The sequence below is a fragment of the Leptonychotes weddellii genome, chromosome 5 (assembly GCF_054177405.1).
Source record: "Leptonychotes weddellii isolate Sample4059 chromosome 5, ASM5417740v2, whole genome shotgun sequence".
Lineage (NCBI taxonomy): Eukaryota > Metazoa > Chordata > Mammalia > Carnivora > Phocidae > Leptonychotes > Leptonychotes weddellii.
In genome coordinates, this window is record NC_138373.1 from 118,657,672 (window position 1) to 118,726,641 (window position 68,970).

The 68,970-nt window shown below is 37.0% G+C and overlaps 1 protein-coding gene across 1 annotated transcript; it reads left to right on the forward strand.

The window, feature by feature from the left end:
- Positions 1–19,302: 19,302 nt before the first annotated feature.
- RAB21 (RAB21, member RAS oncogene family) lies at positions 19,303–56,454 on the forward strand. The gene is made up of 7 exons (XM_006744519.3): positions 19,303–19,724; positions 31,311–31,370; positions 32,109–32,216; positions 35,694–35,757; positions 42,771–42,825; positions 43,300–43,388; positions 53,466–56,454. The coding sequence occupies exons 1-7, from the start codon at positions 19,572–19,574 to the stop codon at positions 53,606–53,608; spliced, it is 672 nt and encodes a 223-aa protein (XP_006744582.1). The 5' UTR covers positions 19,303–19,571; the 3' UTR covers positions 53,609–56,454.
- Positions 56,455–68,970: the final 12,516 nt, after the last annotated feature.

The window sequence follows — 68,970 nt, forward strand, 5'->3', positions numbered from 1 at the left end:
CAATACAAGTTTAATAACTGCTTGTTAGACTCCAGGTCCTCCAAAAAACTAGACCTGATCCCTAATAAGAAAAAAAGAAAGAAAAAGAAAAGCACCCTATGGGTGCCTGGCTAGCTCAGTTGGTAGAGCATGTGACTCTTGCTCTCAGGGCTGTGAGTTCAAGCCCCACATTGGGCATAGAGAGAAAGAAAGAAAGGAAGGAAGGAAGGAAGGAAGAAAGAAAGAAAGAAAAGAGGAAAGAAAGAAGGAAGGAAGGAAAGAAAGAAAGAAAAGAAAAGAAAAGAAAAGAGGAAAGAAAGAAGGAAGGAAGGAAAGAAAGAAGGAAGGAAGCAGGGAGGGAAAGAAAGGAAAGGAGAAAGAAAAGAAATGAAAAGAAAAGAACCCTATATAGGTAAGACCAGGAAAAAAGTCATAAACAGAAAATAATCTCTTCCCCCAAAGAGAACAACTCACGTGGTTTTTTTAAAACTACTTAATGAAATTCAAGTGCAGTAAAAGTACTAGAAATATAAAAAATAGAAATCTCCAACTAAATATGTTAGTAGATAAACTGAAAAAAAGATTGGTCACTGTAGTGGCCTAAAAGGTAAAGTTCAAGGACTTTTTCAAAGTGCGAAATAAAAGCAGACATGGAAATCAAGAAGGAAAACAAGCTGCTAGAGCAGAAAGGCAAGAGACCTAACATATAAACAATACGCACTCTGGACAGAAAAAAGAAACATTCAAGAGAGCTAAAAGATCTAATTTTGTAAATCAAAAAGGCTCCCAGAATCCAGGGTAGACTGAATTGATGAGAAAACACACATACACAACCTGATAAAAATTCCTGAACTCTAAGAATAAAGAGCAAATACTATTTGCTACCATTTAGAAAGAACAAATTGCTGAGAAAGAAAAAAAAGAGCCACATTTGCATTGGACTTACTGGTAACCCTAGAAGCTGGAAGGCAGTAGAATAGCATCTTTAGAATGAAAAAAGGGAAGATTCTTTACATAGCTATTAGCCTGTCACGTGAAGAACAGTCTTTGAAAATGTGCAGTAATTCAGAGAATAGATCATTCACATGCCTCATCTAGAAAAATATTAAGGAAAAGATAACAAACAGATAAACTCATGGGTCTGATTAAGTGAAAAGAAAACAAAAATAGACACAATTGGGCATGAGAAAGAAGACATACAACATATTTCAGCAGATATTAAAAGAATTATGAGAATACGACTAGCAATTTTATAACAACAAATTTGAAAGCCTTTGATGAAATGGATAATTTTCTAGCAAAATATAAATTACCAAATATGTGTACTCTGTATAAAACTGCCATCTTATAAAAGATACAGTAAAGTTTTTTTTTTAATTTACTACTTGATAAAAGGCTCCAGTACCAGATGGGATTCACAACTTTTAAAGAACAGATAATTCTGTTCCTTTTTAAGAAAGTTACTGTTTAAATTAGAAAGCTTCTTCATTCATTTTAAGAAATCAGAATAAATTTAAAAAATACATATGTTTTAAATCTTTTTTAAAAAAGATTTTATTTATTAGAGAGATAGAGAGAACGAGCAGGGGGAGGGGCAGAGGGAGAGGGACAAGCAGACTACCCACTGAGCAGGGAGCCCCACGTGGGGCTCGATCCCAGGACTCTGGGATCATGACCAGAGCAGAAGGCAGATGCTTAACCAACTAAGCCACCCGGGTGCCCCAAATATATATTTTTTATAAAGGCAAAAACTATAGTCCTATCTCATTAATATAGGTACACAATTCTCTTCCAAAACTCAGCAAATAGAATACATATATATGTGTGTGTGTATATATATATATATATATATATATATATATATTGAAAAATTAAAAATTAGGTTCAAGCAAGCTTTGTTGTTTCAGGAATGCAATGGTGTTTGAATAACAGGAAATCTATCAACATAATCTATTACCATAACAATAAAGAGTAAAAGCATACATTGACATCAATAAATGCCAAAAAGTTATTTGATGAAATTAATAAAAACTCTTAATAAAAACTCAAAGTATAATAGAAAATAGAAGGAAACTACCTAAATATAACAAAGACCATTTATTTAAAAAAGGGGAACCTGCTGGCTCAGCTGGTAAAGCATGCAACTCTTGATCTCAGGGTTGTGAGTTCAAGCCCCACACTGAAGATTACTTAAATAAAATCTTAAAAAACAAACAAACAAACAAACAACAACAACAAAAACCTCTAGAAACAGCACAGCTAGTATTCTAAATGGCAAGCCAGGTAAACAATTTAAATTAAAATCAGAAATTAGGCGTAGAATCAACCTATTTATTATTTATTTAAGATAAAAATTTTAAAAGAACAGTTTAAATATTCTCTTTCTGCTGATGACATTATATACCTAAGTTATTCAATAAAATACTAACAGAATTAATAAGAGATTAGTAATGTGTCTATATATCAAAGCCATATACTAAATTCATTAGGTTTCTCAATTTCAATATTCTGACAGCAAGCACCTAGAAATATAAAAATGAGAAAAATAGTCCATATTTTATTCATAATAGTGGAAAAACTATAAAATGCTTAGGAATAAGTTGAAGAGAAATACCTAAAATTTTATTGATAAGTATAATATAAAAACATTAGACCTGAAGAAATCGGAAAATGCACTATATTCTTGGATGCAAAGTTAGCATAAAAATAATATTTCTCCCAAAAGTAATATTTTTTTAAGTAAGCTCTATGCCCAACGTGGGGCTTGAACTCATGACCCCAAGATCAAGAGTTGCATGCTGTACCGACTGAGTCAACCTGGGGCTCCTATTAGTTGTTACCCAATTATGTGTATCATAGAATTGAATAAAATACGCCTAGCATTTATGTGGAAGGTTAAATTCTACAGAAGAGTCAAGAAAATTATGAGAGAGGGGCACCTGGGTGGCTCAGTTGGTTAAGTGCCTGCATTCGGCTCAGGTCGCGATCCCAGGATCCTGGGATCGAGCCCCTTATTGGGCTCCCTGCTCAGTGAGGAGTCTGCTTCTCCCTCTCCCTCTGCCACTACCCCCTATTTGTGCTCTCTTTCTGTCTAATAAATAAAATCTTAAAAAAAAAAAGGTAGAGATTAAAAAGACTACTGAAAATGCTGCTTAAAAAAAGAAAATGAAAGAAATAAGTACAGTGAGTGAGATTTGTCTTATTACATCTCGAGCATTTAATACAAATACTCTATCAAATCAATATGATATTCTAAAAAGACAAATATTCTATGGATTAGAATAGAGAAAAAAACTTTTATACCTATACATACGTGAACATAGATATTACAAAGGTGACAGATTAACTGGAGAGAGGATGGATTTTGTGTGTTAAAAGGCATATAACATTAAATTTACCATCTTAACTACTTTTAAGTGTACAGTTCAGTAGCGTTAAGTATATTCACATTGTTGGGTAATAGATCTCTAGAACCTTTCACCTGGCAAAACTGAAACTATACACTTTTCCCCTCCCCTCCCCCTCTCCCTGCAACCCTTAACAACCACCTTCCTACTTCGTCTCTATGATTTTGACTACTTTAGAAATTTTATATGAGTGGAATCATTCATTATTTGTCCTTTTGTGACTAGCTTATTTAGCACGTCTTCAGGGCTCATCCATGCTGTAGCATGTGACAGGATATCCTTTCTTTAAAGCTGCATAATATTCCATTATATGTATATAATACATTTTCTTTACTAATTTGTCAGTGGATACTCAGGTTACTTCCATTTCTTGGCTATTGTGAATAATGCTGCATGAACATGGGTGTGCAAATATCTCTTTGAGATCTGGCTTTGAATTAGTTTGGATATGTACCTATGAGTGGGATTGCTGGATCATATGACTTTTTTTTTTTTTTGAGGAAACTGCATACTGTTTTCCATAGTGGTTGTACCATTTTGCATTCCCAACAACAGTACACAAGGGTTATCCTTTTAAAGAGTATTGATTTTGGGAGCACCTGGGTGGCTCAGTTGGTTAAGCGTCTGCCTTCGGCTCAGGTCATGATCCCAGGGTCCTGGGATCAAGCCCCGCATTGGGCTCCCCGCTCAGCGGGAAGCCTGATTCTCCCTCTCCCTCTGCCTGCCGCTCCCCCTGCTTGTGCTCTTTCTATCTCTGTCAAATAAATAAAATCTTAAAAAAAAAAAAAAAAGAGAGTATTGATTTTGTTAAATCTACTCGAGGATCACCTTGATCCATTTCAGGCTTATTATTAAAATTTATTATGGTAGATCAGGTCCAGCAAAGACTTTACTCTGTGCTTTTTATCCTACTATTAAGGCCTGGCTCTTCTGAGGGCTGTACCCAATGCCCTGTGTAGGATGAGGTCTCTCTACCATGACTGGTGAGGATACAAACTATTCCCTGTCCTGTGGGAACTCCAGGAATTGTTCTGCTTACTCTTTTCCACTGGCTATTTCCAAGATTCCTCTCACTTATGTGTATATCACTTTTTACTCATATATTTGAGGGGACTCCTCTACAGTTCTCCAGAAGTCTATCTGTACAGCGCCCTACTCTCCAGTTCTCTGTCTCAGAAGTTCTAGCAGCCTCAACATCCCTGAACTCTGATTTCTGCCTTTCCAGCTTTCTTGGTAATATTCCTTTTAAAACTTGTACTGTGTTTCATTAAAGAGTGTTGAACTTTGTTCTGGCAGGTAGTTAACTTACTTTTGGATCAAATTCATCTTTTCGAGGTTTGATTTGAAGTGTTTTAGGTGTGTGTGTATAGGTAGTCTTTCCTATAGAACCAGTTTAGCTCCACCACTAAGGTGAGACCTCTCAGATCTCCACTGAATGACCCATTTATTCAATGAGATCTCTGCATTCTGTCTGATGGGCACTAGAATAATTCCAAGACTTGTGTGAGCTCTAGGAATTGTCTGCATTATAGCTCCTCTGTAAATGTTCCTTCCTCAGCAGTTGATCTTTGCCTGGCCTCATGGGGTTTCACCCTTCACTCACAAGATGGAATTTAGTCTCAAAGCTTCAAAAGAAGGACAGCTATGCAAATTTCTAGAATTCTTTTTCTAGCATCTTTCTCTCTGATTCCCTGTCCCACCAATTTTAGCTGTCTGGCATCCCTGAACTTCAATCTCTATCTTCTCATCTTAATGTGAATTCCTGCACTGTGACCAAAAATTTTCCATAGGCAGAAAGCCAGGGCAATCCTAATGCTTACCTAGTTTATTTCTCCTTTGCTCAAAGATCACAGTCCTGTGCTTCCTGTGTCCATGTTTCATTCCTCCCCCTCCTTTTCTAGTTGTTCATAAGTTAGGGAGGAGGAATCTCAGAGCAGCAGAATTCTAGCCCTAACTTAAACTGATTCTTCAAAGCAGTCCCTGATGTTCTTGAACGTAACAGATACAGCATCTGAAAATGGTTGATAAAAGTGTCTTTGTTCTTAAATGCAGAGAAAACAATGAGGGTGGAAGCAGTAAAGCTGTTATTAATGCTGTCAAGTCCATAGTTCACTGGAACTTGTTTTTTTTTTTTAATGAAAACCATACTAGGGGAGTATTATAGGGACATAAAGAAGACAAATCTCGTTAATTTCTTTTTTCTACAGAGCATCCTAAGGGACTCCATTGGGAAAGAGAAGAATGGTTGAGTTTCAGCCAAGCTTCACCTCCTTTCCATTCAATCTTAATAAATAATGTAGCTCATAATATCTGTGCCTTTGAGAGGTTTTTCTGTTTGCTTGCATAGAAGTGACAACAAATAGTATACTCATTATCAGTAAATGGTTTTCAATTGTTCACTGATTTAACAAAATATTTTTAAATGCGTACAATGTGCCAGGCACTATAGTAGGCACTGCGCATACAAAAATAAGAAACAAATCTCTAATATCAGGGGGCTTATGAGGTAGTGAGAAGACAAGCTCCTGAACATTTAATTATGATGCATTATATAATTGCAAAAATAAGGATATATATAGGGTGGAGGAGTTAAGATGGCGGAGGAGTAAGGGGACCCCAGGCTTGCCTCGCCCTTGAAAACAGCTAGGTAAGTATCAAATCATTTTGAAAACCCAGGAAATTGATCTGAGGACTGAGAGAGCAAAACCGCACTAGAGACTGAAAAAACTGCCACATCGTAGAAGGTAGGAGCTGCAGAAAGTTGATTTGGGGGAGAGAAGAGCTGCAGGTGCTGCAAATGGGAGGAAGCCCTGATCACAGAGGAGAAAGAGAGAGAGAGAATGAAAGCGCATGCAGGGAGTTGCACAAGAAAAACTCTTTCCTCAAAACCACTGACTGGGAACGGGACTGAATACAAGTTTTTATAAACAGTGGAGCGCAGAGTCTGAAGTTCGATGGTCTACACCATCGATAGGGTCACGCCTGGTGGGCTTAGTGGTGCTCCAGTAGGGAAGGAGGATGGAGACACTGGCAGTGTGGTCTGACGATCCCCTGGGTTGCACAGAGAGAAGCAGTTCCCCTGCTTGGAGTGCATCTGGGAGTGGCAGTGTTGGGACAAAAGATATAAGTAAGATGTCCGAAACCAGAATTTAAAACAATAATCATAAGGATACTAGCTGGTCTTGAAAAAAGCATTGAAGACATTAGAGAATCCCTTACTGCAGAGATAAAAGAAATAAAAACTAGTCAGACCGAAATGAAAAATGCTATAACCAAGATGCAAAACCAAACTGATGCAATGACAATGAGGACAGATGAATCAGAGGAATGAATCAGTGATATAGAAAATAAAATTATGGAAAACAATGAAGATGAAAAAAAGAGGGAAAGAAAGGTATCAGATCATGACTATAGACTTAGGGACTCAGCGACTCCTTAAAGTGAAATAACATTTGTATCATAGGAGTCCCAGAAGAAGAAAAGAAAGAAAAAGGAGCAGGTTTATTTGAACAAATTACAGCTGAAACCGTCCCTAATCTGGGGAGGGAAACAGACATAGAAATCCAGGAAGCACAGAGAACTCCCATTAAATTCAACAAAAGCTGACATCACCAAGACATATCATAGTCAAATTCACCAAAATACAAGGAACATAAATAAAAGGACAAGGAAAGAATCCCGAAAGCAGCAAGGGAAAAAAAGTCCTTAACCTACAAGGGAAGACAGATCATGTTCACAGCAGATAGGTCTACAGAAACTTTCGAGGCCAGAAGTAAGTGGCATGATATATTCAACATGCTGAATGGGAAAAATACATAGCCAGGAATACTTTATCCAACAAGGCTGTCATTCAGAATAGAAGGAGAGATAAAGAGTTTCCCGGACAAACAAAAACTAAAGGAATTCATGACCACTAAACCAGTCCTGCAAGAAATATTAAAGGGGACTCTTTGAGTGGGAGAGAGAGACCAAAAGGAATAAAGACTAGAAAGGAACAGAGAGCATCATCAGAAACACCAACTTTACAGGTAACACAATGGCACTAAATTCCTATCTTTTAATAATCACTTGGAATGTAAATGGACTAAATGCTCCAATCAAAAGACATAGGGTATCAGAATGGATAAAAAAGAAAAACAAGAGCCATCTATATGCTGCCTATAAGAGACTCATTTTAGACCTAAAGACATTGCAGATTGAAAGTGAGGGGATGGAGAACCATTTATCATGCTAATGAATGCCAAAAGAAAGCTGGAGTAGCTATATTTTAAAACAAAGACTGTAACAAGAGATGAAGAAGGGCATTATATCATTATTAAGGGGTCTATCCATCAAGATCTAACAATTGTAAATGTTTATGCCCCCAACTTGGGAGCACCCAAATACATAAATCAATTACTAATATAAAGAAACTCATTAATAATAATGCAACAATAGTAGGGAACTTTAATACCCCACTTACAGCAATGGACAGATCATCTAAGCAGAAAATCAACAAGGAAACAATGACTTTGAATGACACACTGGACCAGATGGACTTAACAGATATATTCAGACCATTTCATCCTGAAGCAGCAGAATATATATTCTTTTTGAGTGCACATGGAACATTCTAGATCACAATAGATCACATACTGGGTCACAAATCAGCCCTCAGCAAGTACAAAAAGACTGAGATCATATAATGCATATTTTCAGATCACAACAATATGAAACTTGAAGTCAACCGTAAGAAAAATTTTGAAAAGACTACAAATACATGGAGATTAAAGAACATCCTCCTAAAGAATGAATGGGTTAACCAGGAAATTAAGGAAGAAATAAAAAAAAACACATGGAAGCAACTGAAAATGAAAAGACGACAGTCCAAAACCTTTGGGATGCAGCAAAAGTGGTCATAAGAGGGAAATACATAGCAATACAGGCCTCCTCAAGAAGCCAAAGTCTCAAATATACAACCTAACCTTACACCTAAAGGAGCTAGAAAAGGAAGAGCAAATAATGCTTAAAGCCAGCAGACGAAGGGAAATAATAAAGATTAGAGCAGAAATAAATGATACAGAAACAAATAAAAAAAAAAACAGTAGAGCAGATCAACAAAACTAAGAGCTAGTTTTTTGAAAGAATTAATAAAATTGATAAACCTCTAGACAAACATATCAAAAAGAAAAGAGAAAGGACCCAAATAAATAAAATCACGAATGAAAGAGGGGAGATCACAACCAACACCACAGAAATACAAACAATTATAAGAGAATATTATGAAAAATTATATGCCAACAAACTGGGCAATCTGGAAGAAATGGACAAATTCATAGAAACATACAAACTACCAAAACTGAAACAGGAAGAAATAGAAAATTTGAACAGACCCACAACCAGCAAAGAAATTGAATCAGTAATCAAAAATCTCCCAACAAAAGTCCAGGGTCAGGTGGTTTCCCAGGGGAATTCTACCAGACGTATAAAGAAGAGTTAATACCTATTCTTCTAAAACTGTTCCAAAAAATAGAAATGGAAGAAAAACTTCCAAACTCATTCTATGAGGCCAGCATCACCTTGATTCCAAAACCAAAGACCCCATTAAAAAAGAGAATTACAGGCCAAAATCCCTGATGAACATGTATGCAAAAATTTACCCACAAGAGACTAACAGAATAAATCCAACAGTACAATAAAAGAAGTATTCACCATGATTAAGTGGGATTTATTCCTGGGCTTCAGAGGTGATATCAATCAATGTGATACACCACATTAATAAAAGAAAGGATAAGAACCATATGATCCTCTCGATAGATGCAGAAAAAGCATTTGACAAAATACAGCATCCTTTCTTGATAAAAACCCTCAACAAAGTGGGTATAGATGGAACATACCTCAACATCATAAAAGCCATATATGGAAGACCCACAGCTAATATCATTCTCAATGGGGAAAAACTGAGAGCTTTTCTTCTATAACCAGGAACAAGATAGGGATGTCCACTCTCACCATTACTATTTAACATAGTACTGGAAGTCTTAGCCTCAGCAACAAAAAAAAATAAAAGGCATCTGAATCAATAAAGAAGAAGTCAAATTTTCACTATTTGCAGACAACATGGTACTCTATGTAGAAAACCCAAAAGACTTCACCAAAAATTGCTAGAACTAATACATGAATTCAGCAAAGTCACAGGATATAAAATCAATGTACAGAAATCTGTTGAATTTCTATACACCAATATGAAGCAGCAGAAAAAGAAATCAAGTAATCATTCCCATTTACAACTGCACCAAAAACAATATGATATCCAGTAATAAACCTAACCAAAGAAATAAAAGATCTGTACTCTGAAGACTATAGAACATGTATGAAAGAAATTGAAGATGTGGACACAAAGAAATGTGAAAAAATTCCATGCTCATGGATTGGAAGAACAAACATTGTTAAAATGTCTATACTACCCAAAGCAATCTACACATTTAATGCAATCCCTCTCAAAATACCACCAGCATTTTTCACAGAGCTAGAATAAACAATCCTAAAATTTGTATGGTACCACAAAAGACCATGAATAGCCAAAGCAATCCTGAAAAAGAAATGCAAAGCAGGAGGCATCACGATTCCAGACTTCAAGCTGTAGTCATCAAGACAGTATGGTACTGGCACAAAAACGGACACACAGATCAATGGAACAGAACAGGGAACCCAGAAATGGACCCACAACTATATGGTCAACTAATCTTTGATAAAGCAGGAAAGAATATCCAGTGGGGAAAAAGACAGTCTCTTCAATAAATGGTATTGAGAAAACTGGACAGCAACATGCAGAAGAATGAAACTGGACCACTTTCTTACACCATACACAAAAATAAATTCAAAATGGATGAAAGACCTAAATGTGAGACAGGAAACCATCAAGATCCTAGAGAACATAGTCAGCAACCCCTTTGACCTCAGCTGTAGCAACTTCTTACTAGACACATCACTGGAGGCAAGGGAAACAAAAACAAAAATGAACTATTGGGACTTCATCAAGATTAGAAGCTTCTGCACAGTGAGGGAACAATCAATAAAACTAAAAGGCAGGGGTGCCTGGGTGGCTCAGTTGTTGGGCGTCTGCATTTGGCTTGGGTCATGATCCCGGGGTCCTGGGATCGAGCCCTGCATCGGGCTCCCTCCTCGGCGGGAAGCCTTCTTCTCCCTCTCCCACTCTCCCTGCTTGTGTTCCCTCTCTCGCTGTGTCTCTCTCTGTCAAATAAATAAATAAAAATAAAATAAAATAAAATAAAACTAAAAGGCAGCCTACAGAATGGGAGAAGATATTTGCAAATGACATACCCAATAAAGGGTTAGTATCCACTTATATAAAGAACTTATGCAACTCAACACCAAAAAAAATAATCTAGTTAAGAAACAGGCAGAAAAGGGGCGCCTGGGTGGCTCAGTCGTTAAGCGTTTGCCTTCGGCTCAGGTCATGATCCCAGGGTCCTGGGATCGAGCCCTGCATCGGGCTCCTGCTCGGCCGGAAGCCTGCTTCTCCCTCTCCCAAGCCCCCTGCTTGTGTTCCTGCTCTCGCTGTGTCTCTCTCTGTCAAATAAATAAATAAAATCTTAAAAAAAAAAGAAAGAAAGAAATAGGCAGAAGATACGATAGACATTTTTCCAAAGAAGACATCCAGATGGAAAGGTGAAAGATGGACAACGTGGAAAGATGCTCAACATCACTAATCATCACGGAAATACAAATCAAAACTATGATGAGATACCACCTTATACCTGTCAGAATGGATAAAATTAATAACATAGGAAATAACAGATGTTGGTGAGAATGGAGAGAAAGGGGAACCCTCTTATATTGTTGGTGGCAATGCAAACTGGTGCAGCCACTCTGGAAAACAGTATGGAGGTTCCTCAGAAAGATAAAACTAGAACTACCCTATGATCCAGCAATTGCACTACCAGACATTTACCCAAAGGATACAAAAAACACAGATTCGAAGGGGTATATGCACCCCCAATGTTTACAGCAGAATTATCAACAATAGCCTAACTATGGAAAAGAACCCAAGTGTCCATCAACTGATGAATAGATAAGGAGGATGTGGTATATATACACACTGGAATATTAGCCATAAAAAAAGAATGAAATCTTGCCATTTGCAATGACATGGATGGAGCTACAGAGTATTATGCTAAGCAAAATAAGTCAGTCAGAGAAAGACAAATACCATATGATTTCATCCATATGTGGAATTCAGGAAACAAAACAGAACATGTGGAAAGAAAAAAAAAAGAGAGAGGAGAGAGGGGGAGACAAACCATAAGCGACTCTTTTTTCTTTCTTTCTAACCCTAAGAGACTCTTCAGGATAGAGAAGAAACTGAGGGTTGATGGAGGGAGGTGGGTGGGGGGTGGGCTAAATGGATGATGGGTATTAAGGAGAGCAATTGTTATGATAAGCACTGGGTGTTATATGTAAGTGATGAATCACTAAATTCTATTCCTGAAACCAGTATTACATTATAGGCTAAAAAAAACAAGAAAAAGTCCTCAATAATTAAAAAAAAGAAAAAGAATATATATAGGGCATTATGGGAGCATAGAAAAGAGATACCTAATCCAGTTTAGATAGGAGTGGTTAATAAAGTCAAATGCAGTAGAAGGAGCCAGACAGATAATTAAGACATTTCTACTGGATTTTGCAAGATAAAGATCATTTTTAATCATACATGAAGAGTGCTTTGGAAACAGATGTAGTGGGGTTTTTTTACTGAATAAGTGGAGACAATGCATGAAGACATCTTATTTAAAACATGAATTGAAATGGAAGACTCCTTTAAAGATAGAGAGGTCATGGTGCGCGTGGGTGACTCAGTCAGTTAAGTGTCTGCCTTTGGCTCAGGTCATGATCCCAGGGTCCTGGGATTGAGCCCTGTGTTGGGCTCCCTGCTCAGCAGGGAGTCTGCTTCTCCCTCTCCCACTGCCCCCCCTCCCCCGCTTATGCTTTCTCTCTCTCTGTCAAATAAATAAATAAAATCTTAAAAAAAAAAAAGATAGGTTATATAATGTGAGATTAATATCTGGAGCCATACTGTTTGCATTTGGAAGTTGGCTCTAATGTTTCCTAATGTGATTTAGTCAAGTTATTTAACCTCTCTGTGCCTTGGTTTTTCTTCTCTGTAAACTGGGGATGAAACTAATAGTACCCACCTCATAGCATTGTTACTGGAATTAAATTAGTAAATACATGTAAATAGAAGTGTGGTACATGAAAAAGACTGAATAATTGTGGCTATTCCTTTTATTATTAGGTAAGAGAGTTGGCAGTTGAGCAAGAATATACCTGTTGACCTAGTTTTTAGTGATTTCAGTAGAGTCATTTACTGAGAGTACCTGTGGTGGGTTTAATTAAGACAAGAATACCAATTAAAAGCCAGAGGTGGTCAGACTAGATTTAAAACAAAACAAAACAAAATTCAACTTTATACCATTTCTAAGAAACCCAAAAACATAGATTAAAAGTAGAAAGATAAGGGCGCCTGTGTGGCTCAGTCTGTTAAGCTCCTGCCTTTGGCTCAGGTCGTGATCCAGAGTCCTGGGATAGAGCTCTCTGCTCACTAGGGAGTCTGCTTCTTCCTCTCCCTCTGCCTGCTACTCCCCTGCTTGTGCTCTCTCTCTCTCTCTGTCAAATAAATAAATAAAATCTTAAAAAAAAAAAAAGTAGAAAAAGATATACCATACAAACAATAATCAAGAGTGTTAAAAAAGTGTTAAAACAGCTATATATATAAATATATATATGATTTTATTTTTAATTATTCTCTACACCCAGTGTGGGGCTCAAACTCAAAACCTCAGATCAAGAGTTGCACGCTCTACCAACTGAGCCAGCCAGGCACCCCTACAGTAACTATATTAATATCAGACACAGTAAACTTCAAAACAAGGAATATCGGGAATAATGATGGGTATTACATAATAATAGACGGATCAATTCTCCAAGAAGATGTAATAGTTGTCAATGTATATGCATCTAACAACAGAGCTTCAAAATAGATGAAACAAAAACTGATTGAGCTGAAAAGAGAAATACACAAATCCACAACTGGAGTTGGAGACTTCATCACAGAAGTAATTTTTTTTTTTAAAAGATTTATTTATTTATTTGAGAGAGCGAGAATGAGAGAGAGAGAGAGAGTACATGAGAGGGGGGAGGGTTAGAGGGAGAAGCAGGCTCCTCGCCGAGCAGGGAGCCCGATGCGGGACGCGATCCCGGGACTCAAGGATCATGACCTGAGCCGAAGGCAGTCGCTCAACCAACTGAGCCACCCAGGCGCCCTTCATCACAGAAGTATTAGATAGAAAATCAATATAGAGAAGATCTGAATAACGCTATCAATTCACTTGACCTAACTGACATTTATAAAAAAAACTTGTCCCAACAACAGAATGCACATTGTTTTCAAATACACATAGAATGTTCACTGAGACCAGATTCTTGACCATGAGACAATTTAAAACAAATTTAAATAAACATCATACAAGCTATAAGAAATTATAAATCCAAAGCAGAAAGACATATGGCAAATCCTCAAATATTTGGAAATTAAATGAAACATTTATAAGTAACTATTAGTTTTATATTGCTGCGATAACAAGTTGCCACAATTTTAATGGCTTAAAACAAAATACATTTATTATCTTACAGTTCCATAGGTAAGACATATAACATGGGACCCCACTTGCCTTTTCCAGCTTCTAGGGGCCATCTGCATACCTTAGTTCATGATTCCCTTCCTATATCTTTAAAACTGGCAATGCTGGAGCACATCACTCTCACCTTGTTTTTGTTATCACATTTCCTTTTCTGCTTCTGGGTCCCACTTATAAGGATCATTGTGATTACACTGGGCCCACCTGGATAATCCAGCATAATCTCACTATTTTAAGGTCAGATGATTAGCAACTTTAATGCCATCTGCAACCTTAATTCCCCTTTGTCATGTAATCGAACACATTCACAGTTTCCAGTAATGAGAGGCTAGGAGGGGAAGAAGAGGGACATTATTCTGCCTTCCACAATAACTGTTGGGTCAAAGAAGAAGAAGTCTCAAGGGAAAAAAAAATATATATATATATATATATATGATGAAAATACGTTGTGTTAAAATTTGTGGATGCAGCTATTATAAATACTTAGAAAAGATTAAAGATCTCAAATCAGTAATCTAAATTTCCACATTAAGAAACTGAAGAACAAATTAAACCCAAACAAGCAGAAGGCAGGAAATAATAAAGAGTAGAAATCAATGAAATTGAGAACTGAAAAATAATTGAGAATTATCAACCAAAGCTGATTCTTAGAAAAAATATAAATAAAATTGATAAATCTCTAGCAAGACTGACGAAGAGAAAAAGAGAATACATAATAACCCATATCAGGAATAAGAGGAAGATCAGTACAGAGCTACACACACTAAAGACTAATAAGGAAATATTATGAACAACTCAAACTAGAACCAGAAGTAGACTGAGGAAAGTTTGTTTATAGTGATAAAAAGATATGGGAGGAAGCTGAAGCCAGAAAAGAAAAGGAACTGACAGGTAGTCCTGAGAATGAAGTTGATGACTATGAATTTGCACAGAATCTAGGTGGCTCAGAGAAGTTTTCCAGAAGTTTACTTGAAGGTTGGTGTTCTGTGATGATGCTGTGGAAATATAAGGATATAAGACAATAATGGATGCTGGTAAAAAAAGAGCTTAGATGCTAAATATGGAGTCCAAAGCTGGTGATGATGGAAGGTAGGGGTATGACGGAGCTAGAAGTAGGGGGGATGGAGAGACCAAGACAGGGCTGATAGATGGACTCAGGATGGGGGTGAATTTTCTGCATTACAGCTCCCCTGTAAATGTTCTTTCCTCAGCAGCTGTTCTTTATCCAGCCTCATGGAGTTTCACCCTTACACACAAGATTAGAATTTAGTCTAAATGATTCAAGGGAGGGACACTTATGCAAGTGGAATTGGGGAGTTGGCAGCAGATGGAGGTTCAAAGAATTGGAGGTGTGTACAAAAGAAAAAAAAAAGATTTATTGAAAATGAAGGCGTAAGAGAGTTGGCATTTGGAGGGTTGGTAATTTATTTTATATCCACCATGTTCTAGGTATTATTCTGGACACAGAATATAATGAAGGGTGAGCAAGGCAGACAGATCTTTACTACCCTAGGGCTGACAGCTTTAATACTGATAAATAAATATGTAATTGTAATATTTAATGATGCATGTAGGAAGTACTTAGAAAGTTGTATAGAGGAATGGTAAGATTTAAAATGACACCTTACCAAGCAGGAGTGGGTGGCCAATAGGATAAAGCACTCAAGCAAGTGGTACTGAATGCTATAATCCTCAATATCTATGTCCTCACAGACTTCCCATTGGAGCATCCACAGCTATCAAAAAGCTCTCCAAAATCACAGATCTTACATCCCATAAGAGTTCTCAACCAAATTATTTCACCAGAACAAAACAATTTCTCTGTTAAGAGGCTCTTCCATCACTGTACTGATTTATTTCTCAAGAAAATGTTAACGTGTAGTCATTCAGGCTTAGTTTAAGTGGACAAGTAACTAGAATTTCCAGCTCCGTATCACTACCGACATCTAGTTTTAAGAAGCAAGCACACTGGCCTGACTCAATGAGACTGCTAATATTCTCAGCTGAACCTTTTCAGTAATTTAGAAATTGCTGGTACACAATTCTATTGCCAATCATGTCAAACATACACTTCCATCTGATACAAAGTCATGCTCTGGTTATTTCAAAATACAATTTATAAATGTAAATATAAATACATGTCACAAGTAAACAAAGTGGCTTCTTTTCTTGTTCTCACTTTTTAACTGTAGAGATTATATATTTTTAGTAGAAATTGGTAAATTCTGAGAATCTCTAAGTTTGGCTTGAATTCCTTCTTTGACAAAAATATGTTAAGTTTCTTGAGACCCTATTTTTTTGGAGACACTTTATTATTGTCATCTTAAGGTTAAATAGCCTGGAAACCATCCCTTCCTCTCTTCCTCTAGACCACACATCTCTCGGAATATTCTGGTGTTTTCTATAACTTAGAAGAAAATCTCCCAATGGTTTCCTACTTTTTCACGTGAGACACTTCAGAGTTAAGGTGTTGAGTGTACTCTGACCAACCTGATAAATTTCATTGAGCTGCTTGTGCCCCTTTGTGGCTGGTGCTTACAATTACAGCTCAGTATTGTTTGCCAGCCAGAAGCATCTGAACAGTTGCTTCAGATGCGTGAATGGTTGCCTCTAAAAGCTGGAAAGAACCACAGAGAAAGAGCCAACTAGAAGCTAGGGATACATGGGCTGCACAGGAGTAGCGGATACCTGAGCAAGGACCAGATTCTGATGGAAAAAAGAAGGAGGTGTGGATGCCAGGTTGGCATCAAACATGACCACTACACATTATTGTAATTGTTTCTGTGTTGCCTCACACACTAAAATACAAGCCCCATGAAGGCAGAGACATCTTGCCTGGCACTCCACAAAGGTTGCTGAATGACTGAGCAAATAAAGGAACAAATAGGTTTAGTGTGTATGTGTGTGTGTGTGTTTAAGATTTATTTATTTATTTAAGAGAGCACAAGGCGGGAGGAGAGGTCAGAGGGAGAGGGAGACAATCTCAAGCAGACACCCTGCTGAGTGCTGAGCCCAACAAGGGCTCAATCTCACCACCGTGAGATCATAATCTGAGCCCAAATCAAGAATTCCATGCTTAATTTAATGAGCCACCCATGTGCCCACAAATGGGTTTAGTTTATAGGAAGCTCACAGATGATAACTATTTTTCTTTCTATTGTTAATTACTCTTATTAGATGCTTAAAATTTTGATAATTCTATTTAACAAAGCCCCATATGTCCAAGAGCATTTCTCAAACCTCAGTATTTTATAGGCTTAGCTTTATTTGTTTACTTGTTGTAATTAATAAATGTTAGTTGGGCACTACATTCCAAGGTCTAGAGATTTAAAAAATGTGACAGACACAGTTCTAGCCCCCAGAAGAGAGCACATCAGATTACAGTGTTATCCTCGTCCAATCCATTTTTCAAATTATAGGCTGAGTAATTTTCTTTAAAAGTTAAATCCGATTATGTCAGCCCCTTGATTAAAACGCTTCATTTGCTGAAAGGCCCTTTCAGTATTGGCCCCTGGCTTCCTTGCCAGTCTCATTTAGAGCTCTTTTCCTCTCTGCATTCTTATCACACTTTCAGTTGCTCAACCTCAGATGTTCCTTCCTACGTCAAGGCTGTTGGACATCCTGTTCTACTTGCAAAGCGCTTCTCCCTTCTGGCCTAGGTTACTCCTAACCAAAGGCAACAATCTCTGGGACAGCTTCTCTGGCATGGAAAACCGGTTGGGTCCTGATATACCTTTGCAAAATACTCTGAACTGCTTATCAAGATGAAAGCATTCATTGTGTAATTGACTGTTTCTGTCTTCTCCTGCTAAAATGTAAGCTTTTTTTTTTTAAGATTTTTTTAAAGGGCGCCTGGGTGGCTCAGTCAGTTAAGCATCTGCCTCCGGCTCAGGTCATGATCCCAGAGTCCTGGGATCGAGTCCCACATCGTGCTCTCTGCTCAGCAGGGAGTCTGCTTCTCCCTCTCCCTCTGCCTATTGCTCCCCCTGCTTGTGCTCTCTCTCTCTGTCAAATAAATAAATAAAATAAAAAATTTAAAGATTTTATTTTTAAGCCATCTCTACGCCCAACTCGGGGCTTGAACCCACAACCCCAAGATCAAGATTTGCATTCTCTACCCACTGAGCCAGCCAGGGGCCCCTGAAGTGTAAGCTCTTGATGACAGAGACATTGTATGTTGTTCAGTACAGTGCCTGGCAGGTGGTTGGCACTTTCAAATATTTGTTGAATGAATGAATGAACTATCGGGTTTGAAGTGGTAAAGGAGTCTGATGAAAAAGAATATGTTTGCTTGGCTGACACCAGATTTCTAGTTGTAAAATTTCAGAAACACCACTAGGTCTCTTGGAAGAGTGTATTTCACAAAAGAAGGGGAAGCAGATCAAGAAAGATAAACAGTCATCAAACAAGCCAGGCCTCTCATGGTGGAATCAACAAGGAATGTCAGAAGCTTCATGGAAGACAGAAAAACAGGGGAGCAAAGACATAATGGCTTAAGATGTATCGTTCATTCATTCATTCCCAAATATTTACAGAATGCCTATTACGAGCTTGGAACTTGGGACTTAGAAATTCAAAGCTGGGCAAGTCTTACACAGTTCTTGTCCTTAAATCTACAGCGTACTGAGAGACTGTATTCAGCGTAGTAATTTCCGTGAAGTGCTGCTAAGGAAGGTATGTATACTAGTGTCATGAAATACTTAGCTTGAGGGGTAGGGGAAGAGAGGGAGAGACAAGGAGAAGACGGATGGGTGGTGAGGCAAGCCTTTCTGGCTTAAGCTGAGACCTGGAAGATGAGGAGACCTGACGGTCTGGGGAACTGAAGGAAGTTCAAAAGCTATGATTTGGGATCCCACAGAGAATGTCGAGAGATTGAAGGGCACCTTGGCTGATGTGCCTTACAGCGACCCCGGGTGTGAGAGGTCATTAGCCTGGTGAACATTCCCTGGACAAGAACATAACGTTCTGCCCTTCCACATTCCACCAGAACTGGGTTTACCTCAAATTATCCTTTCCTTAATCCCGCAGGTTTCCACCAACTGCAGAGTGGCGGTGACCCGCAAGCAGCCAGGGTCCGCCGGAGACTGAGCGGAGGAGGTCCACTCACAGCCAACTCCCCCCCAGGAAGAGGCCCCAGAAGCCCCACCCACGTCCAGGCATGTTCTCGTAGGCCGAGTCCCAGGGGCCGCCCGCGACCGCGGCGGTCACGTGACCCGAAGTGTGACGTAGGAGGAAGGAGACGCCATTAGAGGGAGGCGGAGAGGGAGTGCTCTTCGCCTTTCCTCGGGTGCCTGACGTGGTGGCGGGGGCCCTTCATTCTCGGACTTCCCTCTGCCCTTCCAGGCTTCGCCCGGAGGCGGGAATAGAGACAGTGCCTGGGGTTGGCGGGTCGGTGCGGAGGGGCCTGCGCCGGCCGCGGCTGTGAAGGCGCTGCGGTGGCTGTGGGGTGCTCGGCGCAGCTCTAGGGCTCGGGCGGCCAGGAAACGGGATGGCTGCGGCCGGCAGCAGCGGCGGGGCGGCGGCGGGCAGAGCCTACTCATTCAAGGTGGTACTGCTGGGGGAAGGCTGCGTGGGGAAGACGTCGCTGGTGCTGCGCTACTGCGAGAACAAGTTCAACGACAAGCACATCACCACTCTGCAGGTGCGGGCCCCAGGGAGCGGAAGGTGGAGCCTTGGGGCCCCTACTCCTCCGGGGCTGTGAGGACTTCGCTACCATGGTCCTCTGGATCTGGGCTTAGAAATCTCAGGCCTGTCACCTCCGTCGTCGAATTGCCTTTCTGAATTCGCCCTAGGGACATGCGGGGTCGGGGCATTCTGTAGACATTAGGACAGGCTTTTGGGAAGGGAGCGGGAGGTCCCTCAAAAGTCCCCCGTGTGGCTGCGCATATCGTGGAGTCCCCCATATCGCTTGGCTAGTTTTCCCCTTTGATTCACTTCCGCTTGGGCCCTAGGTGCCTTCACCCTGCTACAGTCACCGACTGTCAGCCCTTTTTCTTTCTTTCGGAATTAGGAACTTAGCTGCGGATTTGATTTTGCGAACTAGGTGATTTGTAACTTCAGCGCTTACTGATGACTAAGTGTTTACGCAAGTTCCATTTTGTCCTGTCTTCGAGTAACGTGCTGATAGGCAAAACAGTCATTTGTGGAGGATTTTTGAAATGACCGCTTGCCGGTTATGGGTTACGCAGTTTCATTGCTGCCTGCGTGGGTCTAACTTATGGGACGATCATTCTGTGAGGTCGGTCGATCCACATGCACGTGGAAACGTCATGTGACTACTAGCCAACAGTTGGTCTCCCAAACTAACAGTTTAGTTGCTGCTGCTACTTATTTTCTTTACTTGTAGTGTAGGGCCGGCTTTCTTCTGCAGTTATCTTATGGTTAGCTGGAAAAGTGTTAAAGTGTAATCATTGATTGGGAGTGAACTCAGCCCTTTGAGGCAGATGTAGTCTCCTCCCTCTCCCAAAGAAATCAGTTTGCACGTGTTAGAAGAAAAATATCCAACTAAACTGACTTGATCAATTTAGTTACAGGTACTAAAATCGAGTGGACTTTTGAGCCTGATTGTTGAGGTTCATATCCCATCTCCATCTATTTAACTAGCTGTGTGATCTTGGGCAAGTTAATTAACCTGTCTGTGCCTAGGTTTCTTTGTTGAAATGGCCATAATGATAGTGTCTAGCTTATAGGGTTGTCAGGACAAGTATACATAAAATCACTTGACTTGGTCTATTGGAAGCTCTCCATTTTTATTGCTGGCGCAAATTGCACAATAGATCTTAGTGACTGTGTAGTGTGTAAGAACATTGACACTATTTAATAGAATGCATAATCTCCTCTAATTGTTGTGACATATTAAAACTACTGAGTCTAGAATTCACAAAGATGCTCTAATTCCATATTCTGTTTTTATTCCTGTTTTTACTTCTCTTAGGTAAAGCATAATATCTGAAAAAATGAATATGAGGAAACTCCTTTTTTCTTACATCCTTGAACAAGGGCACTTACACAATTTTAATAGTTATTGTTGAGTTTTGCTAGTGAATCAGGGAAATTTGTAGGGTAAATGCCTATGATTATTTGGAATTTAGAAATTCATTTAGGTAAAGTAATAATAGCTAGCCTTTAGCGAGTTCTTACTCTGCTGAGTACTTTATTTTTCTTCTGTCATTTAATTCTTGTAACAGCCTATGAGGTAGATAGTTTTATTAGCCCCATTTTGCAGGCAAGGAAACAGGCTTGGTTAAGTTGAGTAATTTGCTGGCAGTCACATTGCCACAAGTCATGCATGGTGCCCAAGCTGAAATTTGAATGCAGGTCTGACTTAAGATTTTGAGCAAGTAAATCACACTGCCTCTGGATATTGGTAAACTACCCCTTTATAATGGTTACCTTTGTGCTACAGATTTAATATAAAAGAGAAAATCATTGTAATTGAGCCCCCCCCTTTTAAGATAATTTAGTCCTTCAACCTAAAAATTACACCTTCATTATTTGAAGCTAAAAGCAGGCTAAAGATTTTTAAATATTAGAAACTACTGCAGCCTACACTGGAGAGGATGAAGTTATGGTAGATTTTCAGTATCAAAAACGTAGCAGTCCTGATTTTAATATTTATATGACTCTCATCACAGTGTCTGGATTATATTACAGAACTGAGGATTTTGTTGCATACCAATGTATGGAAGCAACATTGTATCTGCTCTCCTTTATATATCAGTTTATCTTTTAATTTTTTTTAGAGAATTGTGACCCATAAAACATAACCAGATATGCTTTTAATTTCCAAATGGGGAGGAGATTATGGATTAGAAAATAAGACATGAAGAGTCTCTTTTCTGTCAAAACTACCTACTACCTATCTTTGTAACATACTTTGTGTTTTGCAAAGTACACTTTCTTGCAATCTTATTTCAAAGAGTTATAAGACTGAGCAGAACCTAAAGTAGTTTATGGTTCACTGTTTCAGTCTTTTGTTTAATATTTCGGTCAAGTGATTGTCCACTTTTGTCTCATCTCCTCTTAGAGGTAAGATGAACTGGTATAGAAAGTGGAAAACTCACAATGTCCTCAGATGGCCCACTTCATTTTGGACAGTTTTAATTTCCAATAAGTTTTTCTGTGTATAAAGCCAAAATCTCTTTCCTTGTTTCCAGTTCCAGTTCTGTCTTCTGAATCTTGGTCACACAGGACATCCCTTCTGATAGTTGAATATAGCTATCACACCTCTTGGTCTTGTCTATTGGGTAAACAGCTCTGGTTCCTCAAAAGGAATCTCCTATGACATCATTCTAAATCATTTCACTATTTTGACATCTTTTCTAGACACTTATCATTTAATCATTGTCCTCTTTAAAATGTGATTCTTTGAGCTGTAGAATTGATTCCAAGTGTGGTTTGAACTGAGCAAAGTACAGTTCCCTTCCCTATTGAGAATCCTTTTCCAACACTGAAATAGAAAAGATTCTATGAGCTTGTGGACAGCTGTTACATTGATTAATATAGGGCTTACTGTCTTAGTCTTGCTTCCAAAAAAAAAAAAAAAAAGGCATTACATCCCTCACATTCTTTTTTCTTTGATTTTATAGTTGTATTTTTGTCCCTAATATATTTGACCCATTAAAATTGACTTTGATAGATTTACTCCAGTGGTTAAAGCCTGTTGATGTCCTTTTAAGTTTGATTTTATAATTCAAGAAACATGACCTGTGGGTCAGGCACTTGGTTGGGTTCTGGACATGCAAAGAAGAAGAAGGTATGTTCCTTACTGTCCAGATTAGCTACTCATTTTAACTTTGTCACCTGAAAATTTGCTAAGATTGTCTTCAGTGTTCTCATCAGGCATTAATAAAGACTGAAAAAGGGAGACAGACGGCCAAGTACAAAGCTCTGCAGGAGGTCTCATTATTGTCCAGTGTTGCATGACCCGAGGTATATTTTTCTTTAGATGTCCAGAATCTTAGGGTGGGGCTTTTTCAGATTATGCATGGGCCATTGTCTTCTTGAGTGAGAAACAATGGAGTGTTGTACCTATTAATGATAATGAAAACAGAAGACAGCTTGAAATTGACTCCTATGGACACAAAGCCTTTAATGAAAATGGTTTTTCCAACATTATAAATCTAGTTCTAACTACATCAGTCTTGCCCACAGGGGATATCATAAGATGCTTTGTCAAATGCTTGCAGAAGACAAGATACACTGTGTTTCTGCATTAGGAGGCCATATGATGTGGTAAAAAGAGACGGGACTTTGAAGTTAGACTCGGTTTTGCATTTTGGCTTCTACTTCATAGCCATCATGATCTTGGCAGGTTATTCTAATGTTTGTAAGCTGGCTCTTGATCTATAAAATGGGAGGATCTTACAGAATTTTTTTTTTTAAGATTTTATTTTTAAGTAATCTCTACACCCAACATGTGGCTCAAACTTAGAACCCCAGGGATCAAGAGTTGCATGCTTACTGAATGAGCCAGCGAGGTACCGCTTTAGTTACCAGATTTTTATGTTGGTTAAATAGAGAGCCATCATAGGTAAACCTCCTATCACAGTGCCTGGCACATGTTTTTCAATAAATGTTTGCTGTTGAATGAATAGATGGTGCTTAGTCTGTGTTGGTTTCCTTCATGGTGACTCAGTCAAAAAGGTAATGGGATTAATTTCACATGGATTATTTTGAGAACCCATGCTGTCCAATTTTAAAATTGCTTATACTTTTATATATAATTATACATACGTAAATTTTGTAAATGCATTATTTGCATATAAATATAAATTTATTATTACTGTACACATACATATATATGTGTTTATTATCCATTTTTGAGTTTTGACTGGGATTGACATTGTGGGAAATTAACTTCCCTCTTGAAAATTGTGACCTTGGGCATGCTTTGATGTTTTAGTACTGCTCTCTTTTTGCAGAGCTTCTCCTAGGTTACTAATAATTATGAAGTAATCTTGTAGGTGAGCTCTCTAAAAACTCAAGATCCTTTACCTAGCCCAGGAAACTTAATCTTATATAGAGTCCCCACGCTCTCTTACGTGATTACATAAGCAATTAAATTCAGTGATTGTTTATTTCATACCTGTTAAATATCAAACATTATGATAGTTGGGAAATATAAAGATGAGTAAAGTACTTTAACCATCAGTTAGCTTTCTTGATTTTATTCTGAAATGTTTGTGCCATTTTGATTGTAACCATCTTTATCATATGTCTCTTTATGTCTGTGCTCTTGGGTGATAATTTCATTTTCTTCAGTTGTATGCCATTTTTCCGCCTCATATGAAGGTGTTCTAAGATCATGCACTCTAATTTAAGTGCTCTCTATCACTTTCCACTAGTCTCTTATATAAAAAGTAACATTGTTTATAATCAGAACCATCAGTCATCTTCCCTTTTAGATTTCTAACTGGAATTCCACCTATATGCCTTCTGTAGTCTGGAGTAGGTGGCTGTCATTTGATTAGCAAAGTAGTGTTCTAAGATTGGCTGGGCAGATAATATCCTGATAGTTTGGCAAATGAGGAAACTAAGATTTGTATTAAATTTCCAAGGTCCCATAAATAGTAATGGTGTACCATTTTTTCTTAAGCTAAGTCTACTACTTTTCCCCCCGATGCACCTTAACCTCCTGAGCAACAGTTGGCATTCAGGTTCTAGCAGTTGCTTTTATACTTGGCATCATAGTCTCTGGTCTAAGAATCTTGGTTTCCTTATTTGTAAGATTAGTGTTTTGAATCCCTGACATATCTTCCAAGTAGTTCCTGAAGTCACATCAGTGTTGAACAGTCCATTCATTCACATCATTATAAAATACAGTAGTTGAAATTTCCACACACCCCTCGTATGGAAGGATGGATAATTTTTTTTTTAAGAAAAGAGTTTTTCTGAATTGTTTTAAATTCCTAATATATAAGTATTCCATGTCTGATTGCCATTTTCTGCTTTGGGTTTTGAGCTACTCCTCAAAAGTAACTTTTTGACTCTTATTTTCAAAGTATTTAGTTGAACTCTAAACTGATTATAATCCTTGTACTTTATGGAAACTAAGGACAAGAAATGTTGGAGTATTCAAGCACTCCCATTTTCTTTCTTTTTTTTATTGAAATATATTTGACGTACAACATTGTGTAAATGTAAGGTATATAATATGTAAATTTGTTACATTTGTATATTGTAATATGATTGCCATTGTAGCAATCTAGTTTAGTTTTCCAATAGCTAATTTTTATTGCCTTTCTACAGAGGACTAATTTATAAATTACCTAACTCCTTTCATGTCTTAATGAAGTAGTAATAGATACTTTAAATACTTAAGTGTGAAACAATGTTAGTGATTATAGCAAAAATAATGTCAGTGTTTATTTTTTATGTATACACCCAGACACACACTTATTAATGAAAGTCTGTTAAACTTAAAAGATATTAGATAAAAACAGAAAAGTTTTTGTCTATAATTCATTTACTTTGCTGCTTTAGGTATATTGCTTTGCCAGTGGTTAGCAAGCACAGCAAGTGGATCTGGCTAACAACAAATACAAAAAAATTGATTAACAAGTTATGGAAAGACTTTCATTTGGCAGATACATTTTTTCTTATTCTTTCCTATAATTATTTTTTTTAATAGATATTTTTAAAAAGTATCCACTATGCTTTTGGATAAGATGTTGGGTAAATAAGCATCATGTGCAAATGACAGATGTTGGCCTCAGCTAATGAGATTATTGATTTGTTAATACCTCTAAAGTTTGGAAGATGAAGTCATTGGAATTTTTAAGTAGTGGTGCTATAACTCAGGGTTCAGAGGAATAAGGTGGGAGATCTGCCATTGCTCTGATCTTCATTACTTTGTGCCTACCCTGAGAATATATTTTTGGGAGTTGAGCTGGTATCCAGGAACGCTTGGTGTCCATGTGGAGGAGTGCCAGGTTAAGAATGTGTTCTAGAATAAACAGCTTTGTGCAATGGAAAAAGCACTGTGGAGTCAAACAATCTTTTACCCACTGCAGAACCTAACAGAGTTGTCTGACCTTGAGTGGGTCACTGTATTTCTTTAAATCTCAGGTTCACAACTGTAAAAAGGGGCTAATTAGCTACTTCACAGGGTTGTTACAAAGATTAAATGAGAAAGTCCAGCACGGTGTTTGACACACAGGATGTACCATTTTTTTTCTTCCTATATTTCTAGAACCTTTTAAATTGATATTGTCATGCCACTTTCCCCTCCCCTTTCTAGACTGGGAATTCTTTACTGAGAGTTGTCAGGGATTTATAAATCTCTTGGGTAAGTGTGTGAAACTGTTTTTGGTATGTGCATATGAGCAGTTTTCTTGGGAGTAAATCAGTTCATGGCTCTCATCAGATTCTCAGTGAAGTCAGTGATCACTCCTCCCTCTCACTCTCACTCCCATGTAACAATTAAGAGCCCCTGCCCCAGATTACGTATAACTGCAAGTGGTATCTCAGTTGTCTATCCAAATTAAGTATGCCTCATAGAGGTGGTTAAAAAAGATAAGACAAATGCCAGCCTTTTGATTGTTTACTACTATCTTGATATTACATAAAATCTTTCAGCTTTACTCACATATAATTGTATTTGTTTTTAAAACATATTTGTTCTTTAAGAAACTATTGTAACATATTAAAGTCTTAGAATACATATAAAATGGGACAATTTATATTATACTAGGAATCTTTCCATATAGTGGGACTTAAGTATTTCATTATGAAGGAGAAAAAAAAAGATTCCGTGGGATCCTTGGATAATATATCAGATATTTGAGTTAAAATAATTTGGTTTATAAGGAAACTTTTAGGAGCACATCTCTTACATAAATTGAGTTTTACCTGCACCAATTTACCTGTTATTGTAGATATGTTTATCTACAATAACAATATTTCTGTGTCAGCACTCCTGCTTTCTCCACAAGAGAAGAATTATTTCAGATCTCAATGTGGGAGATATCACAGCATAGTGGTTATGAGTCGTGTCTGGAGCCAGACTGCTTGGATTTCAAATCCCACTATGTCATTTACTGTGTGACCCTGGGCAAGATACCCTTCCTGTGTCTAAGTTTCCACATCTGTAATATTTGGATAATTATATCTTACTCCGAGTACTATGACAATTAAATGAGTTAATATTGAAAAGCTTTTAGAATACTGCCCATTTCATTGTAAGCATCATGAACATATTAAATAAAAATAGGTAATCAAGTTGACAGAAGACTTACACTCAACGAAAAGATAACTTAGGATATAAGCAAGGAAGTATATGCTGTATATTAAAGATTAGGTTCCCTGTAATTCTTCAGGATAGAGAAAGTCTGTGTGGGTTGTATGGGTGATATGAGAAAGCTAAAAAAATTCAAGGAAGAAGAGTATGGGTCATGAACTGAACTTGGATAGATGGGATTCAAACAGAGAAAAGAATACATCCAAATTAGAGGGGAATTTTAAGAACAAGCAGAATTGGAGGTATGTATATAAACCATACAAGTTGGAGAGTAAGTGGAGAAATACTGGAAGCTATTTTAGGAGGATAGATGTGGACAATTGTTTAGGTCCTTGCATACAGAGATAACACTTAGAGATTTTTGCTTGTAGATTAGGGTTCCCTAACTTTTATAAAGGAGAAGCTTGTGAATGATATTATAAAAAGTGCTCAGCACGGTACTTGATGGAAGGTAAGCATTCAGTAACTGTTAGCTAGTATAGCAATAGTAGTAGAAATGAAAGTATAGAGTTTCACTGTATGGATGGGCTATATTTGTGTACCTTTTAAAAATTGCCTATTGAGGGACACTTAGGTTATTTCTTTTTTCTTTTATAATCGACACTGATGAGCATCTTTCCATAAAATGGTATATCCATGATTCTGTAGGAGACTTAACACTGTCCCTTAAACTCACCGTGGGAAAGTGGTGGTAAGTTTCCAAGGAGATGATGGAGGAAAAGGAAATGATGGAGCTTTATCAGCTCTAATTCATTCCTCTCTACTGAGAAATCCCCACAGATCTCATGACAAAAAGGTTATCTAGCTACCAGCAGGGATGTAGTTCAAGCAAACTTATTAAAAATGATACCTTATTAGAATCCTTCAATGAGTTATGGTAAGTTTTTTTTTTTTAATCATGGAAGCTTTAGGAAGATAATTCGGCATGTCGACTAGAGTGTGAAGTGAGACCAAAGGTATTATAATAATATGAGATTGGTCATCAGAGAATTCCAGAAGAAATGTGAAGACAAGTCTTGGTAGGATTTTTTTGGAATATGGAATGTCAGGGGAGGAAGAATATTCAATGATGATATTTCTAAGATTCTAAACCTCAGTGACTTGGAGAATGTGATCAAAATATTAAAGTTGGAATGGAAGGCCAGTTTCGGAAGGAAGATCAGTTTAATTTTTTTTTTTTTGAAGATTTTATTTATTTATTTGAGAGAGAATGAGAGAGAGCACATGAGAGGGGGGAGGGTCAGAGGGAGAAGCAGACTCCCTGCTGAGCAGGGAGCCCGATGCGGGACTCGATCCCAGGACTCCAGGATCATGACCTGAGCCGAAGGTAGTCGCTTAACCAAGGGATCAGTTTAATTTTAAATATATTTGAGAGAGGAGAGGCATTTAAGTTGATCTACCTATTAAACATTTGGATAGGATTCAGATTTTTAGTTTCTTTGTATAGCATTCATATTGAAACCATGGAAATGGTTGAGTTCAAGTAGATTATAAAACTAATAAGGGGCAAAGCTGAGATTCAAATCCAAAGTTCTGAATCAAAGTTGATACATATATATTTTTTTTATTTTAATTTTAATTTTTTTGAGAGAGAGAGTGTGCAAGAGTGGGACGGGGAGAGGGAAGGGGAGAGAGAATCTTAAGCAGGCTCCACACAGCGTGGAGCCCAAAGCCTCCTCACAACCCTGAGATCATGACCTAAGCTGAAATCAAGAGTCAGATGCCCAACAGACTGAGCCACCCAGGTACCCATCAAAGTTCATATTCTTAGCTCCTGTGCTATAATGAGTGGGAGAAGTCCTTTGTTCACATTTATTGTCAAAACATGTATTTGGTCTTCTCATTTCCAAGATTTCTTTTGTTATTTGGCATTTATTTTATACCCTTTTCTATGTAATCTTTGTTTCATTTAATAAAATACCTAAAATATCTTTAGTGTAGTTTGGGTTTTGAAGGAAGGCATTCCTGGATTTGATCTTAGCTCTGCCATTTGTGTCTATCTGTGGATTCCTTAGTTAATTACTAAATTCATTGGCTTTTTCTTAATTCTAAATTTCCTTGGTGTGCATTCAGCAGAAAGTCCTTCCTGAAATCTAGGCTCCTTCTCCATCAGTAATAATTCACCATCCTAGCTTTTTATATGTTTTACCTTACTTCTCTGTACTTTCTTTTATGTAGAGACACCTAACTGTGACTGTCCCTGCATAGCTTTGGACTTGGCTCTCTGTTCCTTTTTTAAATATGTCAACTGACTGTATTCTGATATTTCCTCTTCAAATACTCTGGATTTTCTTTTCTCTTTTCCGTCTTTGTGGACTAGGTTCAGGCCCTTTTTGTTTTTCTCTCCAACTTTGTAATAGCCTTCTGTCTGCAGGTCTAGTCCTGTCCTTTTCAGTCTAACCTCCCTTCCTATCCCAGAATCATTTTCTTAAAATATGTATCTTATACTTCCCCACTGCTTTAAAATCCTTCAGTGATTCTCCTCATCAACAGTATTATTTTTCTTAACATTTATTCCCTAGGATGAATTAGGCATTTCTCTAGGGAAAAAGAGGTCAAATATGTTTGGGAAATGGTTGTATAGATGCAGTTAGCTTTTCTTTTGGCAGAATCTTAGTGTGCTAATGTGTGTTAGGAATGTACAAAGGGAATACAAAGCAATATGCTGCATTTCTCAAATACATCTAACTTTAGTATACATTTATACATTCCTGTGTCCTGGAACAGGTTTTATTAAGACCCACAAAGTAAAGTCCATACATCTAGACAGGGAACCCTAGTACTTTTTTTGATTTATTCAGCCTTTGCCTATCTTTGTAGTCTCATCTCTGGCATTGACCATACTAGCTTGTTGGAGTTCTCCATGGAGAGGGAGTAATGTGTATCAGGCTTCAGTGGCTTTACCCATCTGTTGGAAAAGCCCCTATTATTCCTGAAGGGGGGAGATCATCACCTTCTTTCTGAAGCCTTCTTTGACTCATCCAGGAAGGCTTTTCACTTCATTTCTCAGCACTCTCTTTAGAGTCTACTTGGCAAGACCCTCCCGTTTTAACAGTTGTCACATGATACTGTATTTTTCTTTACATGTTTATTTCTGCTGTAGACTAAAAACTCCTTGAAGGCTGGAACATTTCCTTTCATTTCTGTAACATTAGTACCTGGGGTAATTACTAGATATAAGTTAAATAATTGAATTATAAAATAATTGCAGCAATATTTCAAATAATATTGGTATTCATACAGTTAAGTAAACTACCAGTAAATCTTTTATCTCATTTAGAAATCTCTTAGCTTTTTCTATAATGGGTGGGTAGGGTGACATCAAATTAAATGCTCTAAGAAAAATTTTATGGGGAAAATCTAAGAAAATACTTAATTACCATTTTTTCTTGCTTTTTCTTTTTTAAAATCTTTTTGTTTGTTTATTTTAAGTAGGCACCTGCCCAACATGGAGCTCAAACTCATGGCCCTCAGATCAAAAGTCGCATGCTCTACTAACTGAGCCAGCCAGGAGCCACGCTTTTCTTTGTTTTTCATAACTTGTGTTCATAAAGCAAAATACCATTTTTTTAGATTAGAATATAAATAATGTTCTGTCTTCAGTGAAAATAATGTTTGGTCATTAATAAGAACTCAGTGATTACTTTTTCTCCCAGATAACTTGAGTTTCATATTGAGATTATTCTTCCATCTGTAGTTTTTAGGATAAGAAACATTACTTTATAATGTTTGGTCATTAATAAGAACTCCGTGATTACTTTTTCTCCCAGATAACTTGAGTTTCATATTGAGATTATTCTTCCATCTGTAGTTCTTAGGATAAGAAACATTACTTTATAATGTTTGGTCATTAATAAGAACTCAGTGATTACTTTTTCTCCCAGATAACTTGAGTTTCATATTGAGATTATTCTTCCATCTGTAGTTCTTAGGATAAGAAACATTACTTTATATGAAATATTGTTTAATGTATATCTCTTTTCTTAGGCATCATTCTTAACGAAGAAGTTAAATATTGGTGGGAAAAGAGTAAACCTTGCTATATGGGTAAGTTAACCTTTTCAATTGAGTGAGTGAAGCCTTCTGCAATTCTTTGTACTCTAATAACTAATTGGCTCGGGAATAGGAGTTTGAATTTCTGGATTTTTTTGTAAGTTTAAGTTTAGCCAAAGCTGTTTTTTAATAAACATTTTTTCTAAAATCAGGCTAAGAATTTTACAGTTGTGTACATGAATATTGCTTATCATAACCTTTGAGCTGGGGGAAGGGTAAACTCAGAGGGATTCCATGTCCGAGAAAGAACAGGGTGGGTGGACAGCCTGATTGGCCTTTTCCCGCTCTGTGTTTCCATGTTCCCACTTTCCAAGGGAATGGCTAGTAGAGAGTAGGGCAAGGGTAATGCATCGGAGTACCTTTTGGCCAGTAGTCCTGGTGCATGCTCTCTTTCCTTGTCTTTTCCCCCTGTGGAACCTAAATTTAGGGCAAGGCCTATTCCTGGCTTATAATGCCATCTTGGGTATTCTGAACTGTTTTTTTAATGGGGGTGGGAAGTTTGCTGAGGAGTAAGAGGGTTGGGAGGGGAGAAGTAACTTTTGTATAATAGTAAAACATTAAATATTTTTTGTAACTTAAAAATTTTTTGTAACCTGTTTTTTTTTTTAGTGGTGTTTTGAGGTTATCCGTAACTTCATGTCCCACTTTCCAATTAATCAAAAGTTTACTGTAGTTGCAATAGCAGATGTATTTTTTTCTTCTGATCTAATAAGTGTTTGTTGCTTTATTTAGGATACAGCAGGTCAAGAGAGATTCCATGCATTGGGTCCAATTTACTACAGAGATTCAAATGGAGCTATTTTAGTTTATGATATAACAGATGAAGATTCCTTTCAGAAGGTATTCTATTTACTTATGGGTAGATGACTTAAACAGAGTAACAACACTGATTTTTCAAGTCTCCATTCACATGCCTTTATTTACTAATGTGATTAGTCTTGGTTTTAAAAGTAAAATAGGGGCGTCTGGGTGGCTCAGTTGTTAAGCGTCTGCCTTCGGCTCAGGTCATGATCCCAGGGTCCTGGGATCGAGGCCTGCATCAGGCTCCCTGCTCAGTGGAGAGCCTGCTTCTCCCTCTCCCTCTCCCTGCTGCTCTGCCTACTTGCGCTCTCTACCTCTGTCAAATAAATAAATAAAATCTTTAAAAAAATATAAATAAATAAAAGTAAAATAAACTTGTGCGTAAATGGTTACCACTCATATTTGTTAATGCAGTATTCATGTTTACATTTTGAATAACAGTTATTAATAAGTTTATTACATGGCTCTCTCAGATATTAGGAAAGGGAAATAATTCGAAATAAAACTTCATAAAAATCAAAGAGCTTTTTTTTCTCCCTATTAAAGAAAAATCACATGTATTTCTTGATTCCATATATACTAAGCATGTGAATACTTGGTATGGCTGCATGGGCTCCCTAATTGTAAAGAGGAAAAGGAAGACCTAAATCAAGTTTAAACTCTTTCTTCTCACTAAATGTCCTGAACGATATAATATAAATTTTAAATGACAGTCTAGTTAGCGTTTATTTTAAACCTTCTTCATTATTTTTCACCCCTCTTTTTTTTTTTTTTTTTTTAAGATTTTATAATTATTAGCATGAGCAGGGGGAGGGCAGAGGGAGAAGCAGACTTGCTGCTGAGCATGGAGCCCGAAGCAGGGCTCCATCCCAGGACCCCTCGATCATGACCTGAGCTGAAGGCAGATGCTTGACTGAGCCACCCAGTTGCCTTTCACCCCTCTTTTAAACATAAACCACAAATGTAGAATTTTTAAAGTTGTTTGGAACCGAAGATAAGTTTCCATTAAACTTACCTCTGAATTCTCATCACAGTCAGGATGGTGATTAATTACTTATTTTACCCTTCCTCTGAAAGCCCCTCTTGGAATAAATTTGTCAAGGGTATGTAACTAAAAGGGGTAGTTTCCATGGCAGAAAGTTTACTTGCCCTTGAGTTACAGGTTTGTTCCTGTTGAAATTGCTTGCCTTTTTAGTTTTAGTTTTAGGTGGGGTTTTTTTTTTTTTTTTCCATTTGTTTTTCAGTATTTAATTGATGAAGCAACAATGCACATTAGTCCTTGGATTATTACATGTGGAAAAATTCAGTCCAAGGTGTAGAAAAAGGGAATGATAAAATAACTTGCAGGTTTAGTGATACTTGAAAAATTTATTTGGGGGCTCTTGTTTGTTGTCTCTTCCTGCCTTTTGACATAAATGGAAACGGTTTGAGTGTTTTATTAACAGAAGGTTGAGTCTTTTAGGTTGAAAAGTGACCATTTATCTCTTGCTGCATAACAAAACCCCCAAAACTTGGTGGCTTAAAACAGTGTTGTATTATTTCTCATGATTTTGTGGGTTGACTGGGCAGGTCCTGTGGTGTCATTGGAGTCACTCATGCAGCTGCATTGAACTTTGAGTTTGGTGGGGCCAGGACCATCTAGGAAGGCCTGTTCTCCTCCTTACGGCCTCTCACTCCATCTGGTGTCTCATCCTCTGGAGGATGCTCCCACATGCTCCCTCATTATTCCATATTCTAGCCTAAGCTGTGTACATTGACAACTGGATCCTAAGAGTAGCAGCCAGGCCTTCTTAAGGCTTAAGTCTGGAGCTGGCATAGCATTACTTCTGCCACATTCTCTTGGTCAAAGCAAGTTACAAGGCTAGCCCAGCTGCAGAGGGAGGGGAAATAGACTCTACCTCTTTTTTTTTTTTTTTTTAAAGATTTTAATTATTTGCGAGAGAGAGAGAGATAGCGAGAGAGAGCACAAGCAGGGGGAGAGGGAGAGGTAGGCTCCCCGCTGAGCAGGGACTTCCGCCCCCCTCCAAGACTCTACCTCTTGATGAGAGGATTGGTAAAAAATATGTAACCATTTCTAACTCACCACAGAATGTATGGAGATAATGAGTAGGATGCCTGCAGAAGAGGATCTATTTGCAGATGAATAACACATTTTTTTAAAAAGTTGGTTAGATTTAGTAGGTTTTGATACTACCTATACAGGGAGTAGAGTAATATGTAATTGGATTCTGGCATGTTTCCTTTGAAATGATGAGGATGTACATTTCATACCAAATTGTCACATTTTTCTTATGTGACATCAACTAGGGATAGAAGTTCAGTACTTCTCTAAAAACTTTCTGCATACATGTGAATAAAAAAAAATGGGGCTGTACTGAGAAAACTGTGGTTCAGTGCTCTGAGAAAGATAAGGTGATGATATTGATTACCTTTCCTTTTATAAGTTTGGGGTGTATTAAAGACAGTTCCTCTGCATTCTTGCAGAAAACAGGAGTGTGGGACTGTTACATTTGTATTGTAGGATCAGATGCACAGTAAATGCTTACTTACCACGTATTTATTGTAACTTTTATAATTTAAAGATGTTTGTGCATTTTTTTAGGAAGATGTATAAGTTCTGTGTGATTTGATTACATGGAAATTAAATTCCATTACAAAAAATGAAGGAGGTATTCAAGTTTGTTCTTTATCCTATTTTATTGTAATCAGCATATTTAAAATCATGAGTTCAAAAGATTAATTTACTTAACTTGAGTGTACTTAACTGTGCCTACTGCTGTGCTTCATCCATAGTGAAGAATCTGTTTGTTACTGGAGTCATTGTATACCAGTGGTTCTCCACAGGAGGTGGCAATGTTTGGAGACATCTTTGGTTATCACAGCTGGAGGGTGGTACTGATATCTAGTGGGTAGGAGGCCAGGGATGCTGCTCAGTATCATACATTGCATAGGGCAGTCCCTCACAACAGAGTTAATCTGAGCCAAAATATCAGTAGTGCTGAAGTTGAAAAAACCTATCATACACTAAAGGATGAGAATTTATTTTGGTACTCTTTTTGGTGCCCATATACAGTTTTCCCCCTTTTAAGTGTGTGACACAGAAGCTTCTATGCCCTCTAATTTAGAACCAATTAGAATACAAAAGACTTTTAATTTTAAGATGTTCATAAGGCCAAAGTGACTCTACAAGCATCTGTTATCAGAGGCTGGAGTTGACATGCTTTTGCTCTAGTGAATAGTTTTGCTGGATCTGTGGAAGATTTACGAAAAATTATAATTACAGGCATTTCTGTTTATACCTCGTGTAGATCTAGAGAGAGATCATTCCATTGGATGTTTGTATGTTGTAGTTTGCAATATAGTTTGTCAATAACTGATCCTACACTTAAACATTTCTAGTAACTAAATATATGGGCTGTTAGACAAATTCTGAGGTATTTTGACAATGTGGAGTTTGGGGTGTTGTAATGATAGTCGTGGCAACAGGATTTACTATTTACTCTTTTGTATACACAGGTAAAAAACTGGGTCAAAGAATTACGGAAAATGTTGGGAAATGAAATCTGTTTATGTATAGTTGGTAAGTATCATTACTTTTTTAAAAAAATGTCCTCTGTTTCAAAAAAAAATGCTTTGTTTCCTTAATGTTATTAGAGAATAGCAAATAAGTAATTCTCATTTTTAAAGTAATATGAGAAAGGAAGAAGAATGATATTTTAATATTTAATATTTTAGAGTAATTTATGATTTGGAAGTGATCTTTCAGGAGATTCAGACTTCAGGGAAGACCTTGAGGAACAAATGGGAAACTAACCATGTAAACTTTCAACTCCCAGACTTGCTTCAATTTGATCTTTAGTTTTTCATCATAAGATTTTCTTTAGAAAAAAAGAATTTAGGAACTACTTTAAAATAAAATTAAAACTAACGACTTAGGCTAGTATTCTTGTTTTATACATTTAACTATACACGTTTTTGAGTTAAGGACAAATTTGACTCTCGAGGATATGAGCAAATCATGATACTAGGGTGGAGGAATATTCTTAATGGGTAAAATAAAGGAACTCTAGAACTCACTCTTGGACTTCTGGAATTTCTCTTTGGTTCCCTTTTTCTTTATCATTTCTATGATATTTTTTTTAAAGATTTTTTATTTATTTATTTGACAGAGAGACAGGGAGAGCAGGAACACAAGCAGAGGGAGAAGCAGGCTTTCCACTGAGCAAGGAGCCCGATGTGGGGCTTGATCCCAGGACGCTGGGATCATGACCCAAGCCAAAGACAGACGCCTAATGACTGAGCCACCCAGGCGCCCCTATGCTGTGTTCTTAGTAGACATTATTTCATGTAATTCTCATAATTTTAGGAGGGCTTTTTTTTTTTTTTAAAGATTTTATTTATTTATTTGACAGAGACATAGCGAGAGCAGGAACACAAGCAGGGGGAGTGGGAGAGGGAGAAGCAGGCTTCCCGCAGAGCAGGGAGCCCAACGTAGGACTCGATCCCAGGACCCCAGGATCATGACCCGAGCCGAAGGCAGACGCTTAACGACTGAGCCACCCAGGCGCCCAGGAGGGCTTTATAGAGGAAGCTGAGCCCTGGAGATACTTGATAACTTGCGCAATATCAAGCAGCTTTTGGAGATGGGATATGAATTGAAGTCATTCTGATTCCTGTGCTTTGTTATTAATCCTTATGATGAATAGCCTCATGCTGTTTTCTTTCTTTCTGCATGACTGGTAGAATAGCAATGACCTAGAAGAAACCAGGGTAGTTTTAGTGGAGGACCTAGAATGGAATGGTCAATGTGGGCACATTTGATTTTTAAGAATTTTTTTTTTAAATTAAGAGTTTACATTTCTTATATTGTCTCACCATTAGATTGGCAAACTCTACAGTTCCAGATCAGGGCGCATGTCTCGGGGAAGATGCCAAGGAGATTATCTGACCTACTTTTTAAGTCTAGATACTAGATGTTAGGCTAGATGGCAAGAGTATTTCAGAATGGAACACGGGAATAGTAGGCCACATGGGAGTTTGGGCCAAAGCTATAGCTAGTCATTAGTGAGTTTGGCCTGGCTTTGTCTGGTATCTGGGACTTAATGGGAATGGAAGTAGTCACAATAGGTGACTAACTACAGATTTGATTATTTGGGATTCTGGTTATCTCTCAGAAGAGGGAAAGAAATGACTAAATATACTTAAAGTCAAAGAAGCCTCAAGAGTTTGTTACTTAACCCAGGTTACAAAGTAACATTTTTTTAAAAACAGCTGGATAAATAAAGCTTAAGAATAATTAATTTGAGGGTGCCTGGGTGGCTCAGTTGGTTGAGCGACTGCCTTCGGCCCAGGTCGTGATCCTGGAGTCCCGGGATCGAGTCCCGCATCGGGCTCGCTGCTCAGCAGGGAGTCTGCTTCTCCCTCTGATCCTCCCCCCGTCATGTGCTCTTTCTCTCTCTCATTCAGTCTCTCAAATAAATAAATAAAATCTTTAAAAAAAGAATAATTAATTTGAACCATATATTCTTCATGTTCATATTATAAGAAGTTTTAGGAATATTGCTGGTAGCTTACTATCCCAAGTAGGGTCAGATAATCCTCATTTAATGTTATATAATGTTTATTAATGATTGGTATAAAGTCTAAAAAAGCTCTCGTTCCTTTTCTGTTGGCAAGTGTGACATGGAATTTTAGTTGCAATTCATTGTTGAAAGAAGTTTGAGAGCCCATTTACCACAAAAGGAAAATTTCACAAATTTAACATACCTGTGTAAACAAGTAACTTAGAGGTCTCACCTGTGTTTCTTTTTCATCCCAACACTACCCCAGCTGCCTTCCCCTCAGCATTGCCCACCTCCAGATACTGTCTTGTCTTTGTACTGCATGAACTAGTTTTTTTTTTATGTTATGTTAATCACCATACATTACATCATTAGTTTTTGATGTAGTGTTCCATGATTCATTGTTTGTGTATAACACCCAGTGCTCCATTCAATATGTGCCCTCTTTAATACCCATCACCAGGCTAACCCATCCCCCCACCCCCCTGCCCTCTAGAACCCTCAGTTTCTTTCTCAGAGCCCATAGTCTCTCATGGTTCGTCTCCCCCACCGATTTCCCCCCCTTCATTTCTCCCTTCCTACTATCTTCTTTTTTTTAACATATAATGTATTATTTGTTTCAGAGGTACAGGTCTGTGATACAACAGTCTTACACAATTCACAGCGCTCACCATAGCATATACCCTCCCCAATGTCTATCATCCAGCCATCCCATCCCTCCCACCCCCCACCACTTCAGCAACCCTCAGTTCGTTTCCTGAGATTAAGAATTCCTCATATCAGTGAGATCATTTGATACATGTCTTTCTCTGCATGAACTAGTTTTGTTTTGAATTTTATATAAATGAAATTATATAGTATGAACTCTTGTATTATGTTTTTTTTTTTTTTTGGCTTTACATTATGTTTGCAGGATTTTCCTATGTTTTTGTATATAGTTGTAGTTCATTTTATTCTCTTTGCTCTCTAATACTTTATTCTATAAATATTCCACAGTTTATCCTTTTGTTATTGATAGGCATTTACATTATTTTTTCCACATACTGATTTTCATTCTTTTTTTTATAGTAGTTCAGTGTTTATTCATTCTTCTATTACTAAATTCATTCTTCTATTACTAAATTCAAAATAATAACACTGCTTCCCAGTGTTAACTCATCATGTTTCTGAATCTTTATGTTTGATGGTATCATCTCCTGGCTTCCCAGGATTCTATATAATCTAATGAAAATTAAATAATAATTTGGAAAACACTTGGCATAGAGATGGCATTTGACAAATATTTGGTCCTTTTCCTCTAAATAAGACACCTTTGCAAACATTTGGATGCTTCACCTGAAATCTTATATTCTGTAGTCTTCAATTGTTTTTCATTTGGTTTAACTTGTAGACATTCTTACCATCCTGATTATTTTTTCCTAGGTTTATTTCAGTGTATAAATGTGTCTTCTACACTTGAACACTAGAATCCAAACATTGTTGAGCCAATGTATACTTAAATGACTCTCTCTTTAAAATTCTCCCATTATCATTCTGCCAACACTGCCCAAGATTGCATACATTTTTTAGCATCCATGTCACAGTGTCTCTTTTACATAGATTATAGTTAACAAAAATCTGAATCACTTTTTTATAAGTATTGCTTTTCTGTCAAGCTTTTCCCATCTTTTTCTTTTATAATTAAGTTATTTAAACTTAAGTGTAGGAATTTCAACTCATCATATTTCTGAATCTTTATATTTGATGGTATCATCTCCTGGCTTTTTCATGTCAATTAAATACTTAACCTTCTAGGTCCTTATCTAAACCACTTATAATGTGTTAACCAGTAATGGAGAACTCCATACTTTGCTAGCAGAGATTTTTCCATCTCAGATTAGCACTCTTAGCTGTGGTTGCTTTATTTGATAATATTTTGCTTCTAGTCTGTCCTTAACATTTGTATGTTTGTTAAACAAATAGTTATTTTTAATAATAGTTACCATTTATTGAGTCCTAGGTACTGTCCTAAGAACTATACATTTATGCTTTCATTAAGTCTTCTGACAGCACTACAAGAAGGTATTGTTGCCATTTCCATTTCACACATGAGAAGTGGGCTAAGAGCTTGATACATCCCAAAGTACATAGCTAGTTAAGGTAGACCTAGGATTTTAACTTAGGTCTGTCTGCTAGATCAAGCCCATATTCTTAACCAACATTATATATTGCTTACTATGTACCAGCCTTGGGAATAGTGTAGTATAAGAATAAGTGAACAAAATAGATATGGTCCTTATCTTCCCAGAGCTTATTGTGTAGAGAGAGGGAGAAGAACACACTGTTATTATATATTACAATAAATGCTATGAAGGGGGAAGTACAGAGTGCTGTGATAGCACTAAAGCAAACCAAACTATATTTGGGGGGAGGGAAGTTAAAGGAAGACTTCCTAGAGTGTTGGAGTAACTAAATTAGCTAGATGAAGCTAGCAGGGTGGTAGTAAAAAATGTGTTGCCTATCATGGGCTTTAATTTTCTCATAATAATATGATTTTCCATTTGATCATTCACTGTGATGAATAAAGCTGATATTAATAACTGCTTTATTGAGCATGTACTATATGCTAGGTCTTTTATATTATCATATTTTCATATCAACCATGCTAAGTTTGTTAGCTACATTTGTACAGAGTGATACTAAGAGAGGTTAGTAATTTTCCCCAAAATTACATAGTTATGAAGTGATCCAGGACATAAAAACAAGCTTTATCAGGTTTAAAGCTTTTGAAGGCTTCTTTTGACTGGCCCATACACCACCATACAGTCTAAGCAAAATAAGGTTCCAGCCCTTTACTGCCATTAGGCCATCTGCCCTTTCATGTTCTTAATTCAAATCTGTATTTATAAAGAAGATAAAGTTCTTACTATTCTTAGCAGGGTGGCTTTTCCCTTTCCTCTCCAATAGCTTCAGCCAACTTTTTCCCCCTAATTTTTATAGTACTATACTTTAGTTGGTGGTAATCCTTGTTTTCAGGTGTTTCAAGCCTATTAGAAAGTTCCCTATATAGCTGCATAGTAACATTGAAATAGATGAGCCCCAAAGCCTTAATCCTTCAGATGTCTTGCCTTTAACAACTGTAGGCACTAACAAGGTTTTGAGTTTGGAAAGATGTCAGTCACCAAAATGCAGTTTTTTATGACTTAATCTGTGTTATTAATCCCTTTATGGACACTGATTGTTGAAAGAAATAGTGGTAAAAAAAATTTTTTTTGTTTAAAATAGTAATTAGCTTACTAAAAAAGCTAGCTATTTTAATGATAAACGAATAATTTTCCTCAGATATTCATTTGAGGCATTACTCAAATTATCTTTATCTTCATTTTTTAAAAAATGGATGTTGATAATTCTGGTAGAATTTGAAAGCAGAGGAATTAGAGATTGAGAAAAACAACTCATAGGGTTTTAGTTAATTGGAACAAAAGTCTTCCGTTTTGCCTTGAGTGGCAGAATTCTTGTGCCTCTGTTTATTGGAACCACTGGCCACTAGGTGGTGCTTTTTGCATTCTTCAAAGCATAAAACTTGTTTTTCTTCAGGTGACTGTCAGATGTATTGGCTGTAATATTTAGCAAATTTAAAATTTTATTGACAAATATAATGTAGGAAATCAGAACTAAAATGTTCTTCTTGCTGAGTTAAACAGATAACTGTTCAAAGAAGGAACAGTTCATTACTGAATTTGTTGGTAATCACTAAGCTTTAGTATATAGTCTGTTTCCTTCTCATGCTTTGGCTATGGTGTCAGATAGTTACTTGCAGCTGCCCGCAATTGGGTGCTCAGATTATTTTAGGTCCTCCATATACAGAATCTCTGGGCTTGTACTTCTCAGTTATAAACATTGGATCTTTCAGTGGGTGCTTACTTTAGTCCTTATCTGAAATTGTCTTCTAGATTCTCTAAGGTCCCAAGAAAAGGTGACCTTATTTACAAAGGTTTCCTTTTTCTCCCCTTATAAGTCATAATAGAAATGAAAATATTTGTTTGAAATATCCTTTCTGCGGCATCTGGGTGGCTCAGTTGTTAAGTGTCTGCCTTCGGCTCAGGTCCTGATCCCAGGGTCCTGGGATCGAGCCCCGCATTGGGCTCCCTGCTCAGCGGGGAGCCTGCTTCTCCTTTTCCCTCTCCCTCTGCCTGCTGCTACCCCTGTTTGTGCTCTCTCTGTCTCAAATAAATAAATAAAATAAAATAAAAAGAAATATCCTTTCTTAGGGTATTTTCTCCTTTTTCTGTTATTTCCATTACCTTTAGTATTCTGTGTGTCCAGCCAACTCACCTTAACCTCTACACTGTATTTATTAAGGAATCTGCATTTTGCAGTTTCTTCACTTTTATTCTAGTGGCTTTTTAGCATAATCTCAGTTTTGTCCCATTGTTTAAGAAGAGCTAAACTTATTTTCAGTAATTTTAAATTTGTATGATGTGCATGTATTAAGTTCTCTCATGTTGTTAAACAGTACAGTTTCCTCTCCTGTGGTAGTGAAGTGCTTAAAAGGCCATACGTTTAAATGCTATGTTTAACCGGTTCATATCAGGAAACCAAAATACCCTTAGGGTCCAAGAGTCTATCCTAATATATTTCATGAATAGTAAGGTAGCCTTGCTTAATTATTGACTGGCTGTATGTTGATTGGGAACCATTTACATTTGGTTAAGAATCATAGTTTATTCCTCGGTTCCCAAGTGACTGTTAGTCTCCATTATATCCTAAATCAAGGAAAAGTGCCCATCTCTTTGGAAAAGTTATTTTCTCTGACAGAGGCTGCAGCTTCAGGAGGGATATGCATTGGGCCATTTGAAGGACATTGAGGCATTTACCTTGCAGTCATGATCAACCCTCCTATCATAGGGTTTAAGGAAATGTAGAAGTCTGATGGGGATTTGTACTATTTTTCCAGGTAATTAAAATGGCAACTGTGTATTTAGAATTGGCTTTGTTTTGTTATAAAAATGAATCAATATTAAGAATAGGCATTTTTGCTTTTTCAAACTAGGTAATAAAATAGACCTGGAAAAGGAGAGACACGTTTCCATTCAAGAAGCAGAATCGTAAGTGTTTTCCCTTTCCCCCTCCCTCTAGTCACTCCCTAGTAGAAGTCTTTCTCTTTGCACAGTGTGCTTTACCATTTAGGTATTACTCAAACCTCTTAATATAAAGTGAGCTGTTGGGTTCAGTGAAGCACTGGTAAATTCTGGACTTTTGACAACATCTAAAAATATTCCATTCTCACTTCTCTTTTTGATTTTAGTAAAAAATGTAAAGAGTGATGCCAAAAAAAACCTATCATAATCAAATAGTCACAAAAACTTTTATTAAAGTATTTGGGTTCCAAATTAACTTAAAAATTTCAAGTCTGTTATCCTTATGTTCTTATTTAAAATTTGGTTCAGTGTATCTTAATTTCACTAAATGTGGGTTAATTAGTAATAAGTCACTAAAATTGCTACTTAAAAAAATTCAAATAGCAGTTATGACAAAAATAAAATTTTTTATCAATCACTGATGTTACTTTTTTTTTTAAGGTATGCAGAATCTGTGGGAGCAAAACATTATCATACTTCAGCCAAACAGAACAAAGGAATTGAGGAACTCTTTCTTGACCTTTGTAAAAGTAGGTATACTCAGATTTTATATATTTAAAAATTTTTCTTCTAAAACTATTGATAATATTTTTTAAGTGATGTTTTATAGTCTCCATTAATGACCACATCAATGATTTCTCACATCTACCAGTACTATTATTTGCTTAATATTTTTTCTTAAACTCATTTTTTAAAGCTTAAAGATCTACTTTAGCCCTATTTCAAGAAGTAGTTAATAGATAATGAAATCATGGAGATGGTATGTGCCAACTACACATTAAAATAAATGCATAACTATCAAAAATAAAAATAGAAGGAGAATACACAGATTTAAGAGATGTAACAACCTGCTGTGGTGGATGGATCTTATTTGGGTCTTGATTTGACAACGTAGTGAAAAAGAATATTTGTCAGACAGTACAGAGTATGTGAACACTCACTGGATATTTGATGATATTAAGAAATTATTGAGGGGCACCTCGCTAGCTCAGTCAGTAGAGCATGGGACTCTTGATCTCAGGGTCCTGAGTTCAAGCCCCACATTGAGTGTAGAGCCTACTTGAAGAAAATATAAATAAATAAAAACAGTAAAGTCAGTCTTTAAAAAAAAATTATTGAGGTTCTGGTTCAAGATGGTCACATCAGAAGATCTCCAACTTATCTTCTCTAGACACACTGAGTCTAAAGCTATATATGGAACAACTTCCTCTTAAAAAAAAAAACCTAAAGGCTGGTTGAATGACAGCTGTACATTGGACAAACAAGAAGAAAACCACATCTAAGAGGGTAGAAGAGGCTGTAACACAATCTTGCCATAAACCCCATCCCTGGTGTGGTGACCCACAACCAGAAGGGAACTGAAAAACCCATAGCTTCTCCCTAAGGAGTGAAGACTTTGAACCCCACAGTGGGCATCTCAACTTTTAAGATATAAATGAGAGATGATTCCCCCGTCTAGCTTTGAAAACCAGCATGGCTCACATCCCAAGACCTACAGGACTGAAGCAGTCTTAAAAACTGCTCTTGAAGGGCTTGCGCTTGGACTCACTTGCCCCAGGTCCCAGCTCAGAGGCAGCTGATCACACCAACTTAAAGTGAGGGAGGCTCACCTGCTTATATTAAAGGCATATAGTTTAACACACATCTAGGAGCCTGCTGATAGAATACTCTCCCAGCACAGAGACTGGCAGGCACAATCTTCATGCTCTCCCACTGCTGTGCTCCAGAGCACCATTATCTCCCAGAGGGGAGCTTTTACACACATCTGGTGCCCCAATTTTTGCAGCTGCCACCTAGGAAATCTATCTTGATCACCTGGCCTAGAGACCAGGGGAGCTTGTATTCTTGGTCCCATTGGACTTTAATAATTGATGTTACTCAGAAAGGAGCTCATACCCCTGTCTGGTACCCAATTCTTATGACTGCTGCCAGGGGATACCTCTGCATTACCTGGCTCTGGTGGCCAATGGGGCTTATGGTCATGGGTCCCATGGGACTATAAGCAACAGAGAAAGAGTTCTTAAACAACTACCACCCACAGGGCACAGCAAGTAGCAACAGACCCACAAGCTCAATTTTTCTGTGAAGGATGCCTGTTAGCTAGTCATCATGACTGTGGCCTGAGGGGCAAGTTTCAGGTTTGGGACACATTTAGTGGCCTCTGGAGCTGCTTTCAAGGACAGTAGGCTGTGAGCACCATCTTGGTGCTCTTCTTCTACCTGTTCTAGCTTGCTCATAGGAAGAGCTTTTCCATTTGTTTGGAGCCCTAATTTTTGTGACTGCTATCCAGGGGATACCTCCAGATCACCTGGCCCTGGTGGCCAGTGGGGCTTATGATTGCAGTCCTATAGGACTATATATTTGCATACTTTTGGGGTTTTTTGTTTTCTTTTTTTAAGATTTGAGAGGAAAAGCATGAGCGGGGGAAAGGGCAGAGGGAGAGGAGAGAGAATCCCAAGCAGACTCTGCCTCTGAGCATGGAGCCCCACACAGGACTCGATCCCATGATCTTGAGATCACGACCTAAGCTGAAACCAGGAGTTGGAGGCTCATCCAACTGCGCCACCCAGGCATCCCTATATCTGCATACTTTTGAAAGCCGATGCCTAAAGATTGGGCTTCCAGTCACTCTGAATCTAGGTGCTGAGATCCTCCCCTTTGGGAACTGATAGGTCTTGGGACATCCTCAACTACTGGGAGCTATTAAAAATATAATAGGTTGCTTGTTCCATTTACTGTATAGAAAACAACATGGAGAGTCACACAAAATGAAGAAACAGAGGAGTATGTTTCAAATGAAAGAACAATATAAAACCTCGGGAAAAAACCTTAGTGGAACAGATAAGTAATTTACCTGATAAGGAGTTCAAGGTAATGGTTATAAAGATGATCACTGAATTGGGGAGAAGAACGGATGAACACAGTGAGACCTTCCAACAGGAGATGGAAAATATAAGAAAGTACCAGGTAGAAATCACAAAGCTGAAGAATACAATAAACGAACTGAAAAATACACTGGTGATATTCAACATCAGACTAGATGAATCAGAAGAAATGATCAGTCAACTCAAAGACAAGGCAGTGGCACTCACCCAATCAGAGCAGCAAAAAGAAAAAAGTGAAAGGGATAAAGCAAAAAGAAAAAAAAGTGAAAAAATTGAAGATCGTTTAAGGGATTTATAAGACAACATCAGATAGCCTAACATTTGCATCCGAGGGATTCCAGAAGGAGAAGAGAGAGAGAAAGAGGCAGAAATCTTATTTGAAGAAATAATGGCTAAAAACTTCCCCAGCCTGGGTAAGGAAACAGACATCCAAGTCCAGGAAGCCCAGAGAGTTCCAAATAAGAGGAACCTAAAGAGATCCACACCAAAGATACATTATTAAGCAAATGTCAAATGTGAAAGATAAGGAGAGAATATTAAAAGCAGCAAGCAAAAAACATCTTGTTACATACAAGGGATTCTCCCTCCCCCCGCCTTATGATTATCAGCAGATCTTTCAGCAGCAGTTTTGCACGCCAGAGGGAATAGCATGATATATTCAAAGTGCTGAAAGAAAAAAACTTCAAACCAAGAATTCTGTACTTGGCAAAATTATCATTCAGAAGGGAAGAAAAAAAATAAAGAATTTTCCAGACAAGGAAAAGCTAAAGTTCATCATCACCAAACTTGCCCTAAGGATATGTTAAAGGGACTTCTTTTACCTGAAAAGAAAGGGTGCTAATTGGTAACAAGAACACACTTGAGAGAAGAAATCTCACTGGAAAGTAAATATTTAGTAAAGGTAGTATATTATTGATTATAAAGCTAGTATGAAGGTTAGAAAACAAAAGTAGTAAAAATAACCATAATTACAATAATTAGTTGAGGGATACATAAGATGAAAAGATATAAAATGTGACATCAAAAACATAAAACATTGGTGGGGGAGTAATAATGTTGAGCTTTACAATGGGATCAACTTAAGATGTTATAAGTTGATATATGTAAGCCTCATTGTAACTACAAAGCAAAAACTTGTAGTAAATATGCAAAAGATAAAGAGAAAGGAATATAAGCATACCAGCGGAGTAAGTCATCAAATGTCAAAGGAAGAGAGCAAGAGAAGAAGAAAAGAACGGAAAGGAATTACAAAAGCAGCTAGAAAACAAAATGGCAGTAAACACATACTTATAATTACTTTAGATATAAGTGGACTAAATTCTCCAAAAGAAAGAGTGACTGAATGAATAAAAAAACAAGACCTATTTATATGCCTATAAGAGACTCAGGTTAGATGTCAGGACACATAGAGACTGAAAGTGAAGGGATGGAAGAAGATATTCCATGCAAATGGAAACCAAAAGAAAGTTGGAGTAGCTATTCTTATATCAGACAAAATAGACTTTAAAACATAGATTGTAATAACAAAGAACTGTACTACATAATAATAAAGGGGTCAAGCCAACAAGAAGATAAGACATTTGTAGTATTTGTGCATCCAACACAGGAGCACCTAAAGATATGAAGCAAATATTAACAGACCTAAAGGAAGAAATAGGCAGCAATACAAATAATGGAGGGGACTTTAATACCCTACTTACATTAATGGATGGATTATGCAGACAAAAAATCAGTAAAGAAACATTGGCTTTAAATGATGTGTTAAATCAGATGGACTTAACAGATATTTACAGAACATTTCTATCCAAAAACAACAGAATACACATTTTTCCCAAGTGCACATGAAACATTTTCCAAAATTATATGTTAAACCACAAAACAAGTCTTAATTCAAGAGGATTGAAATCATATCAAGCATCCTTTCCAACCACAATGGCATAAAACTAGAAATTAATTACACAAAACTGAGAATTTCACAAATATGTGGAAATTAAATAACATGCTACTGAACAATAAGTCAAAGAAGAAATCAAAAAGAGAAATCAAAATATACCTTGAGACAAACAAAAATGTAAACACAGCATACCAACATTTATGGGATCCAGCAAAAGCAGTATTAAGAGGGAAGTTTAGGGGCGCCTGGCTGGCCCAGTTGGTGGAGCCTGAGACTCTTGATCTCAGGGTTGTGAGTTCAAGCCCCACATTGGATGTAGAGGTAACTTAATAAGATCTTTAAAAAAAAAAAAAAAGAGGGAAGTTCATAGCAATACCTAACTCAAGAGTAAAAAAGAGTCTCAGATAGGGGCACCTGGCTGGCTCAGTTGGAAGAACATGCAACTCTTGATCTCTGGGTCGTGAATTCAAGCCCCACATTGGGTGTAGAGATTACTAAAAAAAGTAAAACATTTTTTAAAAAGTCTCAAATAATATAACTTTATACTTCAAAGAACTAGAAAAAGAACAAAGGAGAAGGAAGGGAACAACAGAGATTAGAGCAGAAATAAATGAAATAGATAAGAAAAACACAATAGAAAAGATCGATGAAACTAACTGGTTCTTTAAAAAGATAAAATTGAAAAAACTTTAGTTAGGCTCACCAAGAAAAACGGAGGACTCAAATAAAATCAGAAATGAAAGCAGAGACTTTACAACTAATATCACAGAAATACAAAAGATCATAAGACACTACTGTGAACAATTATACACCAACAAATTAGACAACCTAGAAGAAATGGATAAATTCCTAGAAATATATAACCTACTAATAATCATAATGAAATACAAACTCTGAACAGACTGATTACTAGTAAGGTGATTGAATCAGTAATCAAAAACTTCCCAGCAAACAGAAATTCAGGACCAGATGGCTTCACTGGTGAATTCTGCTAAAAAAGAAGAATTAAAATACCAGTCCTTCTCAAACACTTCCAAAAAGTAGAAGAGGGAACTCTCCCAAACTCATTTTACAAGATTAGCATTACCCTGATACCAATGCCAGACAAGGACACCACAAGAAAAGTAAATTACAGGCTGGTATCCTTGATGAACATAGAGGCAAAAATTCTCAACAAAATATTAGCAAACTGAACTCAAGAATATAGCAAAAAGACACCATGATCAAGTGGGATTTATTCCGGGGATGCAAGGATGGTTCAACATCCACGTCATCATTGTGATATACCATGTTGACAAAATGAAGGATAAAATCATATGATCATCTGAATAGATGCTGAAAAAGCATTTGACAGAATTCAACATCCATTTATGACAAAAACTCTCAACAAAGTGGATATAGAGGGAATATACCTCAACATAATAAAGGCTATATACAGAAAGCCCATAGCTAGCATCATATTCAATGGAGAAAAGCTGAAAGCTTTTCCTTTAAGATCAGGAATAAGACAAGGAGGCTCACTCTCACCACTTTTATTCAACATAGTATTGGAAGTCCTAGTCAGAGCAATTAGGCAAGGAAAAGAAACAAAAGGCATACAAATTGGAGAGGAAGAAGCAAAACTGTCAGTACTCGCAGATGACATTATATGTCAAAACCCCAAAGAAAATCCTAAAAACTCCCATCAAAAAAACTTGTTAGAACTAATAAATAAAATTGGTTCATTGAAGGATATAGGAAATCAACATGCAAAATCATGCACTAATAATGAAAGATAAATTAGGAAAACAATCCCATTTACATTTACATCAAAAATGATAAAGTACCTATGAATGAATTTCAAGAAAAAGAGGTGAAAGACCTGTATATTGAAAACTGTAAGACATTCAAGAAAGAAACTGAAGAAGATACAAATAAGTAGAAAGATAATCCATGCTCATATATTAGAAGAATCAGTATTGTTAAAATGTCCATACTACCCAAAGCAGATTCAGCATAGTCCTTATCAGAATTCCAGTGGCAGGGGTGCCTGGGTGGCTCAGTTGTTAAACGTCTGCCTTCAGGTCAGGTCATGATCCCCCACATTGGGCTCCCTGCTCAGCGGGAAGCCTGCTTCTCCCCCTCCCTCTCCCACTCCCCCTGCATGTGTTCCCTCTCTCTCTGTCAAATAAATAAAATCTTTTTTAAAAAAATTCCAGTGGCATTTTTCACAGAAAGAGAACAGAATCCTAAAATCTTATAGAACCATAAAAGACCCTGAATAGCCAAAACAATGTTGAGATGAAGAACAAAGCTAGAGGCATCACATTCCCTGATTTCAAACTATATTACAGAGTTATAGTGAAACAGTGTGGTATTGGCATAAAAACAGGCACGCAGATCAATGGAACAGAATACAGAGCCCAGAAATAAACCCATGCATATATAGTGAATTAACTTATGACAAGGAAGTCAAGAATATACAACGGGGAAAGGACAGTCTCTTCAATAAATGGTGTTGGGGAAATTGGACAGCCATATGCAAAAGAATGAACCTGGATCACTATCTTACACCATACACAAAAATTAAATGGATCAAAAACTTGAACCTAAGACCTGAAATCATAAAACTCCTAAAAGAAAATATAGGCAGTAAGCTCCTTGACATAGCCCTGATTTTTTTAATCTGACAGTGAAAGCAAAAGCAACAAAAGCAAAAATAAACAAGTGGACTACATCAAACTAACTATGCAGCCAAAAAAACGATGAGATTTTGCCATTTGTGACAACATGGATGGACCTTGAGGGCATTATCCTTTTCTTTTTTTTTTTTTAAAGATTTTATTTATTTATTTGATAGAGACACAGCGAGAGAGGGAACACAAGCAGGGGGAGTGTGAGAGGGAGAAGCAGACTTCCTGCCGAGCAGGGAGCCCGATGCGGGGCTTAATCCCAGGACCCTGGGATCGTGAGCCGAAGGCAGATGCTTAACGACTGAGCCACCCACTGCCCCTGAGGGCATTATCCTAAGTGAAATAAGTCAGAGAAAGATAAATAACATATGATCCCTCTTATATGTGAAATCTAAAAATGAATAAATAAAACCAATCTCATAGATAACAGAGAACAGATTGGTGGTTGCCAGAGGAAGGGGTTTGGGGTGGGAAAAATGGTTGAAATGTTTTGTTTTTTAGTTTAAATAAATTGAATTATTCTTTATTTTAAAAATTATTGTAAATTTTTTAAGGTATGATTATGGTGTTGTGGCTATACTTTTTTAAAAAGTTCTTATTTTTTTAAAAAAAGAGTCCTTATATTTTTGAGATCATATTAAAATTATGAATAAAATTACGTGTCTAGAATTTGATTCAAAATAATACTAAGGATGCTTGCTTAGTATAGATGAAATTGTGTGATGGACATAATGGATTTTCATTATGCTGTTGGTTTTTTTTTAAAGATTTTATTTGACAGAGAGAATAGAGAGAGCAGGAACACAAGCAGGGGGAGTGGGAAAGGGAGAAGCAGGCTTCCTGCCGAGCGGGGAGCCCGATGTGGGACTCGATCCCAGGACCCTGGGATCATGACCTGAGCCGAAGGCAGACGCTTAAAGACTGAGCCACCCAGGCGCCCTATGCTGTTTTTTCTACTTTTATATATATATTTGAAGTTTTTTTCATAGTAGAAAGTTTTTAAAAAAGAGGAAAATGTTTATCACCAATAGAATGTATACCATACTTAGGAAAACCCTAGTCTATGGAATAATAGATTGAAACGATTTTGTCAAATTATATTCCTTGAATTTATGGACCTCAAACACTTCTGAGAATTTGATGAAACTGTGTATTTTGTCTCTAGGAAAATATACATATACACAGACTTTGGAGTAAATTTCAGTTTTACAAAAACCTGAAGATCATTCATAATTCTTGTAGAGCTTTAATTCTCCAAGTGAGGTCCCCTGATCAATAGCATCAGCATCACTTGAGAATGTATTAGAAATGCAGATTCTTGTGCCCCACCCAAACCAACTGAATCAAAACCTCTGGAGGTGGTGCCTAGAATCTGTTTTAACAATCCTTCCATGTGATTGTGATGCACACTGAAATTTGAGAATTTATTTCTATTTTCACTGTTTGTACATACCTATCAATCACTTGGAGATCTTGTTAAAATGTATATTTGATAGAGTGGGTCTGGTGTGGGCCTCAGCTTTTCATTTCTAACAGACATCCATGTGGTGATAATTCTGGTCCTCAGACCATACTTTGAGTACCAAGGTTCTAGATCTGTAGCTTAGAAATGTTATAAATCTCACATCTTTTTTTTTTTTTTTTAAGATTTTATTGAGAGCGAGAGAGCGGGTGCATGAACCCACGAGTGGTGGGGAAGGGCGAAGGAAGAGGGAGAGAGAGAATCCCAAGCAGACTCTGCATTGAGCATGGAGCCCAATACAGGGCTCAGTCTTACAGCCCTGAGATCATGACCTTAGCCAAAATCAAGAAAGGGACACTTAACTGACTGAGCCACCCAGATGCCCTAAATCTCACATCTTTATAGAAAAAAAAGTGAATATTTCCCATGTATATTTAAAAAGTATAGAACATACACAAATAATATATTTTGTACATTTTTATAAAACATGAAAAACTAGAAATTTTGAAAGGTTAAGAAACAATAAGTAGAAATTAGAATTTGTGGTGTTTTCTTATACTGGATTTTCCTGTACACCTAAATTTGGAAACCATTGTTCATTGGGTCTTTGAACCCAAGTTTAAGAATTATTGTTCTAAGGACTCCCTCTTTTCTTTCTTCATCTTTTCAGATATGTATTTTGTGACTATTTACTCCTAATCTGTGTCTTCTATTTTCATTTTTTAACTGTGTCTTTCAGAGCAGAAGTTCTAAATTTTAATAAGGTCTGATTTGTCAGTTTTTCTTTATAATTCATTTTTTGTGTGTCTTATATGAGAAATCTTTGCCTAATTCAGAGTCACAAAGATTTTTTTCCTACAGAGATTTCCTCCTATGTTTTCTTCTAGAAATTTCTGGTTAGGTCCATAATTCATTTTTTAATTTTTACATATGGTGAGAGATATAGATAGATCAAGGTTTATTTTTTACATGTAAATGTCCAGTTCTAATACTGTTTCTTGAAAAGGTTATTCTTTCTTCATTGAATAATCTTGGCACATACATCAAAAATCAAGTGACCATATATGGGGGATCTATTTCTGGACAGTGTTCCAGTGATCTTTATTTATTTATTTTTATTTAAATTCAATTAGTTAACATATATAGTGTATTATTACTTTCATTGATCTTTAGAGCTCTCCTTTCACCAGTATCTCACTCTTTATTGGAGTAACTTTCTGCTATATCTTTAAGTCAAATAGCATGAGTCCTCCAGCTTTGTTCTTCCTCCCTCATCTTAAACTCTTTCATTCTTTCAAATATTATTTGCTTAAAAGTATTACATTACTAGTTGTAGAATAAATCTTATTCCCTAGATATTAGTTGCACGTGGAATAATTTGAACTTCTTTGACATGTTGCTAAGTATATTTGGAAAATCTTAAGGATTATACTTGTATACAGTTATTTGTTCAAAGCAAAAACTTTTTTCTCTATTGATGTCACTGTGGCCATGATGCAATTGGACAAATACAGTTGCTATTAACTATTTGTAACTTGCAGGAAAAGCTATTTAGTGAGCTGACAAAATGTTTATTATATTTTGTTTCCTTATTGGTTGAAAGTCAGAAATGGCTATCATGGTGGTATACTGAAATTATAGAGAAAACTCATAGGTTGTGGTCCTAAATAATTTCTGTTTTCTCCCTCTCTTAGGGATGATAGAAACAGCACAAGTGGATGAGAGAGCAAAAGGCAATGGCTCCAGTCAACCAGGATCTGCAAGGCGAGGTGTACAGATTATTGATGATGAACCTCAAGCCCAGAGCGGTGGTGGAGGGTGCTGTTCTTCTGGATAACTGTTCACACTTAAGAAGTTAAACAAACTGTGGATCATTGCCCTCAACATGAAGACTGCCATATTCCAAGTCACATTATTTTACCAATGGAATTATAGAATTAACAGTATTTTAAATTACGTTTATAACACTGCAGAGACCTTAAGTGCTAAACTTAGTGGAGTTTGTGACCAGAGAATTGGCATTTTTCTACAAATGTTAACAAAGCAATTACCAATGGCCTTTTTACATATTTTTTTCTTTAATAGGGAATAATATGCATGTAGAAAAGACCTACTTAAAGGCTTCATTTATATTCTTTTAAATCAAATCTTTATTTAATAACTTATATATGTTGTTGGAATGGTATACATTTTTGCAGCCCTTTGTATTTTGTGGTAGTTTGAATTGTATCACTTCTAGAAAATAGCAAACTGTTTTTGTTTCTTTTTTTTTTATTAGCAGATACCTGAAGTACTATTTTTGCAGGGTTTGCACAGGCCCCTTAACTGTCTACTACTTTGATATAATCTATATACAACCTGTATGCTGAGCTGGTAAAATACATTGTAAAATTACATATTAAATATTTTATCTGCTTTTACAAGCGCAAGGTGCAAAAATATATACAATAGTCTCATTGATGACTGTAAAGTGAATTAACATTTGGTGATAATGCCTAAGCTTTTTGACTCTGATATAAAGATCATAGCTCCCCTTCACTTTTGTCTTAACTTGAAAGTGGCGTATTTAAATTTTCACATATACTTTACTTGAATTATTGCTGTTGTCATATTTTTTGCCTCTATAAGTCTTTCTGATGATTGAACAACAGCATTTGCCTTTTGGTTTGTTGGGGTTTTTTGTTTTTTTGTTGTTTTGGGGGGATTTTTTTGGATAAAAGAGATGAATTCTGCTGATTTTGCTTTGAAGTGGTTACCTTAGAAGTATTTGGGTGGAGCATGCTGAGTTTCACTTCTGCAATGGCTTTAGTTTTCTCTTAGACTTTATGTGAGATGGGTTCACTGGCACGAGAAGAGAGGAAGAGGTCCCAGAGAGTTGCCACTCGCCAAGACTCATTCATACAGCATGTTAGGGGGTAGTTTATTCTCTTGGGGCAGCACTTTTAAACCCTTTGTGAGCAAATTGTATTTGTTCAATGGTTGCCGGAGACGAACACAGAAGTTTGTTACATTTTATAAGAGTTGTCCTTCTGAGTTTCTGTGAAGGGAAACATTTCATGTAATGTGGTTATAGCGAACACTGGAAAGATTTATTATAAAATTTTATTCTTGTATACTTTGTAAATTAGTCTCATTAGAGGGTTTTTTTTTTCCTTAAGCATAGGACTGAACTTAAATTTGTTAATTTTAATAGAATCAGACACTGCTCACAGAAGGATCACAGATTGTGGAGATTAACATAAATTGTTCTTGTTCTAATATATATATTTTTCCATTTCTGTCATGCTTGGAAAACTAGTAAATGTTATGTCTAAGATAAAATGGAATGGTCCCTGGATTTACTTCTTATAAGAAGCAGTAGTATGCAATAAAGTTGTTAGCATGAGCAATTAAGAGGATATAAAGAGGTTACAGTTACTAAAGAAGTACTACCATATTTTTAAGTTAATAGCTTAAACTTTCCCAAATGGGTTTAAAGTTGAATTGACACCTAGATGTTACGATGCTAGAATTTTAACTTAGTATTAAGTGTTTGTTCTGTGAGCCCTCACTTTACCTTCTTTAGTTACTTTCCTTGCTAAACTCAACACACTGATCTCTGTTGTGTGTGTTTGGGGAGGGTAGGGTGGAAAAAATCAGGGAGATAAGCTAAAATTGGTTGTTGTTGTTGTTGTTTTATCAGATGATTGTATAGTCTCTCAGTGTCCTGTGAAGTTTGTGTTTATGCAGGGCAGTAGGGGAGACAAGGGGAATCATGAGTACAAATACAGGAAAAATTGTTTTTGTCCCCTTGGTTCTTCCACAGATAGTAAAGAAAGCCTTGCCATTTCTACTAGTATACGTGCAGATGGGAAATAAGCTCTTCTCCTTTGGAGTGAAATATTTTTTACACTAATTAGAGATGAAATTGAGCTTTATTCCAAAAAGTAAAGTCTTAAAGCCTGATAATTGGAGAGTTGTACTCTTGATTTTTGACCCTATATTAGTGATACTAAGTCCAGATAGGAACCTCTGCTCCAGAGTTGCCAGATAATTATTGATGGGATAAAACCACTCTCCATATTTTTTTTCCTTTACTCTCCCTTGGTTTCTGTGTATCTTTCCTAACCTCAAGCGTTTCTTCTTTTTTTGACCTATAATTTAAGCTAATTCATTAGCAACAATAAATAAAATAGAATACTTGTCCTTGTCCTGAGGCCTGAGAGGTATTTAGGTAGGAATAGGATAAAAGAGGAATGAAAGAGGACCAGCCAATTGCAGTATGTGCATAAAGGAGAGGTAAAGAGAGGGTAAACTAAGGCTGAGGAAATTTCTCTGATACTTTCTTCACCTCTCTAACATATCTTTTGTGTTCCTGTCCTTATAAATTGTGCTATTAGGAAGAAGACACAAGTTACTGTATTGTGTATTAAAAGTAGTAGGTAGGTAGAACCAATATATTTTTCAACTCGTAAGTGTATACATTTAGTATATATAATTAAAAATTGGTATAAGATAGTCATTAAAAATACCTGAATATTATGTTAAAAGTATACAATCATTGTTTCTGTAATGATGATGGGTATTCTGCATCTTGTTTTGCTTTGTGATTATAGAGGAAAATACTGTTTTTAAAAATGTATATTGCAACAGTTTTGGGGTAAACAGCAATCTGAAAAAAAAGCATCACGTTATTGTATGAAATATGAGTGTTCGAATTTGTTTTGTTCTGGGGATATCTCCTGAAAATACCCTAAAGCTATGGCTGTTACAGCTAAATTAATGGTTTTGTTTTTGTTTTGTTTTTTTTTAGTACTAGCTGTATATTATTAGTGATTACTTTTTATTTGGCATTAAATTAAGAAATAAGAATGATACAGGTTTTCAGTAAGAAAAGATAAAATTTGGGACATGTGAAAGGAGGATAGTGAGGAGGAGAATGGAAATCAGGTAGATATGAAACTCTACAACCTGACATTTTTATAATCGTTTTGAAAATACATTATCAAGTCATTTCTAAATAAGGCAGTTTATGCATTGTGCCAAATATTTAGAACATACAAAAAATGAATTGTGATACTATGTCTTTTAATATAATTTGCAATTTTCTATATTATAAATGCTACAAGGAGTCTAGATCATTGATGTTATCTCCAAATAGAATTTACCCTTAATAATTACCACTTACATTATCTCCAGAAGTGGTTTGATCTGTGCCTTTAACTTTTGAAATTCATCTTTTGACTTCTGTTTGCCATTATAGTTTTCTTTATAGATGCAGTTTGGCAGAGAGGGACTACATACTCTGTGACTATTGAAGATGAGCTCTTCTAGAAAAGGGTATAGATGGTTGCAACCAGCAGGAGCCTTACAATAATGTCTGGAGATACAGAGACTAAGTAGATCTTTTTTCTTTTCTAAATTACAAAATGTGTTACCTAGATTTTAATAACTAAAAGCTGGGATTCATTGAATACATACATTTACTTGATTTCATAATAGGCGTTGATTCTAGTATGTTGCTGTTCTGTAATTTTCAGTTAACAAAAACAATAATATATTTGGTGTTGTGGATCAAAGTTCATGTTATACAAATGTTTGACTTTGATGGCTTTTCCCTTTTCAAAGGAAACAAATTAGAATTCTGAGCAAATTTTCCTAAATGCAAGTATTTTAGCATTAATCATATGTAATGAAAACAATTTTAGAAATACTCTTAGGAGTTTCCAATTTCAAGCAACAATGCTTTGCTTCTAAACAAATATCACTTTAATTTGATAGACTTTTAGCACTGCGTGTGCTCTTTGGGACTTAGATATCATCTCTCTTCTGAGAAGCTGAGTGTGCTTTGATATGTTAACCTTGGTACCACAACTTTTTCTCTGCAGTACATAGATGAACATGGCAAGTTGATGTTACACAGCACACCCAGTAAGAATCTTACTCTTAAAGCATCTTGTCTTCAGAGGCCTGCTCATACCAAATGCATCACATTAAAGCCAAAAGATGAACCTGCCTACCTTCATTCCCATTGTATCAGTTCTCACCTTGATTTTGATGCTTCTGACAACTGTACCAGCTCTTCATTATCAAATACTCAAGAAAAAGCTAAAATGACTTCCTTAAATTTGAGCCTGTGTAGACCAATGAGAGAAAGGTGAGGGACAGCAGGGATAAAATATGGTAATGTTGAAATATAGACAACAGTGGTATTTGCTAAACTGTATCTTTGGTAGCAAACTATTTTAAGGAAATCATCATATGTAGTACTTCCTAGAAATGTAAAAGTTCTTCACTTTGTATTTATCTGAGAATATATTCTAGGAAAAAGAATAAAAAGTACTCCCCTCCCAGAAGGAAAATACTGCTCTGTAGTATATACTCTTCAATTACCTTTTTGCTGTGCATTTATATACATACATATTTATCTATAGAAATACATAGTTTTATGGGTTTTAAATTTTTATATACATAAATTCTGTCTTACTATGCATATGTTTTGCAACTGCTTTTTTGTCTTACCATCATGTCTAGGAACTGTTATGTCAGTACATGCAGACTTTCTTTTTGTTTTCTCCCACATGTCTTTGGGGTGGTTGCCTTTCAAAATAACTTCTGACTCTCCATGAAACCTTACCAAAAGGAATCTTGTCATTTAGGTGGATTTCATTAGAATCATAGAATTTAAGTGCAAGCCAGTGCTTAGACAGAATCAGGGTCTCCCTTAAGCATGTAAATCAGGATATTAGAAAGACATCTGCTTATAATTCATTTGAAGTACATTACTTTTGGCCTACTATTGACTGATTAATATATACAATTCAAGAATTTAGCAGATTCTTTATTCAGAATAGGTTTTTATTTGAGGGGAGAAGGAAAAGAGGGGAGGAATAGCTGATAGGGAAAGCGTACAGGGTAAAGTCTTTATACAACTCCGGAGTAGTTACATAACACAGGACTTCATGTTGCCAAAAATTAAAACTTCTAGTTGGTCGGTGCCTTTAATGAAAAAATAAAAAGTCCCTTTCAGGTTTCCCTTCCCCCAACATCCCACATCCCTATCCCTCTTAAGAGATAACCATTGTTAATGGTGTGTGCCTGTATCTCTCATATATAAATGTTTTTATTTATATTTGTCCTTTATGAATTTTCAGTTCCCTGAAATCAACTTCAACCCTATCAAATTCCATCTTCAGTCAACTGACCAATTTACCAAGAACAAACCAGAATCATAACCTCTTTAAAGAAAGTTATATCAGTGGTGACATTCTTAAACTGGAAATTAACTACTTGATTCTTAATGTTTTATGTTTATCACAAATTAAGCTTAAAGAGTAACTAGCATTCTGGGAAAGTCAAATCATTGGTTTCTATACCATGTGGAAATAGGGTAGTGTGCTCTAGTACCTGTGACAAAATTCTGAGTTGGCCTCATTCTCGGCATATTCTTTTTTTTTTTTTTAAAGATTTTATTTATTTGAGAGAGAGAGGATGAGAGAGAGCAAGCACATGAGAGGGGGGAGGGTCAGAGGGAGAAGCAGACTCCCTGCTGAGCAGGGAGCCTGATGCGGGACTCGATCCAGGGATGCCAGGATCATGACCTGAGCCGAAGGCAGTCACTTAACCAACTGAGCCACCCAGGCGCCCTCTCAGCATATTCTACCTGAGCATTGCAGTTGTCCCCTACAATCATTTTATAGGTATTTCTCACTGTTAAGGCTATAGCTTAGCATGTGAGTGCCTTGACACAAAGGTAGCTGTGCATGCCCCAGAACAACAAATTTGTTCATATTTGACTTTTAATGAAAATAATTCAGAGGGGAAATTAAGCACAAGTTTACATGATTTTGTTAATTGTTTCTGGGTGGTCTTTTAAGAAATTTAAAACATTCTGCTCATCATGACTATTTATCTGTTTCACTCATTTATTGAGTACCTGCTCTGTGCCCAGTGCACATACAGCAGGGGAACCAGCTTCCTTCGTAGTTAGAGCTTAGAGATGGGGAAGAAATGACCATTGCCTGTAGTCCAGGATGTAAGTAGTTTATCTGTATATATGAGGTTTACTGAGCACAGGTGTTCACATTCTATATTTGATCAGATATATACATGTAAATTTCTGAGGTGAGGTAATTAGAATGACAGTAGTTGGAGCTCATCATGAATTTGAGGTAAAACTAGACAGAATGATTTTGAGTCTTGCAAATAATACATTTTCAAACCAAATTAAAATAGAATAACTTGTTTTCTAGCTTCAAGGAGACAATTAAGTGATCCTTAAGCCCAAATTGCTTTTCAGATTTTTGTAGTAGCAGTGAAGAAACAGATGCTTTTTGCTTAGCTTTTTTTAACGTAGGAAAAAAATGCATTTTAAAAAGCAATGGTATTATTTTCTTTGTTTTTGACAGATGTCTTGTCACCAGATAATAACCCAGGATACAGTCCATTCCTAAGTCATAGTAGGCCCATTTGGAGAGTGTATCATAGTATAATTTGTATATTTAATTTTTTTTATGTAGGCTCTACATGGGGCTTGAACTTAACTCTAGGATCAAGAGTCACATGCTCGGGCGCCTGGGTGGCTCAGTTGGTTAAGCGACTGCCTTCGGCTCAGGTCATGATCCTGGAGTCCCGGGATAGAGTCCCACATCGGGCTCCCTGCTCAGCAGGGAGTCTGCTTCTCCCTCTGACCCTCCCCCCCTCATGTGCTCTCTCTCATTCTCTCTCTCTCAAATAAATAAAATCTTTAAAAAAAAAAAAAAGTCACATGCTCTACTGACTGGGCCAGCCAGGGCCCCTAATTTATGTATTTCTAAATACACTTTTCAAATGGGAAGTGAGTCCCCTTTTTCCTACCTGAAATTGAAGACATAGACCAGAAAGATTAAGCAAGAAAGCATAATGAATATCTGAATTTTCTGATAATCTTTCCAATGCACTTTAAGGATTTTTTTTTTTTTAAGATTTATTTAGTTATTTATTTGAGAGAGAGAGAATGAGAGACAGCACGAGAGGGAAGAGGGCAGAGGGAGAAGCAGACTCTCCGCTGAGCAGGGAGCTGGATGCGGGGCTCGATCCCGGGACTCCAGGATCACGACCTGAGCCGAAGGCAGTCGCTTAACCAACTGAGCCACCCAGGCGCCCAAGGATATTTTTTATATTAACAGTATATTGTTAAAGTTAACTCAAATTATCAGGTCCCTTCTTGGCCCTTTTTGGGAGAAAAGAGTGAAATCAGTTTTATTTCACAAGCCAGTTATCAAGTAACATTCAGGGGTCACCTGAGTGGCTCAGTTGGTTAAGCGACTGCCTTCGGCTCAGGTCATGATTCCAGAGTCCTGGGATCAAGTTCCGCATCAGGCTCCCTGCTCAGCGGGGAGCCTGCTTCTCCCTCTGACCCTCCCCCCTCTCATGCTCTCTCTCACTCTCTCAAATAAAAAAAAAAAGTAACATTCATCTGTATTAATTCATCTGCACTGATCACAAAAGGTGAATTTTTTTTTAAGATTTTATTTATTCATTTGTCAGCACAAGCAGGGGGAGCGGCAGGCTCCCTACTGAGCAAGAATTCCGATGCGGGAGTCAATTCCAGGACCCTGGGAACATGACCTGAACTGAAGACAGATGCTTAACGACCGAGCCACCCAGGTGCCCCAAAAGGTGAACAATTTTAATGAAATAGTGACAGTTATTCAAAATGTAAAGTCCCGTGAAAGAAAAACTATATAGCAAGGACAAGATACTTTGAGGACTTTTTGCTGTTTCCTGGGTGACAAAATTATTCATCTTGTTCAAAGCTTTCCAATAATAGCTCCCCCCACCACAACCTAATCCCATATTAGTATTTTAAAACCTGAAAATGTTTAAGAAGTGTTTAAGAAGTGGCATGGTAGTTTCTCCCCTTCAAATATTTTAAGGCCAACAGTAGTGGCACAGGGAATTTATTTATGAAGGACATAATTTTGGAGGAACCTTACTGAAGATGGTCAGATGGGGCACTGTTAACTCACTGATTATTTCTCTTTGGTGTGTTGCTTTTTTTTTTTTAGATTTTTTTTTTTTTATTTATTTGCGAGAGAGAGAATGAGAGAGAGAGAGCATGAGAGGGAGGAGGGTCAGAGGGAGAAGCAGATTCCCTGCTGAGCAGGGAGCCCGATGTGGGACTCGATCCCGGGACTCCAGGATCATGACCTGAGCCGAAGGCAGTTGCTTAACCAACTGAGCCACCCAGGCGCCCTTTGGTGTGTTGCTTTGAGGCTGACATTTGGCAGTCCTAATTCCCCAACAATTAGTCCACTGCTTTGCCAGAACCAAAGCTGTGCTGCTGCCTCTTCCAATCAAACATTTAAAAGATTATTAACTGTATATAGAATGATTTGCAAAATAATCACCATGTATAAGAAATTCTCATCTATGGAATGTTTGACAAGGATATGATTCTAAAAAATTAGGCATTTCCTTAAGTGCCGAATGAAGAGCTAAAGCTTAAGAGTGGTGTTGATTGAGACCTTCATTCAATCTGGTAAGTAACTTATTTGTCCCTTTTATTGACAGTGAATCATAGGGATATGGGTGGCTTTAATTAGAGAAAGAAAAATTGGCAAGGATTTGTGATTCAGAACATTAAAAGCCAAGAATCCAAAAACAGCCTTTTAAAAACATATTGTCGGGGGGCGCCTGGGTGGCTCAGCCAGTTGAGCATCCGACTCTTGATTTTTGATCTCAGGGTATGTGATCAAGGACGTGTGGGGCTCTGTACCCAGCATGGAGTCTGCTTGAGATTCTCTCTCTCCCTCTGCCCCCATCTCTCAAATAAATAAATAAATCTTTTCAAAAGATACTCTAGAAAATATATATTGTCAAAGGAACACAGTATTTGTAGTGGTGCTTAAAAAGAAGGAAGGAAGGAGGAAAGGAAGTGAGGAAGGAAGGAGGGAAGGAAGGAAAAAAAAGAAAGAAGCTTTAAGCTAAGCATTGCTTTAAAAAAAATGTTGTATTTAATGATCATAGGGATACCATCTTTGCTCTGTTTTTTTGAAGCTGACTCGGGCACTGCCTGTTATATTTTGGAAAAACTTGAACTAGAAAACTTGAGCTGTTCACCACCCTTTTTGCCTTAGTGTTGAAAACAATATAAGTTAGTGTCCCCAAATTCATAATCTCTAATAGAAATTTTTAAAAAAACAAAGTTTTTAGCTTCAGTTTTTCAAGATGATTTTGGCTGTTTTTGTTTTCTGGCTACTTTGCAATTAAAAATTGCATATGCCAGTTACTTATTAATTCAATACATTTGATGGGATATTCAAAGCAAATCATTACACTTACCATATTAACTCACATGAATTTTTATGCCATCTTTAGGTACATACTCACCAAGAAATGCTAAAAGGAGCCTCTGCATGTGCTTAATGGGGCACCCCAGGTGAGAACTAAGCAGTGAATGGACAGGAAAAGAGACAAAATGTAAAATAACCTTGAGTCATGATCTCAGGTTGTCACTTACACTGATTAGCCTTGTAGGTAGACATTTATTTATCTGAATAATAAATAATTGAAACTAATTGTACTTATGTAAGTATTGTGGTCAGGATTCACGTGCTGGTGTTACAAAGTCATTGGTTAGATCTTTAATCTCTGTATCTGCCTTTGATGGTCTTTGATGGTAATCATAAAAACTAGCACATTTGAAAATTTATGCCTCAGTTTTTGAAAATTGGGGTGTGGTGAATACAGTTAATATAAGATCCAAGGGATATAAGGTCCAATATAAGGTACAAGGAAGGTTTAGTTATTAGAGAAAGAACCTTATCATGATGTTTGAGAAAAGCTTTAGAGTTAGTCTGGGGGAGAGTGTCTCATGACTCTGTGAGGAAAATCTACAAATATTTATCCATTTTGCTGGGCAGTTTTAAGAGCTGCTATTTATCTGTACTTCCTGAATTTTCATCTTATTTCACTGTATCACACAGTTGTTTTCTGCACCTTATAAAAGTTTGGTTTAGAACTTAGAATTCTTTTTACCACACTTGAAAATGGTCTGGGGAAGAAACATTTGCTTTATCAAGTGGAATTTCTTTTTTTTTTTTTTTAAGATTTTATTTATTTATTTATGTGACAGAGAGAGAGCAGGGTGAGGAGCCGAGGGAGAGGGACATGTAGACTCCACGCTGAGGTCATAGCCTGATGCAGGGCTCAATCTCACGCCCCTGAGATCACAACCTGAGCCAAAATCAAGAGTTGGATGCTTAACCAACTGAGCCACTGAGGAGCCTCAGGAACTTCTGTTCTGATGTAGTATTTTTAAGATGCACACATGACTGATTTATCCTTTCTATGTAGGTAACTGGTATGGTTTGGAAATATTTTAACATAAGATTCTTACCTATGAAGTAAGAAGACTGATTTTTCTTTTTTTAAGATTATTTGAGAGAGAGAGAGACAGAGACAGAGACCACGGGGAGGAGCAGAGGGAGATGGACAAGCAGGCTCTGTGCTGAGTGCGGAGCCCAATGCAGGGCTTGATCTCAGGACCCTGAGATCATGACCTGACCCTAAGCCAAGAGTCAGCTGCTTTACCGACTGAGCCACCCAGGCACCTGAAGACTGATTTTCTTGTAAAGTGTATAGAATTCAGTCTTCTGTTTCATGCATTTGATTTTAAGCCTTAATGGCCATTCTACCCCCCCCACACATTTCACCTAACATATGTAGTTTTTTTTTTAAAGACTTTATTTCTTTATTAATTTTAGAGAGATTGAGAGTGGGAGCAGGGGGAGGGGAAGGGAGGAGGAAGAGGGAGAGAATCTCAAGCAAACTCCCACTGAGCATGGAGTCCATGCAGGGCTTGATCCCACCACCCTGAGACAATTTGAGTCAAAACCAAGAGTGGGATGCTTAACCAACTGAGCCACCCAAGCACCCCTCATATATGTAGTTTTTAAGTGAAATTATACATGGCTTTAGGAAAAGTGCTATAGACAATGTATGAATTTCACCAATAATGTTTAAGCAAAACTGAACCTAAAAATTTTAGATTTTGCCTGCAATTTCATATGTAAATCCAAGAAAAAAACTTGTAGCTAAAAGGCCTACTTTGTTGCAAAATATATATGTGACACTTCAAAAGGTTTTCAGTTTTGGGTTCTTTTATGAGTGGGGACCTGACAAAAGGATATGAATAAATAAGCAGATTCAGAATTTAGCAGGCACTTTGTGTTTCTGTTTTCCTAACATTCTATGTAGAGCATCTTACTGGTCTCTGAAAGATATACAAAATGTTCTACTATAATTCATGTCCTCAAGGAACTTAAAAACCTAGGGGAGAATTATCTAACAGATGCAAGAGAATTTAGAGACATTAAAAATGGAGGAAGTAAAATTAGTACTTGTAGAAGATAGTGCAAAGCTTAACAGTCAACTGAACGTGTCTTAATAAAGTCACTGGGTATAAAATTAATCATAGAAATTAAAAGCTTTTATTTATATAAACAACAGCCAATTAGAAGATATAATGGAAGAAAAAGCTCCTTTTAAAGTAAGAACAAAGGGGACGCCTGGATGGCTTAGTTGGTTAAGAGTCTGCTTTCAGCTCAGGTCATGATCTCAGGGTTCTGGGATGGAGTCCCATATCGAGCTCCTTGCTTAGTGGGGACCCTACTTCTCCATCTGCCGCTCCCCCTGTTTGTGCTCTCTCTGACAAATAAATAAATAAAATCTTTAAAAAAAAATAAAGTAAGAACAAAGGAGGGGCACCTGGGTGGCTTAGGTGGTTAAACGTCCCACTCTTGGTTTCAGCTCAGGTCGGTGATAATCAGGGTCATGGGATCAAGCCCAGCATGGGGCTCCATGCTCTGTGCAGAGCCCTTTTGAGATTCTCTCTCCCTCTGCCCCTCCCCCTGCTTGCTCTCTCTCCTTTCTCTCTCTCAAATAAAATAAATAAATAAGATCTTTAAAAAAAAAAAAAAGAACAAAGGAGAAAAGAATACCTAGGAATAAACAGTATGCAAGACCACAGAAAGAAAGCTTTGTTTCCCCTGAAAAGAAAGCACAAACACATGGAGAGGTATATCATATTCTTGGATAGGAAGACTTACCAACATCTACATGCCAGTTCTTTGTAAGTTAATCTATAAATTTCATGCAATCTCAATAAAAATATCAGGATTTTCTTTTTTTTTCATATTTTATTATGTTAATCACCATACATTACATCATTACTTTTTGATGTAGTGTTCCATGATTCATTGTTTGCGTATAACAGTGCTTCATGCAGAACGTGCCCTCTTTAATACCCATCACCAGGCTAACCCATCCCCCCACCCCCTCCCCTCTAGAACCCTCAGTTTGTTTTTCAGAGTCCATAGTCTCTCATGGTTCATCTCCCCCTCCAAAAATATCAGGATTTTCTAAAACTAGAAAGCCGATTCCAATGAAAAAGAAATAAGACTAGCTAGGAAAGCTCTTAAAAAAAGCAGTGAGGACAGACTACTCTTACAAAATTTTAAAAATAGAAAACTGCAGAAATTAAAACACTTTGGTACTGGCATATGACTAGACAGATCATTAGAATAAAATAGGTCTAAAATAGACTCAGATATGGGAATTTAGCACAAGATAAAGATGACATTTAATTCAGTGAGGAAAATATGGCTTGTTCATTAAAAGGTGTTAGGACACCTGGGTAGCTATTTGCAGGAAAAAATAAAAGTTGGAGTCATACCTCATACCAAAATAAAATCCAGTTTTAAACTGAAATGTTTAAAGTACTTGAAGAAATCGTAGGAGAATCTTAAAAGATTTTAGTGTGGTGAAGACTTTTCTAAATGTGGTATAAAATCCAGAAACAATAAAAAAGGTATTCAGGGAGCACCTGGGTGGCTCAGTCGTTAAGCGTCTGCCTTCGGCTCAGGTCATGATCCCAGGGTACTGGGATCGAACCCCACATTGGACTCCCTGCTCAGCGGGAAGCCTGCTTCTCCCTCTCCCACTCCCCCTGCTTGTGTTCCCTCTCTCGCTGTGTCTCTCTCTGTCAAATAAATAAATAAAATCTTAAAAAAAAAAAAAGGTATTCAGTATAAATTTATAGTAATGTATAATATATAATAACGATAATATAAATTCTTCATCTCAAAAATCACCAGGAGCAAAGAGAAATTACAGATTTGGAAAAAAAATTTGCAAATCATATCATGCATTGCTTAATATATAAAGAAGTCCTAGAATTTAATAAGGAAAAAATTCAACAATCCAAAAGGAAAAAGATCCAAAACTATAAACAGTTTTCACAGAAAAGGATATAAATGACACAAATTGAAAATAAAAGTTGAACTTCACTGTTAAGAGAAGTACAAAATAAAAACTATACTGAGATACAAGTTTTTAACCTATTTTTTTTTTGATCAAGGAGAATTTTTTTAAATTTTGTAAGACATTGTGTTACATCCTAGATATTATTGATAAGAATTGGGGAACAAGTGTTTTTGCTTGTAGAGGTGTAAATTAGAACAACCACTAAAATGGTGTGCTATCTATTCTAGATTTATTCTTTCAACCACCAATTTTCCTTCCTAGTCAGAGAGGTTGGAAAATACATACATTTCCCAGATTTGTTTGTGCAGCTACTGTTCTGGAAGCTAATTAGATTTTCCCAATTATTTGTTCCCCGCATGATTTGAAACGAGAAATGAGGCAGAGGCCGTCTTTTTGAGGTTCTTGAATGTTGCAAGATTGTGGGAAACATGTTTCCATGCAGCAGTGATCAAACATCTATCCTCCAACTTCCTGAATATGGAGAAGTAGTGAGGGTGGCACCAGCTTCTTAAAATGACATTTTAATCCCTGGATTGTGGTATCAGATCTTCTTTCTCCAGTTTCCCAGGAGTGAGGGAAGGTGGTGGTGGTCTCTGGCTCCTAGCATGGCTCCACAACGACTCCAGAGGTCATAGACCCTAGTAAGTCAGTTCTGTATCACAGTGGGATTCATTCTGGGAGGCTCAACCTATATTCCTAAACCCTGCTCTTACAGCCCTTTCAATGACCTTTTACGTTCCAGAGTCCCTATAACAAGTGCCTTCCTGTTTAAGATCTCTAGAATGGCTCTGTTTCCTGCATTGAAAACTGACTGATCAATTTGGCAATGGCAATCAGAACTGTAAATGTATTTTGTTTTGACCTCGCAGTTTTACTTCGAAGAATATATTCTATAGATATGCTTGTATCTGAAAGTAATGAGTTTGTACAAGGTTTTTCAATGTATTGTTTGTCAACAGTAGGAGACATCATAAAATCAAATATAGTGCATGTATATAATAGAATCCTAGGTAGGTAAAAAAGAATGAGAAAGCTTTGTATATTTAAAAGAAACAATTAAAAGGCATATCAAGTTAAAAAAAAAAAAAAAGGCCAGGGAGCAGAACTGTGTACACTGCTTTAAAATAAATTAATTAGCTTTGTTGAAGTATAACAGACATAAAATAAAGCACACATATTTAAAGTGTGCAGTTTGACAAGTTTGACCCATGAAACCATCATCACAGTCAAAATAATGAATATACCCATTACCCAAAAGTCTTCTTATGCTTCTTTGTAATCCCTTCCTCTCATCCCCCCTTTATAGTACTTTGAATTTTCTAGAATTTTATATAAATGGAATCAGAGTGTGTATACTTTTGAGTCTGACTTCTTTCACTCTACATAATTATGTTAAGATTCATCCATGTTGTTGTGTTTATTAATAGCTCATTCCTTTTTATTGCTATCCCTTTGTATGGATATACTTCTTTTTGTTTATTCATTCACTTGTTGGTAGACATTTGGGTTGTTTTCCATTTGTGGCTATTACAAATAAAGCGTCTGTAGGGTGGCTGACTGACTCAGTAGGTGGAGTGTGCGACTCTTGAACTTGGGTTGTGAGTTTGAGCCTTGCGTTGGGTGTGGGGATTACTTAAAAATCTTTTTTTTTTTTTAATATTTTATTTATTTATTTGACAGAGAGACACAGTGAGAGAGGGAACACAAGCAGGGGGAGTGGGAGAGGGAGAAGCAGGCTTCCTGTGGAGCAGGGAGCCCGATGCGGGGCTCAATCCCAGGACCCTGGGATCATGACCTGAGCTGAAGGCAGACGCTTAACGACTGAGCCAGCCAGGCGCCCCAGCAAAGACTTTTTATTTATTTATTTATTTTCTCAAAGATTTTATTTATTTGACAGAGAGAGACAGCGAG

Bases quoted from the DNA above. Each gene is read 5' to 3' on its own strand.
- RAB21 (XM_006744519.3), top strand. From the start codon at position 19,572: ATGGCTGCGGCCGGCAGCAGCGGCGGGGCGGCGGCGGGCAGAGCCTAC. The intron at 31,371-32,108 runs GTAAGTTAACCT...TGCTTTATTTAG, and splicing joins GAGTAAACCTTGCTATATGG to GATACAGCAGGTCAAGAGAG. The intron at 42,826-43,299 runs GTAAGTGTTTTC...TTTTTTTTTAAG, and splicing joins TCCATTCAAGAAGCAGAATC to GTATGCAGAATCTGTGGGAG.